Below are 70,913 nucleotides of genomic sequence, written 5' to 3'. Positions count from 1 at the left end.
GAGCACCTCCCCACCAGAGAGGTGCAGGGCAAAGGAAAGGAAAACTCCAACAAGAATGAACGCTGCACTAAAAACCGCCCTCCATTTCTTGAGGCAAGTGTGTATTTTTGATCTTTGTGTTCTTTTGCAGAATCTTCTGTCTGACCACGTGCCAGCACCATCTGTTCCCATCGTAGACTTCTTGTTGCATCTGTGAAGATCAAAACCTCTCTTTTTCCCTGATCCACCACCTTGCTCTTATCTACTTCTGACTCCCACTACTTCATCCCACCGTAGAAATTCTGTGAACTCTGTTCTGACTTAGTTAGCTTGAGGGAGTGATGCTAGCCATGAGCTACACTCCTGCTAGTCCCTGTTGAGACCTTTCACCTGTCCACTCTTATACAGTCTGGTCTGTGCTTCACTGCCTTGTGTTTCCTGCACTCTAGTTTAAGTAAATGTATGTATAAATTTAACTACAGTTTAAGCAAATATATATGGATGGATTAATCTACAGTTAAAGCAAATATATGAATAAATGTATCTACACTCTTCACCTTGCAGCTCAATAAAAACCTCTTCATCACATCAGTCCCATGCTGAGCTGCATTGTTCCAACAACACTGAGCTCTCAGCTCATAGCAGTTCTACAATAAAGGTTCCAACACAACGTTCCATTGATCCATGAACAAAGCAGGCAGTGAGACCATGATGATGTCACATCTGTCCACTGTCCAGATGTCAGAGCTGAAAATCAGACAATGCCATGTTCCCTTCAACAACAGTCCAGCAGAAAGCCACCATGAAGACCTGAGGAGAAGCAAGGAGATTCTGGATTCACCTCTTGATGTCTGGACTGTGGGAAGAAGACGGAGTACCAGAGAGAACCCACACAGGAACAGGGAGAACATGGAGACTCACCCAGCTGGCGCTCCAATCTGGAACCTTCTTGCTGGGAGATATTTTTATCTAACTAGTTGAAAAATTTGGAATCTTTTTGTCATTACATGTGCTTCTCCATTGGGTCACTAGGGGGCAGCACCTACCAGCAACACAAATAGGAGCCTTCACAGTCCGTCAGGTCAGAGCTAGAGATTAAAGCCTCTCCAATAAAACAAGAAAATAGTGGAATATATTGGAAAATATACTGCAGTATTGATTTTTTTTCCAAAAGTGAGACCCTCTTTATTCTCTAGTTTAATCTGCTGCAGTAATAATGAGCATCTTTGTCAATCTACTGATGAATGTCAGATATCTTTGATAACCAAACCTGGACGTTTGTCTCAGTTTGACTGGAAGTCTCATTCATTCATTTCTCCTCCATGATTTCCTGCAATGCAATAATTTCCTGGTTCTGCTCCATTCAGGTTCAGAGAGCTGAGATTAAAATCACTCAGGAATAAAAGAGGAGACACCAACAAGTCAGCATGGAAGAGGAGCAGGTTTGCAAACTGGTCACCCTGGCTGCTGGTCTGGGCCTCCCTTTGCCTCGGTGCTCCTTGAACCAGTAAAGGTCCTGGTCCAGTCTTCTCCACTGAGTCCTTGTCAACAGGGAGCACCTCCCCACCAGAGAGGTGCAGGGCAAAGGAAAGGAAAACTCCAACCAGAATGAACGCTGCACTAAAAACTGCCCTCCATTTCTTGAGGGGAACGTTGGGTCTTCCTCAGGCAAACGGCAGTCAGCAGTGGCTCAACATCTGAACTGAGCCCAGACCTGGTCAGCTGATCATTCACCAGCTCAGCCCCTCCCACTCATGACGAAGACCTTGAAAACCCCAACATCACCTCCTCCATCTCAGTCTGGCGTGTGTGGATGGAGGGCTGTGATGTCAGCGGCGATGACATCACTGACACAAACACACTGATCTCTGACTGGTTTGGTCTGAGTGGGATTCAGTGACATCACACGACCTGCACCAGATGAAGGGGCGGGGCATCCAGGAGCTGTGACATCACTGGTGACTCTTGTTGGGCCGCCTTCTTGGCAAAAGTGGAGGAGAACAGGACCCAAATACAGACGGGGGAGAGGAGCGTTCAACAAAAGGAGGCTTGAATGATGAAAAGACAAAGAACAACAAAGGAACTCAAAGCACCAACAGAGGAGAAAAGACAAAGTAGCAAACAAAAGCCAAACTTCCACTGGAAACTTGGAGGAGCTGGAACAGGAGGGGGAGAACATGAGGCTGAGAACCCTGGAGAATGAGAGGTGGACAAATCCACCAGCGCAGCATCAGGAGAGCAAAGAAACCAGAAGGAGCTTTGAGGAGCGGCTGACATGCAGCCAGGGAGCGTCTGCCTGAGATGGGAGGAGCTGCTCATCCACCCAGATGGAGAAGCAGCCATCTTGCTCTTCTGACGCCGACTCAGAAGGAACAGAGGAGGTGAGGGGCCTCACGTTGTCATGGCAACATGGAAACATTCCACTCTATCAGCGGTGCCTCCATCAGACGCACTTTGTCTTTGTGAAGATCAAAGTGAAAGGAAATAATAAAATAAAACAATAAAGGCTGCATGAACTGAGTGACACACTTGAGGATGACATCAGCGAAATGTGTGATGTCACACTGCAGAGTCGTGAGGTCACCAACAGAGAACAAATGAGTGATGAGATGCTGATTATTTACTCTCTACTTTAAATGATCTCACTCTCTTCCAGCTTGAAGAAGTTTGAGGATGAATGAAGTCAAGAAATGGAAAAATGGAGAACGTTCATGTCATTACATGTTGTTCTCCATTGGGAAGAAAAGGCCTTCATACATTTATGATGACATCACCAATAGTAGCCTTCACAGTCTGTCAGCTGGTAGAATTCAGTCATCACAACACCACCATCTTGGCCTGGACCAGCACAAAGAAGATTTTTTATTTTTCAGAATCAGGTTCCCATACATGGAAATCTAATGTTTAATACAGTGCAATATATTTTCCAATATATTCCACGATATTATTGTTTTATAAGAGAGACTTTAATGTCTGGCTTTGATCTCTAAACTCAGACTCTGATGTCATTGGCGATGACTGAATTCTACCACCTGACAGACTGTGAAGGCTTATATTTGTGAAGTCATCATTAAAATATGAAGGCCTTGTTTTATCTACTTAAAAACACCTTCTGTTGTCCTAACTCATCCATTTTAAGTGTACTTGATGTTCCAGAGCATTTCAAGTGGAGATGATATGAATCCATTTTGTTAGATGAACTCTGATTTGATTTTGGTAGACAAATTGGAGTTTGTTTGCTTGAACCCGCTCAGTCCCACACTCAACTCTCACTCAGCCTCAGCAGCACCGCTCCACTGCAGGACTGTTTCAGGTCCTATCAACCAAATACAGAGGAGAGCTCAACCTCACTGCACATCTTTGCACCGAGGCCTGAAGAAACTGTGAGTTCAGGTCCTCCTGTTATTGAAGTTGTCACAAGATGGCCTTTACTCTTTCATGAAGTTGTCAGAATGTTGGTTTGTATTTTATTAATTAAGTTTGACTGACTGACTTATCTGACTGTCTGTTGACATTCCCTTTAGCGCAGCTCTGTCCAGTGGATGAATAACGCAACTCCAGCCACTACAGTAGTTTCTATTCTATGCGCCTTATAATGCAGTGTGTCCTATGTATGAAAACAGTTTTAAAATAGGCCATTCACTGAAGGTGCGCCTTATAATCCGATGCGCCTTGCAGTGTGGAAAATACGGTAAACGGCGCATCTTCTGACTGCCTTTCCTGTTGTGTAATAGAATCAGGACACATTCATCATCTCACATATATTTTAATTAAAACATGTTCATGTTTTATAACTTGTAAAACTGTGGTGAGTAAACATTAAATGCATCGCTGTTCTTTCCATGTTATGAATATGACACAAATTCTCAAGAGACGACTTTAGGACCTTCTTTGATGACAAAATATGAACTATTAGAATCAAATTAATCAGCTCCTGTCCTCAAGAGATTCTAATTGACCTGTAACCTCAGTCAACATAGAAACTGCTGTTAAACCAGATATTTCTTTAGACCACTTTTATCAAATTAACAGTTCAGAACTTCATTCATTGATGACCTCATCAAAACCTTCATCCTGTCTCTTAGATTGTTTCCTACTAGGCTGCTTCAGGAAGTCTCCCCTCAGTGAGCACCTCTTTATTAAATCTGATTCCTCTGTCTGTAGTAACAGGACATGAACCACAGTCCTTGAAGGTAGCTGTCATTAAACCACTGCTTCAGAAGCCTCCTCTAGACCCTGAGGTTCCAGCCAACTATAGACTGATAGCTAACCTCCCCTCCTCTCTAAAATCCTGGAGAAAACAGTTGTGTTGCAGCAGGTATCTGGATGGGGGAGGGGGCAGTTCATTCCTCCTCGTTGGAAGCACCAGGGCCCGGTGCTCTGTAAATACCCACCCTACCTTGCTGGCTGGGAGCCTCTCTTCTTCCTCATCCATTGTCACTTTGATTTTCAGCAGCCAACATCTCTTCTTTCCACCTCCCTTACACTCATGGCCACAGACACCAACACCACTGACATCGCATTGCGCTCTTAGTTCAATTTTGGTTTATTTTTGTCTTTTTTCATTGACTAAATTTATTATTTGGCCTTCAACCTGGGCTGCAAGATGGTGCAGTGGTGAGTACTGTCATCTCACAGCAAGAAGGTTCTGGGTTTGAGTCCCGGCTCAGGTGAGGGATCTTTCTGTGTGAGTCTGCATGTTCTCCCTGTTCCTGTGTGGGTTCTCTCTGGTACTCCAGCTTCTTCCCACCGTCCAAAGACATGCACTTGGGGACTAGGCTGATTGATACTCTAAATTGACCGTAGGTGTGAATGGCTGTTTGTCTCTATGTTGGCCCTGCGATGGACTGGCGACCTGTCCAGGGTGAACCCCGCCTCTCGCCTGTAGATGCTGGGATAGGCTCTATCGCCCCCGCCACCCTTAACAGGAATAAGCAGAAGACAATGGATGGATGGATGGGCCTTCAACCCGCGTCTCTCTCTTTCGTCATGCTTCAAAGCCACGGCATGCCAAGGTGTTTTCACCCTGGTATGAGTTCTCATAAGTCTTTTAAGATGTCCCTTAACTGAGAATTTTTTGCCACAAACTGAGCAGGGGAATGTTTCTCCACAGTGTGTGTTCTCATGTGTCTTTTCAGACATCCTTTTTCTGAAAACCTTCTGCCACAAACTGAGCAGGGAAACGGTTTCTCCCCAGTGTGTGTTCTCATGTGTCTTTTTAGATATCCCTTTTCTGAAAATCTTCCGCCACAAACTGAGCAGGGAAACAGTTTCTCTCCAGTGTGTGTTCTCATGTGTGTTTTCAGATGTCCCTTAACTGAGAATCTTTTTCCACAAACTGAGCATGGGAACAGTTTCTCCACAGTGTGCATTCTCATGTGTGATTCTAGATTTGCCTTAACTGAGAATCTTGTTCCGCAAACTGAGCAGGGGAATAGTTTCTCCACAGTGTGCGTTCTCATGTGTCTTTTCAGACATCCTTTTTCTGAAAACCTTCTACCACAAACTGAGCAGGGAAACGGTTTCTCCCCAGTGTGTGTTCTCATGTGTCTTTTTAGATATCCCTTTTCTGAAAATCTTCCGCCACAAACTGAGCAGGGAAACAGTTTCTCTCCAGTGTGTGTTCTCATGTGTGTTTTCAGATGTCCCTTAACTGAGAATCTTTTTCCACAAACTGAGCATGGGAACGGTTTCTCCCCAGTGTGTGTTCTAATGTGTATAACCAAACTCCTTCTGTAATTAAAACCTTTACTGCACGTTGAGCACCTAAAAGGACGCTCATCCTTCCTGACTTCTGTCTGAGATTCAGAAGGACCAAAGGTCACGTTCCTGATGATTTCTGATTCTCTTTCAGTCTTTACTTTTTGCTCTTTTGAGCTGCAATGAGTCACTTCCTGTCCTGGGCTCAATTTCTGAAGCAAATTCCTCCTTGAGCCAAAGGGTTCCTTGTGCTCAGAGGAGGCCGTGTTATCAGGTCTGACCCAATTATCGTCACTGACTTCAGTCTCAGCTTCAGAAGAGTCTGACATGTGTTCGTCAGTCTGGGGTTGTACAAGTGGATCTGGATCTGCTTTGCTGGCTGGTTCTGGTTCTGGTCCTCCACACTCTTCTCCATCAGCTTCTGTTTTCAGAGGATGAACTGGGCTGCTGCTCAGAGACTCTTCTTTCAAGTTCTCCTCAGTTAGACTCTGATGAAGCTGTGAGAACTGAGGTTTCTCTTCGTCCCCTTCACTCTTCACAGGGACCAGAGTGAAGGGGAACGTGGTGATATCAGCCTCCTCCTGCCCTTGAAGCTGCGCTCCCTCCTCACTGATCCAGAGCTCCTCCCTCTCCTCTTTAATGTGGGGGGGCTCTGGGTCCTGCAGCTCAGGGGGAACCTCTTCTTTCATCACCAGCAGGTGCTCCACATCTGCAGGACACAAACAGCAACATCAGAAATCTCTTCATTTGACTCTGAAACAGTGGAGCAACAGACAGAAACAGAAATCAACTCAATGAAAAGAGACGTCCTGCTACTGACGACCAGTCAGCAAACTGGGAACAGAAACGCTGGCTTCAGATGCTTGGATCAACGTTGTGTCACCCAGGTCAAAGGTCATAGGTCACCTCTGCTGAATGGTTTTGTCCATTCATGATCACATCTGCCAGTCAGAATGTTCATTTCTAGAATGAGATCCTGTAGGAGAATGAGAGTAAAGTCACTAGAACCAGAGGTGAGTGAGCTAAGCAAAGTTATATCTGCCCCCCCCCCCGCCATATTTTCTGATCCAAGACATCTGGCAAGCATGACCAAAGAGAGGGTCCTGGCTGAGAAGGACCGTGGTGACCCTCAGCAGTGCCTTCCTGTCTGCAGCTGAACAGCTGTAAAATCACACCAATGCAGAACTCCATGCAGCTCTTGGTCAGATTCTCCTATATGACCATGGCCAAGAACTTCAGAGCAGCCGTGTATTGCTGCCCTGCTGCTGCAGGTGGAACAGAGAGGAGAGCTGTGGCTGGAACCAAATTCCTAACAGGCACAGAACTCTAAGTGACCCTGTAGGGGCCCACCTACACTCACAGCCAGGGAGGTGCTGGCTACTGGGACAAGGGGGACAATTCCCAAATGTCCGGTCCAGCCCAGGCCAAACGGGCAGTGGAGAAAAAAGGTGTTTTTCTTTTTTAATAGGCTGATATAATTTCCAGTGTACAGGATCATCTTTTAACAAGGTAGCACCGTAGCAGCCTCCAGAAGAACGACACAAGGACACCAACATGCACAGCATGCTGGGCCAGCCTGTCACACACGACTCAGTTAGCAGGAGTTAGCAACACAGTGTGAATGTCCCCTCAGCTTGGTCTTGTCTTGGTTCAGTTCAATGGTAACATGCTTCTGATGCCTGTCAAAGGGAGTGTTGTTAACATTGACCATTGACAGTGATTCACACAATTGCTGCCCCTCTTTCTAACTGCACAAGCGTGGGCCTGGGGGCCTAACTGGTGTTGTTGGGATGGGTGGTCTGCCTCCCAGTATGGTGGTTGGGCTTGGGGTGGTCACAGGCCTTGTCGTTGTGTGGTGGATCCCTTGCTGGCGGTTTTACTAGGTCTGAAGTGCCCTGGACTATGTCCTCATCTATGCCCCTGTATGGGCGAAGGAAGATGAAGGTATGATTTATTTATTTAGTCTAGGGATGGCGGTCCCTGACGCAGGTGCCTTTGGCTCACCCGGCAGGTGGGCATGGGCTTCTCGGGTGAGTGGGGGGTCCTTTTCCCTTTTTTTTGGCGGGGGGGGGGGTTGCTTGCTGGTGGTGCCTTATGGCCTGAAAATTGGCCTGCTCTGGGGGGAGGGGTAGAAGAGGGGATGAGTGGAGGGGATGGTGGTGGAGGGTTGGGGGACAGCTCTGTCCAGGGGCGGTGGGCCTGGTCGTTGTAGTGGGCTGTGGTTTGCCCCATCTGGGCGTGGGGTGTGGGCGGTGGGCTCTCGGCCTCGACGCTGGCGGGCCCCTCATGGGGTTCTTGCCGGATCTTGGGCTTGAGGGAATCCATGCTCCTGGACTCAGCTTGTGCTGTGGGGTGGTGCCCGGTGGGCCTGGTGTCCTCTGTCTGCCCTGTCTTTCTGTGGGCTGTCTCCAGGCAGGGGTTGCTGCTCTGCTTTCCTGTGGGTCCTGGCATGGGTTGGGCCTGTGGCTGTTTCCTGGGGGAGGGGTGGCCTGGGGCTCCCCGTGTCCTGGGGGTTTCTGGGTGCTCTGGTGGCCTGGTCCTGACCTACCTGCTATCCTGGACTGGGGGTGCGATGTCCTGGCCCCCCCACATCAGCTACAGCCAGCTACGCACAGCATCCAAGACAAACCGCAGCACACACACATACACATACACATACACACGTATACACACATACACACATGGAGCGCACAACTGACCCATAATCACACACTCAGACATTTATCTTAAAATTATATTAAACCAAATGGTAAGCCTGCACCGGAAATTCTGCAACCATTGTTTTTTTCCTTTTTTTTTCTTTTCTCCTCTCTGTTGTTGTTGTTACTTTGTCTTTGTTTGTTTGTTGGTTTGTTTTTTTTCTGCTATTACTGTTGTTTTTGTCCCCCCCCTCCCCCTTGTCTTCCCTGTCCTGTCCCTGTTCTCTCTTCCTGTCCACTCCTGTCCTCAGTCCAGTAGCTTCATCAATGAACCAACACCATTCCTAATAAAATTAAACATAAATGGCAATAGGAGGAGTTTATCAGATTCCTCCTTTGCAGAATAAAACTGCTTCAGTACAACAAGGCACCAGGAACATTGATGCTGCTTGCCCCAGCTACTGAACAGGGCAGGTAAAAAAAAACAAAAAAAAACTTTGGTTCATTCTGACGGGACTCATTTGGATATCATGTGACTTGCTGCAGGAGACAGAGAGACTGCTGACACGTGTGTGTGTGTGTGTGTGTGTGTGTGTGTGTGTGTGTGTGCGCTGACTGAGTCCTGTGCTGCTCTTTTAGCATCAACATCCTGGTCCTCCTGATGTGTCTGGTAGTCTTCAGCCTGGCAGCAACCACCTTCAGCTGCTCCATAGCTTTCCTCATGTCTCTGATCCATGATGGTGGTAGAATGGAGCTCCATCATCAGAACAAGTCCCAACAACATTGTGCTGCCTGCTCTCTGACTTTTACTGACTTGTTGTTGCTGATTTGATCCACCATCTTTATCTGAGGGGGCATTGAGCAGGTCTGGGGTGATGGATGAGATTTTACCACCTTTGCCTTCAGAAAAACAATCCAATCCTTCTTTGTGGCTCCTGAAGGTGGAGTTTGTCTCAGGGATTTTTCCACACTGGTCTGGACCACTTGGTCTGATGAAGCTCCAGTTAGAATTCCTGGACTTTGTTTCCTGAGCGACTGAAACTTCCCTTTGTGTTGGTAACAATGCAGCAGGTCCCTTGCGGGGACTCACCTGCTCTGTAGAGCCTGACTCGGGGTTTCACCACGGCATCGAGCAGCAACCTCTGCCGGCGGTTCTCCCGCTCGTACTCCGCCACGGTTTCCTCCAGCAGAGCCACGATCTGCTCCGCGGCCGCCGCCAGCCGCTCGGTGAGCAGCGCTCTCAGCACCGGGACTCCAGCCGCTGAGTCTCCTTCTCCCAGCTGCAGCAGGAAGTCTTCAGCGGCGGCGAGGATCCGCTCCTGGACCGACACCCGCAGCAGCTGCGCGGCGCACATGTTGAGGTTCTACCGGCGCCACTCAGCCTTCAGGAGACAAAGACCGAGGCGGGGGTTCACGGACTTCTCCTTCTTTCCTGGTTGTTCAGAGGCGTCCCGCTTCTGCCTCTTGTTTTTCTTCTCTTTTTGTGAAGCGCGTATTGATGACGTATGTGGTGACGTTCGAAGCCTCGCCAGCCGGCAGTGATCACGTGACTCATCCAGGACCTGTTTCTCCGGCTTGGCGTGAGATTCTCAATCTCTGTAGCAGCAGACCTGAGGAGAAGCAAGGCAGCTCACCACAGTCAGGAACTCCCAGTCACCTCAACAAGGTTTCTGTCCACTCACGTTCAACCAGACCAGCAGATCACCTGCATCCCCACTGCCTCACCACCAGAGGGCAGTAGAACATCAACCATAGAGGCTCCCACTGAGGAATGAACACCACCACCAGCAGACGGCTCTCCCTCCCTGACAGCATTTAAAGCATCACACAAAGATCAACACTAGCAGGAGTTGCTTGTTCAACTATTTTTGTTCATAATTATGATTTCACTTTGGACTCAATGTGTGTTTCCCTACTTGCTGAAGGCTTTACTTGCTGGTCGTATCACTGCAGTCCACTGGTTTATTTAAAGGCTCACTGCTCCTGGAGGAACATTCTTAGAACCCAACTTTAAGAACCAACATCAAATCAAACTTCTGATAAGAGGACAGGTTCGTGTCCGTGCAGAAACCTGACAGTCAGACTGGTCTGGAGTCAGTGACATCCAGAGAGTGATTGGATGTTGACGGAGGGCTGAGGGGTTGGGAGGTGTGTCACACGCACCCAGTTAGCCAGCTGGCACAGCCAAATATTTAGATTTTTTTTTTAAATATCTATTATACTTTTTATATTCTTATTTCTGACATGTTGTTGTGGTCTACTGTAATGATTTGCTTTGCGAGTGCACTGCTGCTGTAAACACTTCCGCTGGCAGGCTGACAGGAGCGATGAAACACAGCTCGCTAAACAGGTATTTAAAAAGAGTGAGATTTGAGAGTCAGCTCCACAACTGAGTCGCCCTCTACAAGCGACTCTGTCTCCTCTGACACACCGTCAGGAGTGACGCAGCCGCTGACGTCACAGAGACCGAAGACGAATGTACAGCCACCCCGTAGGTCGCAGGCCTTTCAAAAAAAATAGATGAGCCTGCACGCCAACCCGAACTCAAAACTTTCCGGCCACGTGTTGTGGATGTTTGTGGAAAGAGGAGGACGTTTGCTGTAAAATGGAGGAGGCTGGAGTCCAGCGTTAGACTGGCCGGTCCTGCCGCCGCTCTGGGACAGATGTCAAGGAGGACAGACATGGAAAATAGGGACTGAGACACTGGGGGCACCGAGGTCAGGTTTGTGGAGTGGAGAGCTCTGTATTATGTTTTATTATGTGCTCACTTTAGTTGTTTTTAATGTCTTTTTTTTTTTTTTTTTTTTTTTAGATGAACACATCCGAAGTCTGGTTATTTTATATATTTTTTTATTTGTTTGAAAGTATGTCATATGCACGAATATGTTTTCAGTCAGATAAAAATGTAACGCTCAGTTTTGGCGCTCATAAATTTGGCACGCCCGGATTTGCTGGTGCCGCCAAATCTCTATTTTTTTCTGCCCCCAGGGGGCCTCAACTATGATGCCAACATCTGGAAGCTGATCAACACCTGCAGCTGCATTTGGATCTGATAGATTTAATACTCACCTGGATTTTGACTCCACTCGGAGGTGCAAACACGTCTTTCTCTTTGATTTTCTTCAACGACAAAAAAATACAAATATCTTGTTCTTTTAAGTGGATGCTTGTCCAGTTTTGCTGTTGCAGTTTTACACGTCAACAAGATATTCTGGCATACGTGCAGCGATAAAGAGAGAAAATTGATTCTTCCTCAGATCCGCGGAAAACACAGGAATATTCAACATGGAGGCCAAATCTCTCCAAGCTTTTCTTTGCTGGGTTTATTTTACGCAGGATTTTAAACGAGACCTCTCTAACTTTACTGTTCAGACAAAATCTAGCCTCAACTCAGCAAATGTCCTCCAGTCAGTGTCCCATCCAGACGCCCAGCAGATTTTAGCCGAGGGCGCAGCAGCAGTCAACATGAGATTCCGGATGGATTTGTTCCAGCATGGTTCTAATAAGATCAGGACCTCCCAGGAACGGAGGCTTGCTAAGAGGCTCCATCAGACCCACATTGATCCTCTGAGCAGCTGCGCTCCTTGGTGTGGCATCAAGGATCACTGCATCTGCGGCGTGGATCATGCAGGTTAGCTAGCCAACAACAGTGAGATGGCGATGGGCCAGAGCCGGTAGCTCAGCGGTCGAGAGGTAAACCGTCGAAAATATTCAAAGTAAACTCTTGGAAATTGCTGCTGTAATTTGATTCTTTGAAGAAGCCATGTACCTCGCTGTGCTCCCAGGTGTTGAACAGGTGTGTGCTAAGCCTGCACGACTCACGTTGCTCACCGTGATCCTCAGTGTGCTCAGGGAGCTTCAGCATGTGCCCAGACACATGAGACGTGAGGGGGAACATTGGTGAAGGCTCCTATTGGTGATGTCATCATACATATATGAAGGTCTTGTTTCAATGTCAGGAACCAATCAGAGCAGCCTCCTCCTGACTAAACAGCTCTACTCATCAAGCCCCTGACCCCAGACTCTTCTTGGTGAACTGATCAGAGATCAGATTAGTAGAGAAGCAGTGACACAAAGGGAAACTTCCTCATTCCCTGAACGCAGCTTCATCAAACAGAGCAATGCTAACTGTTCACCTGCAGCAGTGATGTCATCAGGACAGGAAGTTGATCAGACATGGGAACTTTGACTCAGATCAACCAGGGAGGGAGGAGTTCTCAGAGTCTGATTGTGCTGATGAATCATCAGAACTCTCCATCATGCCGTGGTCTCAGCGTTTGACCTGAAGTCCCAGGCTTCAAGGGTTCTCCCCAAACTCTCAGGGTGGGTCTGACCACATCTGAGCAGGACACCATGAACAGGCTAAATGAGGACATCTCAGTGTCAAATCTGTCATTTCCTGCTGCCAGTAGGTGGCGCTGTGGTCACCACTGACCTGTAGATGTGTTCAGACTGGGATGTTGATCAAACCTGGAAGTTTCAAACAGATCTGACAGGTGGAGAGGATTCAGAAGAGTTGAAGCTTCATTTTAGTTGGAGCCTGAAAATGAGGTGAGACTGAGGGCTCACAGGAGTTGCAGGTAGGTGCTGCCCCCTAGTGACCCAGTGGAGAACAACATGTAATGACATGAACGTTCTCCATTTTTCCATTTCTTGACTTCATTCATCCTCAAACTTCTTCAAGCTGGAAGAGAGTGAGATCATTTAAAGTAGAGAGTCAATAATCAGCATCTCATCACTCATTTGTTCTCTGGTGGTGACCTCACGACTCAGCAGTGTGACATCACACATTTCGCTGATGTCATCCTCAAGTGTGTCACTCAGTTCATGCAGCCTTCATTGTTTTATTTTATTATTTCCTTTCACTTTGATCTTCACAAAGACAAAGTGCGTCTGATGGAGGCACCGCTGATAGAGTGGAATGTTTCCATGTTGCCATGACAACGTGAGGCCCCTCACCTCCTCTGTTCCTTCTGAGTCGGCGTCAGAAGAGCAAGATGGCTGCTTCTCCATCTGGGTGGATGAGCAGCTCCTCCCATCTCAGGCAGACGCTCCCTGGCCGCATGTCAGCAGCTCCTCAAAGCTCCTTCTGGTTTCTTTGCTCTCCTGATGCTGCGCTGGTGGATTTGTCCACCTCTCATTCTCCAGGGTTCTCAGCCTCATGTTCTCCCCCTCCTGTTCCAGCTCCTCCAAGTTTCCAGTGGAAGTTTGGCTTTTGTTTGCTACTTTGTCTTTTCTCCTCTGTTGGTGCTTTGAGTTCCTTTGTTGTTCTTTGTCTTTTCATCATTCAAGCCTCCTTTTGTTGAACGCTCCTCTCCCCCGTCTGTATTTGGGTCCTGTTCTCCTCCACTTTGGCCAAGAAGGCGGCCCAACAAGAGTCACCAGTGATGTCAAAGCTCCTGGATGCCCCGCCCCTTCATCTGGTGCAGGTCGTGTGATGTCACTGAATCCCACTCAGACCAAACCAGTCAGAGATCAGTGTGTTTGTGTCAGTGATGTCATCGCTGCTGACATCACAGCCCTCCATCCACACACGCCAGACTGAGGTGGAGGAGGTGATGTTGGGGTTTTCAAGGTCTTCGTCATGAGTGGGAGGGGCTGAGCTGGTGAATGATCAGCTGACCAGGTCTGGGCTCAGTTCAGATGTTGAGCCACTGCTGACTGCCGTTTGCCTGAGGAGGACCCAACGTTCCCCTCAAGAAATGGAGGGCAGTTTTTAGTGCAGCGTTCATTCTGGTTGGAGTTTTCCTTTCCTTTGCCCTGCACCTCTCTGGTGGGGAGGTGCTCCCTGTTGACGAGGACTCAGTGGAGAAGACTGGACCAGGACCTTTACTGGTTCAAGGAGCACCGAGGCAAAGGGAGGCCCAGACCAGCAGCCAGGGTGACCAGTTTGAAAAGCTGCTCCTCTTCCATGCTGACTTGTTGGTGTCTCCTCTTTTATTCCTGAGTGATTTTAATCTCAGCTCTCTGAACCTGAATGGAGCAGAACCAGGAAATCATTGCAGGAAATCATGGAGGAGAAATGAATGAATGAGACTTCCAGTCAAACTGAGACAAACGTCCAGGTTTGGTCATCAAAGATATCTGACATTCATCAGTAGATTGACAAAGATGCTCATTATTACTGCAGCAGATTAAACTAGACAATAAAGAGGGTCTCGTTTTAAAAAAATAATAATACTGCAGTATATTTTCCAATATATTCCACTATTTTCTTGTTTTATTGGAGTGGCTTTAATCTCTAGCTCTGACCTGACGGACTGTGAAGGCTCCTATTTGTGTTGCAGGTAGGTGCTGCCCCCTAGTGACCCAATGGAGAACCACATGTAATGACAAAAAGATTCCAAATTTTTCAACTAGTTAGATAAAAATATCTCCCAGCAAGAAGGTTCCAGATTGGAGCGCCAGCTGGGTGAGTCTCCATGTTCTCCCTGTTCCTGTGTGGGTTCACTCTGGTACTCTGTCTTCTTCCCACAGTCCAGACATCAAGAGGTGAATCCAGAATCTCCTTGCTTCTCCTCAGGTCTTCATGGTGGCTTTCTGCTGGCCTGTTGTTGAAGGGAACATGGCATCGTATCATTGTCAGCTCCGACATCTGGACAGTGGACAGATGTGACATCATCATGGTCTCACTGCCTGCTTTGTTCATGGATCAATGGAACGTTGTGTTGGAACCTTTATTGTAGAACTGCTATGAGCTGAGAGCTCAGTGTTGTTGGAACAACGCAGCTCAGCATGGGACTGATGTGATGAAGAGGTTTTTATTGAGCATTGACATTTATTCATATATTTGCTTTAACTGTAGATTAATCCATACATATATATTTGCTTAAACTGTAGTTAAATTTATACATACATTTACTTAAACTAGAGTGCAGGAAACACAAGGCAGTGAAGCACAGACCAGACTGTATAAGAGTGGACAGGTGAATCTATTATATTTTTCATCAACACCTGAGTGAAGGTTGGTTTCAGGAAAAACTGTTGTTTTTTTCAACAAAAGCTGAGAAAAACACCGTTTTTTTTCAAAGAAATGATTTTCAAGCATCAAACTGGACTTCATTTTGTTACCATGTCTCATTTGGTGACTTCAAATGTTCCCTGTAAAAATAAACCCTACTCATCAGTAGGAGGCCCAGTCCAGGATCATGAGCTGATCTCTGCTCCGCTGATAGATGGCAACTTGTTTGGCTGATAACCACCACATTACTGAGGGATCAGGACTTCCTCACCTGACTGCAGGTGTCAGGTCAGGTCTTCTGTAGTTGGAGCAACACGTTATTCTCCATGTTCTCTTCTCATCATCACCACCAGCAGGAGATGACATCAAATACAACACATACATGTGGAGATGTGATAGATGGTGGAGAAAAAAAAAGTTGAATGTTAGTTAAGTAGAACATCCATTCCATTTTCTTCCGCTTATTCCTGTTAAGGGTCGTGGAGGGCTGAGAGGCGGGGTTCACCCTGGACAGGTCTCCAGTCCATTGCAGGACCAACACATAGAGACAGACAAACATTCACACTCACAGTCACACCTACGGTCAATTTAGAGTATCAATCAGCCTCGTCCCCTCTTGATGTCTTTGGACTGTGGGAGGAAGCTGGAGTACCAGAGAGAACCCACGCAGGAACAGGGAGAACATGGAGACTCACACAGAAAGATCCTGTGATGGAGCCGGGACTGGAACCCGGAACCGTCTTGCTTTGAGGCCACAGTGCTGACCACTGCACCACCGTGCCAACACGAACAATCCAAATAATCAAAAAATAATACAGAAATCATTCAACTGAAATACGAATGTGTGTACAATAACTATGAATTATCTTTGAATGAATCAAAAAATATTAATCAATGCGATACATTTACATTGACCTTGAGAACAGAGATGGACCATCATGACTACACGAGAAAAACCACAAGACTGCAATGAGGGGATCTCCTGCTGCTGTAAACATCATCACGGTGAAAACAGAAGAAGCCTGGAGCTCAGTTGTGGCGGCGCTGCAGTCACACGTCCGTTGTGTCTTGGTGGTGAACTCCAGCCTCTTCATCAACCAAGCCTTCCTCTGTAGCATCACCAGCGTTGAGTTCAATGTTCTCCTGGCGTCCTGCCTGCCCTTCCATTTTGGCCTGGAAGACATGACAGCTCAGACCTCCAGTTCCTGCTGAAACAACTGCTCATAGCCAAGAACTACGAAGCTACGTCGTGTTACCTTGAAGTAGCGGTAGAAGAAGACAGCACTTAACCCCTGGATCAGAAGGTGGATGAACGCTCTGATGATGAAATCACTTAAAGGCACTGGAAAATATTTAAAATCATCACATGTGGTCAATAACATCACCACTGACCACCACAGACCTGTTGATGGTTGAAGACTGTTAACGGAAGACTGCATGTTAAAGGAACATGCTAACTTTTAGGAGAAGTCTCTGATTGTCCATCGTCCCCAGAGCCAGACTGGAAGATGGAGACGCTTCTCTAGGAGCTGAGACTCATGCTAGTTAGCTTAGCACAATGAATGGTAGGGGGTGGGAAGTGCCTGTGCAAGGAACTGAAAAAAAAATTGAACATCAAGGTTTTGAAATAAGACAGAATATATTGCGATTTAATGTGTTTTGACATACACCCCCCCCCCATCTTTTACTTTGAAGATATCACATTGAGAGCTGAACACTAACTTGAATACAGTGTGAATTTATTCCACCTGACCAGCAGGTGGAGCTCCAAAGCTTATGTGGGTTAGGCTGAGAGATTTTTCCCGCATTCCCAATGAAGCATCAGAAATCCAACGGCGCTGGCCTGGAAGACGTTCATCCATCGTTTGTCTCTTCATTGATCCTCAGTCCTCATCCTGTGGATCACATGCAGCCTCCAGGTACCCCTCAGTCTGGAGCTCCACCTGCATTCATATATCTGGGGTTGTGTATCACTTTTGTCAGACATTCTAATTTTAGAATCACACACATAGCCTGACTGGGAGCAGTGATTTGGCACAGCACCTGAAATTTCAGACACCAAAACCAAATGTTTGTTGGAGCCTTCGGGCTCTCCTCATCCCAGATGACAATGAGTCTGAAGTGGGATCTGCGCATGAGAAAATGATAGGTCTCACAAATGTTTCTGGAGACTGGAAGGGAAAATCACTATTTGCTAACATTTCCCATACACGAACATTCATTATGCTATGCTAACTAGAATGGGTCTCAACTGCCTAGAGAAGGGTCTCTTATCTCCTTGTCTGGTTCTGGGGATGCTGGACAAGAAGCATATTTCCCAGAAGGTTGGTGGATACTTTTAACACAGACTACTTTTACACCTACGCCATCGCTCCACTGTTATTCTGAAAATGACAATTGTCCAGGTTTAGTCAGGAGTCTATAAAGAGCTTATTCTGGGTGGGTTGTCAAAACTGAGCATTTTTTTGATGAACATGTAAGATAGACCAATATTATTTGGGTTTGAGGTTTTCTATCATGAATGAACTTCAGGAGGAATTAAAACTGTCGAGTCTCACTATGTGAGACACTTGAACTGGACGGGAGACAAACAAAGGACAGTGAGCTTTAGCTCTGCCCTGTCCCTCAGACTAGCCTAGCTAGTTAGAATTAGCAAGCTAGACTATTTTCCACAGTCATGTAACAGCTTCATCAGAATGTTTTCCTTGTCAGGATCAAACAAGAACCAGAGAACACAGGAAGATGAAGTGCATGTAAATGTGGTCAGGGTCATGTTCCTCTGATGACTCCAGCTGGTCCTGGTGTCACCTGCTATGATGAGGTGGAGCTCCTGGCTCTCAGAGGAGAAGTGATGGGGGAAAACATGAGACAGGTGATAAACACATTTGTAGTCCCCTCGGTGGGTGTGGTCTGCTGCTGAGAACAGAAAGTGGGCGGAGTGATTGAGCGCTGGTAGGGTGTAGTTCTGTGCCGTGCTGGAGGTGGAGAAGATGAGCTGGAACAGGCCTCCTGGGTACTGTGGTTCAACAGAGCAACTGATGGTGAAGTTGGAGGCCCGGAGCAGCAGAGTCTCCTGCTGCCTCACCTCAGAGACGTTGTCAGTGGAGGCAGAGAAGGAGATGTTGGGCTGGACCAGCAAATCTGTGGAGGGGGTAGCAGAAGAAAGGCTGAATCAGCAGATGTGCTGGTGTCATCGAGGAAGCAGCAGCTTGTTTGGAATGTCCAGTTTTACCTGAGCACACCACCATCAGACTGGTGTCATTATGAACTCTATAAGTCTGCAGTACACACTCCCGCAGTCCAGATGCTGACTGGACACAAGAAGACCTGATCCACCACACAGACCTGGATGACGAATCCTGTCTTTTATTTGTTAAAACAGCAGAGCCACAACTCATCTGTCTGCACACTGCTGAGGCAGACTGGTGGAGCCCTTCAGGACCCTCAAGGGCTGCTGGTCTCCACTTTCCCTGGTGTTTGATCTCCAGGGTTCCAGCGCAGCGACTGGGCTCTCCCACCATCCTGACTCCATCAGGCTCTGAGCAGACACAGAAATCATGAGTGGTGGAAGTAAAGCAGTGAGAAGAAGCAGATCCCCAACCTTTGCCTGAGCAGATGAGGCCAACGCTTTTCCCAGGAGAGCAGGTCTTCCTCTCTGAGCCAGACCATCCACAGCTGAGAAGAGCAGACTCATTTCCACCACACTGGAACTTTCCTGCCATGACTGGGGTCTCCATGTCTGTATATGGGCCCCCGTGGAGGAGGGAAGGAGCCCCACACCCCAACTCTCGACACACCACCTCTGCATCCTTCAGGCCAAAATCCTCCTCACACACAGAGTACCAGGACTGGTGAGACTTCACCTCCAGTCTGCCTGAGCACAGGCTGGACCCCCCCACCAGCCTGACAGACTCTGTGGAGACATCATGAAACATTGGTTCTTATAATATTCACTCATTTTCTCAACTACTCATCCTGCTTAAACTCACTGGAATCACAAGAACCATGAATTTGATGTAATTTGCTTATAATTCATGAACCACCTTGGAAGCTTAATAATATGAGAACATTTTATAGAAAACTCAACTGAATCCAAACTATCATTGGTTGTGTAGCCTAGCCACTGCTAGCAGGTCCCCTGCAGCTCCCGAGCACCCGGGAACCAGCCAGTCCCGCTGGGTGACATCATGAGGGAAACCTAGACACAGTAAGCCCGTGTTTGCCCACCAACCCCTTCATGTTTCCAACTGCTTTTCCCCACTCAGTGACACACCCGCTGAGAATAAAACTCAACATGTCGACTCTGTTGCTCGCAGCCCCGCTGTGAAGCCGACATCAGTCATTGGCAGTTCTGTTCTCCGCAACGTGAAGGTGGAGACTCCAGCAAGCATAAAGTGCATCCCAGGGGCCAGAGCGGGCGACGTTGAGGCAAATCTAAAGCTGCTGGCAAAACATAAGTTTAAATACAGTAAGATTGTAATACATGTCGGCGCCAATGACACCCGGCTTCGCCAGTCGAAATTAACTAAGGTTAACATGGCTTCGGTGTACAACTACGCTAAAACAATGTCGGACTCCATAATTTTCTCTGGCCAGCTGCCCAATTTAGCGAGTGACGACATGTTTAGCCGCATGCGTTCATTCCATCGCTGGATGTCCAGGTGGTGCTTAGAGAACAATGTGGCTCACAGACAATTGGAGCTCCTTCTGGGGAAAGCCTGGTCTGATTGGGAGAGATGGCGTCCATCCTACTTTGGATGGTGCATCTCTCTTATCTAGGAACAGAGGCCAATTTATTAGCCATACTAATCCCTGACAAGCACCCAGAGTTCAGACCAGCAGGCAGAGCTGCAGTTTAACACGCCCCTCTGCTGGTTCCTTCGTGTTGTCACCCACCCAGCCTATAGAAACTGTGTCTGCCCTGAGGCTGTATAAGCCTGCACCCAAATCTGGAGGAGTAATTTATAGCAACTTAGTTCAAATTAAAACCACTGCTCCAGCAAATCAACCCAGTAAAACTATTAAATGTGGTTTGCTTAATATTCGATCTCGCATCCAAGTCTCTCCTAGTGAACGATTTAATTACTAATTATCAGATTGGTGTATTAGCACTCACTGAAACCTGGGTGCAGCAAGATGAGTATGTTAGTTTAAATGAATCTTCCCCTCCTGGTTACATTAACTACCATGTACCTCGCACCACTGGCAGAGGAGGAGGAGGAGCTGCAATTTATCAGTCAAATTTGGTGCTTAACCCTCGACCTAACAGTTCATTAACTCATTTGAGAGCCTGACTGTCAGCTTTTCCCACCCAGACTGGAAAGAAGAGAAACCACTCTTACTTGCTGTGGTGTACCGTCCTCCTGCACCTTATTCTGAGTTCTTAGAAGAATTCCCTGACTTTCTGTCTAACTTGGCATTGAACTCAGACAAAGCCATTATACTGGGTGACTTTAACATCCATGTGGACGTCAATGATGATTCTCTGGCCACTGCGTTTAAGTCGCTTCTTGATTCTGTTGGCTTCTGTCAGAGGGTAAACAAACCCACTCACACTTTTAATCACATCCTTGATTTAGTACTCACTTATGGAATAGAAGCTGACCTCATCACAGTTCTTCCTCAGAACCCTGTCTTGTCTGATCACTCCTTAATTACATTTGAATTTACTTTAACAAATTATATCCTACCTGGGAAAAAGTCCCGCTTCAGTAGATGTCTATCTGACACTGCTGTTTCTAGATTTAAGGAGCTTATTAAGGAGCCATGTGAAGCCCTTTGAGACAAACTGTTTGTGAAAACGGGCTATACAAATAAAATTGCCTTGCCTTGCCTTGCCTTATTCCAGCAGAGCTTGCTGCCACACCTTGGAGTGATATAATGGGCAGTTATGCTGATTTCACCCCCTCGCAGGTAGACTATCTTGTGGACAGCACTGCAGAAGCACTCCTTGGGACACTTGATGCCGTAGCACCCCTGAAGAAGAAGGTTATCAACCAGAAAAGAATAGTTCCCTGGTACAGCCCAGAGCTGCGTGCCTTAAAACAGAAGACCAGACAACTGGAAAGGAAGACACATTCCAGCCAGCACGAGGAAGTCCGCCAAGCCTGGAAGGAGAGTTTATTAATATATCAAAAAAGAACCCATCCCATCCCGACAAGCCTCCTTAAGGACGCCTTCCCTCTAGTCAACACATCCATATTAAATCAAATTAATCTTTCCTTAGTCACAGGTTATGTGCCACAGGCCTTTAAGGTGGCTGTCATCAACCCTTTACTTAAAAACCTTCTCTTGACCCAGATGTGTTAGCCAACTATAGGCCGATATCCAACCTCCCCTACATCTCCAAGATCCTTGAGAAGGTTGTCCTGGAGCAGCTACATGAACATCTGCACAGCAACGAGCTCTTTGAAGCCTTCCAATCTGGATTCAGGGAACACCATAGCACTGAAACAGCACTGGTCAGAGTCTCTAATGATCTTCTTATAGCTTCAGACAGAGGTCTTGTCTCTGTGCTTGTACTTTTGGATCTCAGTGCTGCATTTGACACCATCGACCACAGCATCCTGCTACAGAGACTAGACCATGAAACTGGGATTAAGGACCTGCCCTAAAATGGTTTAAGTCCTACTTATCAGATAGGTTTCAGTTTGTTCATGTTAATAATGACTATTCAGAGTATAGCAGAGTTACATATGGTGTACCACAGGGTTCAGTTTTAGGACCGATTCTCTTCACTCTTTACATGCTCCCATTAGGTGACATAATATGGAAGCACTCAATCAACTTCCACTGTTATGCGGACGACACACAACTCTACTGGTCGATGGAGCCAGACGACACAAGCCAGTTTACTAATCTGCAAGACTGCCTGAAAGACATTAAATTCTGGATGTCTTCTAACTACTTCATGCTAAATTCAGATAAAACTTAAGTCATCATTTTTGGACCTAAACACCTCAGTGACACGCTCTCTAATCAGATCACTACTCTAGATGGCATCACCTTGACCCCGAGTACAACTGCAAGGAACCTTGGGGTCATTTTTGACCAGGACCTTTCCTTCAGCTCCCACATAAAGCATGTGACTAGGACCGCCTTCTTCCATCTGCGAAGTATCGCTAAGATTAGGAACATCCTTTCCCAGAGTGATGCTGAGAAACTGGTGCATGCATTTATCACTTCTAGGCTGGACTACTGCAACTCTCTCCTGTCAGGATGTCCTAAATACTCTCTAAAGAGTCTCCAGCTGGTCCAGAACGCTGCAGCAAGGGTTTTGACGGGAGTTAAGAAGAGAGAACACATCTCTCCCACTTTAGCTTCTCTCCACTGGCTTCCTGTAGGATCTAGAATCCACTTCAAAATCCTTCTACTGACTTATAAGGCTCTCAATGATAAAGCCCCATCCTATTTGAAAGATCTCATTAGTCCCTACTGTCCGACCAGAGCAGTCCGCTCCCAGAATGCAGGTCTTTTAGTGATTCCCAGTATCAATAAAAACAGACTGGGAGGTAGAGCCTTTAGTTACCGGGCTCCTCTACTGTGGAACCAGCTCTCTCCATGGGTCAGAGAGGCAGACACTTTAACTATGTTTAAGTCCAGGCTTAAGACTTTCCTTTATGACAGAGCCTTCAGTTAGGACTAGTTCAGGTAGCTCTGAACCATTGATAGCTATGCTGCTATAGGCTTAGACTGCTGGGGGACACATCAGGTCACATGGAGCCCTTCCCTCCTCTCCTCTCCTCTCTCCTCCTCTCCCCCTCTCTCCTCCTCTCCTCCCTGCACATTTTTGGTACTGTCATTACCACTACTTGTTGCACTTTGTAGTTTGGCCTTGGTGTCTCACAGTCTCTCTGTGTTTCCACAGATCCACCAGAGCTCCAACCGCCACCTGCATCGCCCCCCCCTCTTATTCCCTACTGTTACCTGCGCTCCCCTTCCATGAACCAGTCTGCCATCCAGTCCCCCATCAAGCTGGCTTGCTCTCCCTGCCTCCCCTACCAGAAGCTTCCTTCTTCAACTGTTATTAACATTTCCATGTTTCCCACATTTTGTATTGTAAACTGTTTTCTTGTCTGTAACAACATCTACTGCACGTCTGTCCGTCCTGGGTGAGGGATCTTCCTCTGTTGCTCACCCTGAGGTTTCTCAGATTTTTCCCTGTTAAAAGGGTTTTCTATGGAGTTTTTCCTCAGTCGATGTGAGGGTCTGAGGGCAGAGGATGTTGTTATGATGCCATGTGAAGCCCTTTGAGACAAACTGTTTGTGAAAACGGGCTCTACAAATAAAATTGCCTTGTCTTGCCTTGTGGTCCTCAGAAACGTCATCACTGTCTGACAAAGTTCACACAGCACTGATTTCATCTCGCTTCTTACTTGCTGATTTGTCTTTTAAACCACAGTTCAACAAACATCAAAGCTGCAGGTGCTGCTCTCATCTCATCCACCATGACAGTCCACCTTCTGACTGAAATGGGACAGCACATGGAGGTGCCAGAAGTGGAGACGATCAATCACTGGACCAATACTGAGGGCTGGAGCAGATCAATCACTGGATCAATATTGAGGACAGGAGCAGATCAAAGACTGGATCAACACTGAGGTCTGGAGACGGTCAATCACTGGATCAATATTGAGGACGGGAGCAGATCAATCACTGGATCAATACTGAGGGCTGGAGACGGTCAATCACTGGATCAATATTGAGGACGGGAGCAGATCAATCACTGGATCAATACTGAGGGCTGGAGACAATCAATCACTGGATCAACACTGAGGGCTGGAGACGGTCAATCACTGGATCAACACTAAGGGCTGGAGACGATCAATCACTGGATCAATACTGAGGGCTGGAGATGATCAATCACTGGATCAATACTGAGGGCTGGAGATGATCAATCACTGGAGCATTTACGGATCCGGCCATAAACAAAGAGAAGTCGCGTGCCTCAGGACAAAAACTGCTGTAACCCCCAGATTTGAGATGCAGATTCTTAATATGCTACATAAATGTCAAAGAACTCAGGATGGCACAAGGAACTGATTCCTGACAGGAAACTCGGGGTTCAAGAAGAAACCCAATCTTTTCTGTTAGTCTTGTCAAATATGATCCAGGATCAGTTATGAAAGAGAAAACACTGTTACTAGCCTCCAAATCAAAGTCACAGTAGGGTTTTATTAAAATGACCTTGTCAGAGCTGCTTTGAGATTCTGACTTAAGTCCAGTGCTTCTGTTTGTAGGTAACATCACTCTGTGCTGGAGAAATCACGACTCTCTCACCTTCCTCTTGTTATTGCTTGTTTAGGCTGAACCCCCAACACACACACGCACACACACACACACACACACACACACACACATTGTGTGAATGTAGAAAAACAAAGTCAACTTGTCCTGGACCACAGTAACACGACTGTTTAGTATCAATAATGTTACCTGAGCAGGTGATTTCCAGGATGGAGGGACCAGATGAGTTCCCTGGTGTCACACTCCTTCAGTGTTGATGTAGACTGAACACACTGAGAGACGATGAACCACATGAGTCGTTCTGAGGACTCGTCTCTCTTCTGTATTGAGACAGCAGAACCACAGTCCAGCCGTCTACAAATCACAGCTGCCTCTTTTAGGGTCCAGGACCAGGACCAAACTGTCTCTGCTTCTCTCCACTCTCCCAGGTGTTTCACCTCCAGTCTACCAGCACAGCGGTTTGCTCCTCCCACCAACCTGACGTCATCACCGTCTGAGCAGAGACAAGAGCATCATTAATACATGAATATGCAACAGGACAGAGGTGGACCAGAACCAAAGCTGCACCTAAGCAGGTGACTCCAACTGGTTTGCCAGGTGAGCAGGTGTTTCCAGACCCTGAGCTTCCACAGTCCAGGAGGGAAGATTCATGGCCCTCACACTGGAACGCCTGAGCCCAGAATGGAGGGTCTGCTGTTCCAAAAAGTCCCCCCTCCAGGACTGAAGGTGGCCCACATCCCAGCTCTCGACACAGCACCTCTGCATCCTGCATGTCAAAGTCCTCTTCACACACCGAGGACCAGGACTGGTTATGGTTAGATTTCACCTCCAGTCTGCCAGAGCAAACGTTAGAGCCGTCCACCAGCCTGACAGACTCTGAAGAAGACAAGACGCAGACTCATGATGAGAATGAATTCATGTTAACATGAACTCAGCTGTTCATGCCTCTGACATGCTAACTAGCAAAAACCTGAGAATGAGACAGGAAATATAGCAGCACCACTTCACATCACTCACCCTTAGAAAAGGACGACCAAGCTCAGCCTTCAACGCTTTCATCCCTAAAATCCTCCACTACGAGCTCACCCAACTCACAGTGCCAGCCTCCACCTGTCGGTGGATCATAAGCTGACAGGAGGCAGCAGGTGAGGCTGGGGAGCATCACATCAAGGACTAGGACCATCAGCACAGGTGCCTCCCAGGGGTGGGTCCTGTCCCCGCTGCTCTTCTCCCTCTGCACAAACGACTGCACCTCTGGGGTTTGTCCTGGAAACTCCTGAAGTTTGTGGATGGGCTTCTCCTGAAACCCACCCACACTCTCCCCCCCTCGTCATGAAGCCGTAGCTCTTGGAGGACCTGAATCATTCCCAACTCCTGTGTTGTCCTGAGGATGAACTCGCTTCACTGCTGCTCACCTCCACAGAAGAACCAGAGCCAGAATTTCCCTGATTGATGCTAAGATACATCCTGATGTGTGAAACTGTCTGGTGTGCATCTCAGTCAAAGAGCAACTGTGTGCGATTGTCAGCAGTGCTCGGCACAGTGTCGTCTACCTGTTCTGGACCCTGAACAGCACACACTGCGTCTTCTACCGGCACCTGTGCTGAGTATGTGTTGCTATGAAAGGTGCTTTCAACAGAGGTTCCAGCTGTCTGCTGGTCACCTCTGTTGTAGCTGAACAGAGGCGCTATGCAACTCTTCCATGGTCATGATGGAGGGACTCAGTTCAAGAAGTTTTACAACCACAGGCCTGAAGGATAGAGAAGTGAACTTGTGACCACAGGGTTGGTGGTTCAACCCTCAGGACTGGTAGGAGGGAGCAGCCACCCTCATTAACACCATGTGGCGCCCTTGAGCAAGGCTCTCAGAGGTGGTACTGAGCAGCTTGTGTTCTGTCATTGTAAATGTGATCAGGGTGCTCCCGCACATTTGAGTCAATCTCAGAGAGTTTCCTCTGACTAAATCAAGGTAAAAAGAGAACACTGGAGTGTCATCATTGTCAGAATAATAGAGGAACATTTGTGAACGTGTAAACAGCCAAAGTCAACTTGTCCTGGACCACAGTAACACGACTGTTCGTGTCAATAAAGTTACCTGAGCAGGTGATTTGCAGGTTGAAGGAACCTGAGGGTGACATCAGTGGTGTCACACACTCCCTCAGTGCAGCAGTCGACTGAACACACTCAGTGTTGATTAACCACGAGAGTCGTCCTAAATACTCGTCTCTCTCCTGTGTTGAGACAGCAGATCCACAGTCCAGCCGTCTACATATCACAGCTGCTTCCTTCAGGCTCCAGGACCAGGACCAAACTGTCTCTGCTGCTCTCCACTCTCCCAGGTGTTTCACCTCCAGTATACCAGCACAGCGGTTTGCTCCTCCCACCAACCTGACGTCATCAGCATCTGAACAGAGACAAGAGGATCATTAATACATGAATATGCAACAGAAGAGAGCATGCAACAGCCTGTTTTCCTGAGATTTTTGTATTTGTCATCTTGCTACTGCTGCTCACTGCAGGTCATCACAGCTCTTATTTTGAAGGAGCCGTAGTGAGAGTGCTGTACCTGCAGCATGAGTGGTCAACTGACAGCAGGAGCAAAACAGAGCAACGTTCCAGTAAAGTTAGAGCACTTCCCCTCCACCTGCCTCAGCATTTCTGGGACTAGAAAGGACAGACATTGGAGAAGGGAGGAGCTGACAGGGAGAGAGAGAGAAGAAAATGTGTGTGTATGTGTGGGGGGGGGCAGCTAAATATGTAAAAACTGTTGCTACGGTTACAAGCAGTGGTTTGAAGTAAACATACTAGCTTTGTTTATATATGATCTAACCTCCTGTACTCAGTTAGTTCACAGAGTGATAAAAATGATACTCCTAAACTGTATCATACTACATTATTACACATTTATACTTGGATTCATCTGCACATTCCAGTTTATTTGCACAATCCCAGAAACCTTCAGGTTAGACCTGGACAGGTCACCAGTCCATCACAGGGCCAACACATAGAGACAGACAACCATTCACACTCACAGTCACACCTACGGTCAATTTAGAGTATCAGTCAGCCTCGTCCCCTCTTGATGTCTTTGGACCGTGGGAGGAAGCTGGAGTACCAGAGAGAACCCACGCAGGAACAGGGAGAACATGGAGACTCACACAGAAAGACCCAGTGCTGGAGCCGGGACTCCAACCACAACCTTGATGACATCACCTCTATATTAATATCACAACCATGGCTGATGTTTTATTGTTATTGTTATAAACATGAAATTCATATTTCTGCTCTTCATCTCCTGTTTGTTTGTTTATTCTTTGCTTTACAAAATTATTTAGAATTATATCTTATTAATATTTCTGTATTATATAAACCAGAGGTCCTCAAACACAAATCTAAAAAAGATATCCGAATTTTTTCAGTGTGTCAAAGGTCCATTAACTGAGGCCAATCAGGCTCCATGTGATAGTACAGTAACATTCCAAATGCCTTTTCATTCCAAACAAAGACAAAGGTACAAACGAAAATGAAATGTCATTTGAACACTGAAATGTATTAAATAAATAGTTGAATAAAACTAAACATGACCCCTGTCATGAATCCAACAATAACATGTCAGGAGGTTAAGAACTCTTCTTTTTTGATACACAAAAACCACAAGGAGTGGTGGATCAAACATCTCAGGAACCCAAAATCAAACCAAACGTTCCTTTCTGTTTCACTGTTTCTTTGATTCTCGTGTCTTATTTCCTGGTTCAGTTGTTGACACTCGGTCTTTTCTCACTGTTACCTCATCTCACCTGCTTGATGTCAAAATAAAAGAACATTTTTAAAGTGGATCTGAAACTCAGGTGACACTGGTTAGACTGGGGTGGCCCGACACTCTCTGGGTTTAGCAGCAGCTCAGTCACCTCGTTTGATTGAACAACTGTGGTTCTACCAGCACACTGGAACAGGAGAACAGTCCATTTATTGGACTTCTTTACAAACGGAACACAGAGCATCAGACCACTTTAGGGCCGACTGGAGTCCAGAAATCCAGCTGCTGCCTCCAGGACATGAGCCAGTTGATTTGAGCCGTTTCAAACACACGTCTATCTGAACCATGCAGATGAACAACACCTCCAACAGGAAGCCTACCTGAGCTCCACAGCACCAGCAGCACCAGCAGCACCAGCAGCACCCTGCCATCCATGTCCAGTGTCGAGCTCCTCTGGACGTCTGCTACTAGTTTCTTCACTCTTATTTCCTCATCAGGACTCTTAAGTGCAGCTTTTCATGTCCGTGTCAACGGCTCCTGATGTGCTGAGGTGATACAAAGATAAAGCTGAGGGTCGGACACGTCATCCAGACCAGAGTTGCTACACTCATCATCTTCTGATCAGATGAGCAGCTTCCTCTGCTCCACTGCTGCAGATGGATCAGATTGTCAGGACCACATCTCCTGTTCCCTCACATAAAACATCACATACTTCATAAAACAAGCCTGACCGACTTAACATCTTTCATGTTAACTGCCTTTTACAAAAGAGAGAGGATTTCGAAGTCCTCAGATAAATTAGCTGAGTTTCACTTGAATACAAACACTGGTAAAAGTCAGAGGACAGACAGACAGACGACAGACAGCGTTTAAATAAAAGGAAAATCTGACAGAATCTCTGACTTTTTAATACATTTATTAAAACATACTCTTTTACTGACTTCCTGGTGATTTCCTTGCTGTGGTTCCTTCTAATTTTAGTGAGTTTCTAGAAGAGTCGCTCATGACTTTTCACCTTGTTTTTGAAGGAAATACGAGAAAAGATTTTTGGTCAAAATACTGGCAAAAATTGCTGGAGTGTTCATAACAAACCTGCCAGACAAATCATAAAAAGAACATACAGGAAAAAAGCAACCCTCATGTTCACTTTGAATGATAGTTTTGAGGTCAGCTCACAGATCCTGGATCAGATTTGTGTTTGAAGGATAAAAGCAAGGGTGGAACTAGTAGCAACCCAGTAAAAGCCTACTGGGAGCTGTGGAACCAATTCATAATAGTCAAGTTATGAAGATTGATTAATTGGTTTTATCATTGAGTTTCTCACGGCAGCACAGTGGAGCAGTGGTCAGCACTGTCCCCTCACAGCAAGAAGGTTGTGGGTGGAGCCCCGGCTGGAGAACAGGGTCTTTCTGGGTGAGTCTCCATGTTCTCCCTGTTCCTGCTGGGTTCTCTCTGGTACTCCGGCTTCCTCCCACAGTCCAAAGACATCAAGAGGGACCAGGTTAATCCAGACTCTAAATTGACCGTAGGCGTGGCTGGGAGAGCCAAAGGTTGTCTGTCTCTACGTGTTGGCCCTGCCATGGACTGGTGACCTGTCCAGGGGGAAGGCTGCTGGGATAGGCTCCACCCCCACCACCCTGAACAGGAGAAGAGGGAGAAAATGGGTGGATGGATGGATAAAAGCAACTGGACTTGCTTGAATGTCTTGAAGAGTGTTCATCATCCAGGTACTTCTTATCTTGTAGTAACTGCAGTACTTCAACCTTTAACTTGGTCATGTTGAGACATTGTCACCACATATTTCAAAGCAGGGAAACTGAACTGGTGTTTTTCAGGCCTGTTAAAAGAACCCTGGAAGTGAATGTGTTGGTCAGACCAGCAGATTTAGGGCCAACTGTTTCCATGTATTTCTGTGTGAGAAGCAGCGTTGCACCACAGGCTTGTATTTTTGTGTCAAATCTACAAATCTTTGTTCAGTCGTAGAAGCAGGAGGAAGGGGAGAGGCTGGGTGAGAGTGAGAGTCAGAGGCTGCAAGCGACAGAGGAGGGGGGAGGCCGGTGGAGACAAACCTCAATCATGAGATGTTGATCAGCACAGACGTGCAGCATTTAGAGAGACGACCTGATAGAAACCTGTTTTTGCTCTTCACTTGCTTTTGCTGGTCTACAATGTTGGAGAGAAGAGACAGAAACCCACAACAGTGGACCGGGCTGACACCAGCGGAACCAGAGCTCCGCTCCTTCACTCTAAAGTTAACTTGAGGTCACTCGGTGCATTTTGCTGCTTCCTAACTTGATCTTTGGAAACACAGCAGCCTCATCAGGAGAGTGAACAGGAAATGAAATGGTCTCCCTACAAGAGTCACCTTCAAGCTGCTGAGGCAACATGGCTGCTGATCTCTGGTCCTTGACCGGCTGTTTTACTGCACTCCTGGACTTTGTCTGATAGAACAGAAATATTCAGCTCCCTTTTCCCATCATAGAAGTCCTCCTGGTGAAGTTCAACAAAAATACAAAGGACAACACAGTGAGACAATAAACACTTGATAAAGAAGAAGGTTTACTAGTTTTGAATTTGTCTCACATCCTGTGAGTCCAAGTCATCGTCAAACTGGCATTTTCATCGTTTGATGGTTGGAATGACCGTTATTTTGCATTTTCATATCTGCTTCGATGACCAAGTTGATCACTGTAGCAGACTTGAAAATATGAATCATGACACCACGGCATGACATGACATGGCGTTACATAAGACAGTGACGCGGATATCCAACCCAACATGACAATATTGACTAGTCCAAGTTTTTCAGAGGTAACTGTTCAGTACTCGGTCATGTAAAGCAAAACCCCAAAGTTCTAGAATGTACAGCTGCTGACATCATCTCCAGTTTCCCCAGTGAGGATCGGATTTGTGTGAGTGGAGGTGGAGTTGAATGATCCGAAGGAGAAAAATCTAGAAGCAGACCACGACTGTGGCACTCGGGTTTGATGGCTGCGTCCATTTTATTATTTCCCCCCAAAGTTGTTGAAATCATTTAGGTTTCATTGTCATTCTTTGCAGTGACCTGTACTTAATAAGTGAACATGTTCCAGAAATGGGACCAAACTCTATCCATGTGTCAATAAAATGTCAAGTTGAGCTGAATCAGTGAAAATGTGTTTCTGGCTGTTTGTTGACAGCGAAGCGTCATGAGGTCTCTGGCCTTCGTCACCTACGTCTGGACTGGCCCCTAGGAACTCGAGGAGGACGGCCTCCTCCACTGCGGCGTCGCTCTCATCAAAAATGTCAGCTGCACTGGGATTCGCCAACTTGTTTGTTTTTAGCGACAGGAAGAAATCATCCAACAACTTCGAAGTTGAAAATGGACGAAGTGAAGAACTGCTGAAGCGCTTTTTAATCCCCCAAATGAATGCCAACCGTAACGTTGCAGTAACTTGTTCAGTTCCATCATGAATGAGCATCTTGTCCATTACCAACATTAGTGGACAAGAAAAACCTTTCTCATTCAAGTTGAAACACGCAAGAGGCAGCAGACAAGGTCAGATTAATTTGACCTATCAAACTAAAGAACAATGAGGTGCATACTGCCCTCTACTGACTAAAGATGATAATGAACTATGAACTCAGGAAAAGAAAAGCACAAATTAAACAAAATAATAAAGGCCATTCACCCCCACATCCCAAAAGAACACAACATGTCCTCAAATGGTTAAGTTCCACCAAACCTTGTGCTGATATGTTGTGATAGTATTTTATACACAAAATGGCTGCTCGCCTTCACTGAAGAACTCCAAAATCCTGACTGCACTTTGATGGACTCCTTAGAGCTCTGGTCCTTCACTTTCAGCAACGTGGTGCCACCCTAAACTGGACCTGATGGATGAAGAGGAAACTCTGTTCATCTCCACTGTCAGCTAAATGTCAAGTAGCCAGCAGATTTGGTTTGGTAGATATTTACTTTGATCACGTCAATGACAATATAATAAAACATTACAAAAATAAAGATAATAATGATAGCAGTTGAACATAAACACAACAATAACTTTGGTCTGCTATTCATTTAACAACTCAATTGCCATGAAAGGAGTGGGAAGATTATAATCAAGGAAAAATGTCACAAAATGGACTCTGAGAGGAATGATTATTTTGGTCGCATTTCCCAGTGACCTCCCAGGAACACATTCTCACCACCACCTGTCCTTTCTGACTGAAGCTCTATTTTGTTTTCATGTCTTCTGTGCACTTCTTTGCAAAGTAAATGAAAGCTAAAATGTTGCTCTTGACCAACTGCTGTCATGACTCATGTATAGACAAGAGTTGGAGTTCTTGGTTCATCTTGGTTTCTGTTGGCTTAGGGTACTGCTTATTTTTGAATATGGATGTCATTGTTATTGATCGTGTCATATTGATATGTTCAATGCTGTAGATATGGATCCATGTAGTGGGATGCAGCACTGTTCACCTGTTCTGAACAGCCAACATCTCTACTACCTCTCTGCCCTTCACAGCTGCTGTCCGTCTGTACAACATAGGGGCTCCACGGAGGGATACGACGCGTGACCTCCATCAATAAACGAAGACACCAACAATTGGATGAACACACTGATATGATTCAAGCTTTAGAGCAGACTCTTTCCCTCCCTCTTCATCAACATAGCAGCTCTTCTTCTATCTGAACTATGTCGTCTCTCCTCCTGCTGTAACTCGTGCAGGGACGAGTGCGGTGCTCCCAGAGGGAGGGAGCGGACCGGAGCAGTGACGTTGTTCACCTCGCTCTATATGCTCCTCCATCAACTCCTACACAGGCTGTACTCAGAATATTCAGGTGAAGAGTCCCCCTGCTACTGCCACCTGCTGTTACAGTCCCGGTACCACACCCACAACACACCAGTGACATTGAGTTGATGAAGCTTTTTCTCATGAAGTCACGTGTCCCTCATGGTCTACATGAACAACAAGCGTGTGAACAGACACCATATTTACTAACAGAAGACTGGACAACCCCCCCCCCCTCTATTTTAGTGTAAAAGTGACCAGCGTTCCTTTAGAATCTTAGGTAATGAGCAGATTTACATCCAAGTTACACTGAAGGAGACGACACTCGCCTCCATGTTCGATGCAGGACAGGAAAAGAAACATAGGCACCTTGACTGACCTGTCATGAACGTGAATAAACTAGCAAGACTAGTAGGTAGCATTAGCATTAACTTCAGCTAAATCTACCAGCTTCTGTTACCTTTATCAATCGCTTTACGAGCAACTTAAGGCTTCATACGCGGCCTATATAAAGTTTTAGAACCTGTACACTTGAATATAATTAGTTTTTTTCATTTTTTAAACGAATATTCCAGGCACTGAGTTTCCCTCTGGACAACATGAATCAAAGAAAACTGCACAAGACGTAAAGTGGAACTCAGCCCAGAGTTCCCGCGTCTCGCTGGTGAAATAGCCCCGCCCCCTGAGCTGCATTGCAGGTGTTAGAACAACACCCGAACATGGAACTTAGAATTATTGAAACCTGCTTTAAGTCATTCAGAAATACATTTTCTGACCCTTGACGTCACGCAGCCCTCACCCACATCCAAATCTCTCGAGAAATTTGTCTCAGCCGTTTGTGCTGGTAAAAGAAACTGTTACTGCTATACTTAGTTTCTAAAGTTATTTTACACACACACACACACACACACACACATATATATACATATGTGTGTATATATATATTTTTATATATATATAAAGTATATATACTGTAGATAAATTTATTCATATATTTGCTTTAACTGTAGATTAATCCATCCATATATATTTGCTTCAACTGTAGTTAAATTTATACATACATTTACTTAAACTAGAGTGCAGGAAACACAAGGCAGTGAAGCACAGACCAGACTGTATCAGAGTGGACACAGGTGAAAAGGTCACAACAGGGACTAGCAGGAGTGTAGCTCATGGCTAGCATCACTCCCTCAAGCTAACTAAGTCAGAACAGAGTCCACAAGAATTTCTACGGTGGGATGAAGTAGTGGGAGTCAGAAGTAGATAAGAGCAAGGTGGTGGATCAGGGAAAAAGAGAGGTTTTGATCTTCACAGATGCAACAAGAAGTCTACGATGGGAACAGATGGTGCTGGCACGTGGTCAGACAGAAGATTCTGCAAAAGAACACAAAGATCAAAAATACACACTTGCACGCAGAAGCGATCACATAAGCACCTCCCTGTAACACATAAAACTGGAGAAGATAGTTAGATCGTTGGACTTCTTGCCCCAACGCCAGGGACGACGCATCTGCGTATGCTGACTCCAGGATAGGGAAACGATCTCCAGAGCTCTTTATTCTTTCCTGTTAATCTGAATAAATTCTTTTGAACCAACTGGAAGGTGTCCTCTCCAGATTTGGAACAGCACAATATAGACTCTGTGGGTCCTGATTGATTAATGATGACTTGTTGAAAAATTCCTACAGAGAACCTTGGTGACCCTGACTTGATATGAAGGAAGGACATCGGTAACTCGGTCGATTGAGGACCACCTCGAGTGACTTTGGACTTCTCAATTCTCTGGCGCGCCACGTGAAATAAGGTAAGCAGTCACCTGTTGAATCGAAGTACTGCCATTGGACAATCCAAATTAAGAGAATTGTGAAGACCACAGTCATTCATAGTGAATTGGACACATCAAAGATTAACAGAAAAGAAATGATCAAAGATCGAAGAGAGGGTTCGTCTTTGAATTAATCAGAGAGAGGGTCCGATTTAAAATACTGGAGTGAGGGTCCAATATAGTGACATAAACGGCGCTAGTGGGTGCAAGGCCCGGGGCAATAGAGTCCCCCGAATATTTGAATTGGACAGCGGTAAATTGGCGCTACGGGCTTGGCAGGCTTAAGTGTCGGAGTCCATTGAGTTAATAACTCATAAAGAAGTCACAGAAGAATAACAGAAGTAAAAGACGTCCAAAAAAAAAATATATATATATATATATATATACGGGCACGGGGATTTGTGTAGGTGGTTTCTGAGGCATCCAAAACAGACGAAGTGGGAAGAATAAGTAATGAGACTGTTGCAGTGAGTATCATCCGCCCCTCAGTGAAATCGAGTGGTAGAAGCTTGTTGGGAAAACTGCAACCTCTCTGATTAAAATTACTTACCCAGTCTGTGTGTCTCTGGGGTCTGTGGGAATTTTGGGATTGGTGAGGAGTCAGTAAAATTCTCAGACCTATGTTTCCTCATCGCACTATCTTGGGATAGTGTAGAAGCATATGAGGAAAAATAACTGAGGAGGACAAGATCCACTGACACCTCTAGAAGTGTGTGTGGCCACATTTGAACTGTGTTGTGTGATTCTAATTGTGAAAGACCATGGCAAACAATGATAAACTTAACTGTGAACAGTGGGAGGTGTGGTGGAAAGGCCTAATATCGCAGGCGATATCTGGCTATTGTGGTGATGACAAGGGAAAGAAAACATTGAGACAGAACATTGATGAATACACGAAACAATGTAAAGGACAGAAGTGGTGGGGAGTCGGTGGACTCCAGTGTATCAGGGACAGATTGTGTGTGGATGAGAAGGCGGTGTATGATGAAGTGATGGATCATGACAAAGTGAAACCCGGCAGATTGAGCCGGAAGAAGCATGCTAAAGCAGGTCAGAAGAAAGACGAGTGGAGAGCAATGTTGCATTTGATGGCCATGGCAGCTGGAACCAGGTGTCACATACAGACGCTGAAAGGGACGCAGGAGAAACCTCCTCCGTACTCAGGTCCATCGGCACCTCCAGCGCCTGCGGCAGTGTTGCAGATGCCTGTTATCTCGGTGAAGGGAGATGTACAGGTGGAGTTTGAGGAAGAGGAGGATGAGGCCTCCGGTGGACAGGGACAGTCAGAATACAATGATGTGAGAGAGCAGTTAGAAGAAGCTAGAAGGAGACTAGAAGAAGAGAGACTGAGAAATGAAGGTGGAAACAGAGAAAGTAGAGAGGACAGGGAGAAGAGAGAGAGAGATGAGCAAGCATATAGAGACACAGAAGAAGAATATGGTGGTGGACTACTAGAGAATAATGGTGACAAACCACAGAAGGACAAAACTGACCATGACGCAGCTGACAAACCCGCCCCTACGAAGAAGAAAAGCAGATCTACAGCAGAACCCAGACTGTTTGTAAACCCCCTACTGAGACCTGAGCCCCCTAAAAAGTGTGCAAAGCCCAGTACTGATGAAAGATGGATGTCAGTCAGAAAACTACGGACAAGAACAGGAGTAGAATATCACTCGCCTCACTCCAGAGGATGGGATCCCAGAGAGATGTTACCTGATAGACCTCCACTGACACCAAAACCACGTGATAAAGATCACAAGTCTATGCCAGGAAAACTGAAATGTGACATTGTGTTTGAGCGCGAAGACTCTGATGATGACGAGCCAACACAAAAAAGCCGTCCACCCAGTAGAGCACCCAGTAGACCAGGAAGCCGTTCTGCTAGCCCTGTGTCTGATCACACACGCAGTAAATCTACAGGCGGGAGTAGCAAAACAACGACGTTCGCTATGCCGCTGATACAACAACCGGGGGGTGGGGAAGTGATATACAAGCCGTGTCCACTCGCTGACAGAGACATGTTGGTTAGACGCCTCCCCAGTTTATGGGATGAGGGTGCAGGACCCTGGCTGACAAAGTTACACTCCCTGACAGCGGGGACTACACTCTCCATAGGGGACATGAGAGCCCTGGTAGGAGCGTCTACTTCAGTATCGCGTGTACTAGACATCGACACAGAAGCTGACACTAACGGTGCACCTGATAACATGCCTTACACACAAATAGCGAGAGTGTGGGGAAATGCGCTGAGAAGGGCGTTTCCACCCTCATGCAAAGCCCCTCTCACGGTGTTTTCCAGACAGCCTGGTGAGTCTCCCTCCTCCTTCATAAACAGATGCGAGGATGAGTGGGAGAACAGAACAGGTGAAAGACCAAATCATTCCCCACTAGCAGCCACTCAGTTTAAAATGGCTCTGTTAACAGGAGTGTCACAGGAGGTGCGCAGTGAGATGGAAAATGATCCTCATTGCAGTGGAGATAACTTGGCACAGTGGTGCAGAGTGTTTACTCACAGACTCAGACAGGAAGACAGCGACTTAGCTAAATCTAATAAAGAATTAGAGGACTTGAAGATGCAACTGACTAAACTCCAACTAGCACAAGCTAGAGAACAAGCAACCGGTGCTAAGAAATCTGCCAAAGCAGAGAAACAGATGGTGCAACAGCAGGCCGCACCTGCACCACCGGCACCAGTAATGCCTGCACCTGTGGTACCAGCCTTACCGTACTATCCACTGCAGTACCAGTGGGCTCCACCTGGACCCCAGCCTCAGTACTATCAGGCCCCTCTCCAACGAGGAGGAGGCAGAGGGCGTGGTTACTCTCAACAGAGAGGAGGAGGCAGTGGTCGGGGAGGTGGGAACGGTAACCAGGGGCCGCCGCAGGGGGAGGGATGTTATGTCTGCGGGGCACTAGATCATTGGGCACGACACTGTCCTAACAAACCTCCATTCCAGAGGGGACGTGGGCGTGGTCAGGGAGGACCACCACAGGACCATCAGGCACCACAACAACACCTGACTCCACAACAATACCAGATGCCTCAGTGGGAAAGGGAGGACTGGTACCTGCCGCCACAATAGGGGTGCCCAGTTCCAACAGCAGGGGGATTGGCTGACCTCCTGTTAAGAGTGAGAGTAGAGGGAGTAGCTGTTGACATGCTGGTGGACACAGGAGCAAAATATTCTACTATAAATCACAGCCTCCCAGAAGCTCTTATCTCTGACAGAAAAGTGGAACTAGAGGGTTTTAATGGACAGCCAACTGTCATCCCATTTACCCACCCCCTCCTAACAGCAGTCAGTGAACAAACTTTGCAGCATCGGTTTGTGTACTCTCCATCCTGTCCTATTCCCCTGATGGGAAGAGACTTGTTGACTAAATGCAATGCTTCTATTTTGTGTGGTGAAACGGGACTGGAAATATCTTTCACTGATGGAATAAAGATGACACCTACCAACTCGGTGCTGACCTCCTCAGTGACTGGACAATGGTTGATGCATGAACCTGAAGTTAAAGAGAATGTGAACGCTACCATCTACTGGGCGGAACTGTGTCTAGATGAACCTGGTCCCCAAAGTCTGATGACTCTTTTCCATCAATGCCGCCCATGGATTAACTCCATGCACCCCTATGATCCTCCTACTGATCCGTATCATTGTACTCTCCTCTATGATCGATATCAGACTAATGAGGTATATGAAGAGGCGTTTGGTCAAGTGAATGGTTCACACTGGATGCTGCAGTCAGATTGTATATATGTAAATAAAACAGGAGTGACAGCCCATGTGATGTTGACCCCCGAACAAGATGAATGGTTTGGAGATACCTCAGTCCCACTTATCTCACTGTTGGTGGGAGTTAGAGTGGATGCTCAGGATCTCGGACCAATGACCAAAGCGGCCCATTTAGCGACCGACTGGAAACAGACGCAGGTGGAAGGCTTAACATATTCAGCCTCCCTAGAGACTTATCGCATCACTCATCACACTGTGACCCCATCGGTGTTGCAACAGTGTGAGTTGACAAGACAACATGGACGTGAAAATTCAGATAGTGACATGACTACAGAACTCCTCAGTACCATATCACCTTCGGTGTGGTCAGAAGGAAAAACAGATGTAGGACACTGTGACCCTGAAACACCAGTAACATTTGAAGTGTCACCCGGACCGCCCGTTTGGATATCACAATATCCACCTAAGCCCGGTGCTGTCGGGCCCATCACTCAGATTATCAAGTACCTTGAACAAACAGGTGTTCTGGAGGCTTCCACCTCTACTTGGAACACTCCTATTCTACCTGTAGGGAAACCCAACGGAGATTGGAGAATGGCTCATGACTTGAGAGCTGATAATGCACGTGTAATCACGCCTCCTATCCCGGTTCCAAATCCGCACACTGCCCTGTCTCAACTATCTCCAACACAACACTTTTTCACAGTGATTGATCTAGCAAACGCATTCTTTTCAATACCTCTGCCAGTTGAACTGCACAAGTACTTTGCATTCACGTGGAACGGACACAGATATCAGTACACAGTTCTACCTCAGGGATTCTCTCTCTCTCACCTGGCCTGTTCAATCGTGCGCTACATGAACATTTATCTGAAACCCTCCACCTCCCGCCAGGTTGCATGTTATTACAGTATGTAGACGATCTTCTCATTGCCACACCCACTGAATCTGAGTGTCTACACGCCACCCAGGCATGCCTGAAATCCCTAGCCTTCGGGAACTTTAAAGCGTCAAAATCCAAATTACAATGTGCGCACTCCCAAGTAACATTTTTGGGAAGGCTAGTCGCCGGTAACGCCACTTCCATTTCTGCAGAGCATCATAACACCATTCTGAGATATCCCAAGCTTCAAACAGTTCGTGACATGATGTCATTTCTGGGCCTTACAGGCTACAGCCGTCATCATATTAGTGACTACACCCACAAGACAACCCCGCTTCGCCGATTAATTATAAACAAGGACTGAAGAACAGATTTAATCCCTTGGTGTGGACACCAGAAGCAGAGGACTCATTTGTTCAAGTGAAACAAGAACTAGAAACAGCAGCCGCTCTTACAGCACCAAATTACTCTCAGACTTTTTACCTTGATGTTTCTGAAAAAGGCAACACCACGAATGGTGTTCTTTTCCAGAAAACAGGGGGTGGTAGGCGAGCTGTGTTAAAGTATTTGAGTGTAGCATTAGACACAGTCGAAACCAAACAACCACCTTGCGTAAGATACGCAGCAGGATTGGCTAAATTACTACACAAAAGTGAACATCTCATAGCAGGACACCCATGTACAATCTTGACCTCTCATGGAGTTGTGGGGTTGGTATCCTCTGAGGCATTCACTCTGACAGGAACAACACAGTCCAGAATAGAGAAAGCTCTGTTGGCACCTAATTTGACTTACACCCACGAGGGGCTAAATATGGCAGATCACATGACAGAAGGGGAACCGCACGAGTGTGCCCGAGAGCCATACAAGACTCGAAACTGAGAGAGGACCTGACGGCAACACCTAATCATGACGCCACATGCACATTGTTTTCTGATGGATGTTGTTTTAGAAAACAGGATGGTTCACTCTCCGCAGCATGGGCGGTAGTGAAACTATCTGCAGATGGAACTTATGAAACCCTAGCAACAGGGCAAGTGATAGACGGCCCCTCAGCACAGAAGGCAGAAATTGTGGGACTCACTGAGGCATGCAAATTAGGGAAGGGACAGAGAGTGAACATATACACGGACTCAGCATATGCGGTTAACGCAACACATGTGCAACTCCCAGAATGGAAAGAGGAGGCTACTGCACCTCCACAGGCACACCAATCAGATATGAGACCATGATGAGAGAATTAGAGGAAGCACTCATGCTCCCGGAAACGGCTGCAGTAGTGAAGTGCAAGGGACATGATACAAGCAGAACTATGGTGGCTAAGGGAAATCAAGCTGCAGATATGGCTGCAAAGCAAGCAGCAGGGTATTCCCAGACATACCAAATGATGACAACAGAGACCAACATGACCGACCTGAAACCCAGACGGATCAGTGACCAGAGCATTAGATAGACTGAGGGCGTTGTCGATAGAATTAAAGGAACATTCAGGAATTGATGATCCATTCAGAGGCTGGCTTGAAAATATGTTGGGCAAATGGTCAGGAATGATTACGAGTGTTCTCTCTGGCATCTTGGTTGCATTTGCATTATTGATTATTGTTGGTTGTTGTTGTATCCCACTAATCAGATCTATGCGTGAGCGTGTGATTTCAGCAGCAGTGAAGAAGAAAGTTAATATGCAGAATGGGCCTCCGCCAGCATACCAGATGCTGTCCACCACTGAACCCTCAGCGCCTCCCCTGGATGAGGATGGACCTGAGCTCGTCTGGGTAGATGAGTACACTGATGAGACCCCACAATTGGATGATCAGCTATAAATTTATCCAGCTGAAAAAGTGAGCACTTAATTGTGCTCAACAGGGGGAAATGTAGATACATTTATTCATATATTTGCTTTAACTGTAGATTAAGCCATACATATATATTTGCTTAAACTGTAGTTAAATTTATACATATATTCACTTAAAATAGAGTGCAGGAAACACAAGGCAGTGAAGCACAGAGACAAGAGCTGAGAGATTTCATTGGACTAGCCCAATGTCCTTCAAGAAAATCAACCAATGGGCCGCGTTTTGCGTCTCCGATACCGTTACGGTCGATTAAAAACTATGCACTTAAAAAAAAAAATTATGACAGTTATGGGCCGGCCCAAAGATGTGCATCGGCCCACCGGGCATTGCCCGGTATGCCAGATGGCCAGTCCAGCCCTGGGTGTGACTGTGAGAGTGAATGGTTGTCTGTCTCTATGTGTTGGTCCTGTGATGGACTGGTGACCTGTCCAGGGTGAACCCCACCTCTCGCCAGTAGATGCTGGGATAGGATCCAGCCCCCTGTGAACCTTAATCGAAAGATAATATATATAATAATAAGCAGAAGACAATGAATAATAGCATAGCATATCATATCATATCATATCATATCATATCATATATCATGACAGGACTCATGAATTCATCCAAACCTCACATTTCTTCAACAACCTTCCTGCTTGCTAGAACATTCAAGGGTGCAATGAGCTTCAGGAACTCCTCAATGCCTCATTTTCAACAGTGGCCGGTGGCTGCATGTCGACCACAGCCTCATCCACTGCTTGCTTGTTAGGAACTGCAAGAAAAGAGGAAATCTTTTGTGAAAAGCTTAGTAAAGGACTGTCATTTTTACAAACAATATTACCAAGTCACACAAAGCCTTTAGTGCGTCGTAAACTTTGTTTGGAAACTCCAATTTTTGGTGAGAATTTCAACACAGCTGGGGACTCACAGGAGGATCTGCCAATTTTTCATTGCCATGCTGAGCTCCAGAACGCCCCCCTGTTTGATCAGTCAGACTCCCTCTGGATTATTAAAGTTTGAACTACTTGGCCTGGAAGGCAACTCCACTAGTGACCTGAACCCCCCCCCCCCCCCAAATGGTATGGCAGAGATTAGAAGGATGCTATGGGTTAGCTGAGATGATAGTCATCAAAGGAGTTAGAGGAGGTTCCTAAGATCTCAAACAAAGATGATGTGTCAGTGTTGAGAGTTGTCTAAGGGAGTTCAAAACACCAGTGCTTCAGCTCCCAAGTAAGGAAAGCCCACACTCCATTCTATTCAGTGGCTTCAGATGCTTCCAATCATGGCACAGCAAAGCTCTTCCCGTTGTCTCTGAGATATTGGCTTCTGGCTTCTTTGTCTTTGATCTCTGAATTCTGTCTTTGATCTCTGTGTTCTAAGCATTGATCTCTTGCTCATCCCCTGTACTCTGGTGCAGGGATGAGGTCATGGATCTGATCTGGGAGCAGTCCTGATGTTAAATGCTGTGATGAAGGACAGTGTGGTGGCAAAATGGGTCAAATTTAAATTTTCAACAGTTTAACGTTGTCAGGACTCCAACCTGAGCAGGGAGACCCCAATGGATTTCTAGTCCATTGCCTTCACCACTCAACCACAACAACCACATTCAGACACATTTGTAGGAGACTGAAATTCAACAATTCATCTTCATGTCGGCACAGTCAAATATTTTTGACCTCTCTCAAAGACAAACTATTTGTGTGTGTGTGTGTGTCAGTGTTTTGACTGAGCAGTGAAGAAGACGACCTTTTGACTCCATTTTCTTTGTTGCTCTTCTATCAGTTTCTCAGTTTCATTCATCAAATGAAGCAGCTTTGACAGGTTTACTTCTCTTGTGTGTTAACAACTTTGGTCTTTAAACTCCTGACAAACTCACCACGTCACACATTTGGTGAATTAAAGCAACAAATAATAACATCATGATGATTCGGGTTCGGGGGGCACGGCCTGGAGGCAGAGTGGCCGTCTAGCAGAGTTGCAGGTTCAGTTCTCACTTCAACTGGTGACCATGTTGAAGTGTCCTTGAGCAAGACACTGAGCCCCTCATTGCTCCTGATGACCAGCATCCAAGACCAGCAAGCTTTTGATTGGCTCTGATTCTCTGAAGCAAAATCCAACACAGGAAACAGAAACTCTTGAGGTTGTCTCACATTTTATAAAGAAACTCAGCACAGGACAGTGATAGGAGGCTTGTTTCCTTGATGTGGGCTTCACCTCCACTGCTGTCCACATTTAAATGCTGGCTGATGCTGGTCCCCTGTTGAATCCTGGACCAGACCAGGGAACTTCAGACCTTCAGTCTAACGCTGTTCCAGCATTGGATGAAAGAGACTGGTGCTCTCATCTTCTTCAACATTGACTTGTTCTATCAGGACAAGAGAATCTGAGCTTGGATGTCATTTAGCAGTCAAAGGCTTGTTCAACTGGTAAACATCAGCTGGTGTTCACTCTGATGATGTAGCGATGGTCTGGATTCTTCCTTCTGGAGCACCAAGCTGCTGGGAAGAAGCCTGATGATGTCAGAGTTGTGTTCAGTGGCTCCTGCTGGGTCCATTTCTGACAAATGGGCTCCAAAGAGTTCAGCTGTTTGAAAGGCTCAGAGAAAGCAGCACATCATGGTGGTCAGGAGACGAAGTGGCCGAGTGGTTAAGGTGATGGACTGCTGATCCATTGAGCTCTGCAGGCGTGGGTTCCAATCCCATCCTCGTCGTAGGAGACTTTGGTTTCTGCTCCTAGATTCTGGAATGACTCTGAACTGTGAGGCTTTTCAAGAGGAGATTCCTGCAGCATCAGAGAGCTGCAGTTCCAGGACCCCACAGCACCACCTACTGAATTGGATGATAAAATACATTTCTGGGACCTTAGTTTTTTGGTGACAGCGCCACCTATCAAATTAAATTATAGCAAAATACTCCTTTCTAACTATAGTATAAAAAGTTTATTCCACAAAAAATACTACTTCCTGTCCTTTTGTTTCTAACTACTGTATAAAAGGTTTATTCCAGATCCACCAAAATACTTTCTAATTTATAGTTTTAAAGGTTCGTTCCACCAAAATACTTTCTAATTTATAGTTTTAAAGGTTCGTTCCACCAAAATACTTTCTAATTTATAGTTTTAAAGGTTTGTTCCACCAAAATACTGCTTCCTGTCCAACTTCTCAGTTTTAAAGGTTCATTCAGTTGAGGGCTCTGGTTCTGTGTGAGGGGTTGAGGGTCGATATGGGATGATGAGGAAAATTTCATGTCACGATGGTCCTGCTAAAGTAACTGAGAGTCATGATATCAAACAATGTCATCAAAATATGCTTGAACTCTTAAAATGGCAATAAAATCTACTGGAATCATTTTACCACAAACACTTTTATAGTGTTTTTGTGAGCATCATTTTTCAAACATTATAACATAAACTTTAAAAAGGGTCCATTCACTAACACTCTTACTTGAAGGTAGTCACTGATATCAGTAAATAGCTGATAAAGATTTGTGTTCATGTTTTAATTCTCTACTCTGACCTGTGCTGAGACACTGGACCAGAGAGGAAGACCTGCTCAGCCTCCTGCATGGACCAGTTCTGCAGCTCAGTGATGACGACGAGGGATTCAGCATTGAGTTCATTTTTAAACTTTTTGGAGGAAACAACTGTAAATTAACCAGCAGTTACTGGTGATGCTTCACAGTTTCCAAGCTCAAACAGCCTCCTGCTTGTTGGACTCACAATTTCCAAAAAATGTAGACATCAAAAGTCAAATCATGTTTTTGTTTGGTTTTGTGTTGTTTTGTTTTTTACTGGAGGAAAACTTCAAATTGTGATGATGTGTCTGACTTAGAAACTGAACCCCCAAAAATCAAAAAGTCTCTTTCTTCTGTGTCGTGATCTCTGAGCTGATCATGATTGATCTCATCAATAATCCTTGGCAGCCGACCAGTCACACACAGCCCCCCCCCCACACACACACACACTGAGACATGCAGCAGCTCACAGTAACTGCCTCAGTCACACAGCAGATAGACTCCTTTCTATATCAAGATAAGCAGTAGAAAATAGATGGAAGTGATGATGAACTGATGAACAGGTGATTTGTCCAAAAGTCAACATCAGATTCATTTCCAATCTGTGGAAGCAGTTTCATCTTGAGGTTCCAGGTAAGAACAGCCAGCTGTGGGCTGACACACATCTCTTCAGGAGCACTTCTATGCTCCAAACTTGCCAGGTTGAATTGTGTCTGTATTCTGAGGGCAGCAGGAGGACGGAGGAGTGAGGACACACACATTTGGAACTGAGAGCAGCTGTGTGTGGGATTTCCCCTCCAAAGATAAAACCAGCTCCTTCATGCTGGCTATGAAGGTTCACAGTCACACTGACCCTGCTACAAATACTTTGATATGCAACAGACTGGTTTCTCTTCTGGTAGTTTGTTATCAACTGTTGTCACATTTAAGGATCACTTTAGACTAGAGGGTGTCCTCTTCAGATTTTGAACGGCGCAATATAGACTCTGTGGGTCCTTCTGATTGATTAATGATGACCTGGTGAAAAATTCCTACAGTCATCGGTAGGAGCAGAGCTGATGAGGAGAAATCAACTCCAGATGTTCCCAGACGAGGAAAACCTGCTCTTCCTCGCTGGTTCACCTCTGGAACAGAATCTCCAACAGACGCGCGAACCAGAGGGAGGAAACCACGGCGTTTCACTGCTTTAGATTTAGAATCTCACGCCAAGCCGGAGAAGCAGGTCCTGAATCAGTCACGTGGTCACTGCCGACTGGCGAGGCTTCGGACGTCACCACATACGTCATCAATACGCGCTTGACAAAACGAGAAGAAGACGCGGGAAGCTTTGAACACAACAAGGAAAGAAGGAGAAGTCCGTGAACCCCCGGCCTCGGTCTTTGTCTCGTGAAGGCTGAGTGGCGCCGGTAGAACCTCAACATGTGCGCCGCGCAGCTGCTGCGGGTGTCGGTCCAGGAGCGGATCCTCGCCGCCGCTGAAGACTTCCTGCTGCAGCTGGGAGAAGGAGACTCAGCGGCTGGAGTCCCGGTGCTGAGAGCGCTGCTCACCGAGCGGCTGGCGGCGGCCGCGGAGCAGATCGTGGCTCTGCTGGAGGAAACCGTGGCGGAGTACGAGCGGGAGAACCGCCGGCAGAGGTTGCTGCTCGATGCCGTGCTGAAGCCCCGAGTCAGGCTGGACAGAGCAGGTGAGTCCCCCAGGGACCTGCTGGGCCCCTCATTCAGCCCAGGAAGTGGAGCTGCAGCAGGGCCGGTTCTAGACAGGCATTTGTAAGGGGGCACATGGTGGCGACTGAGGCGGGAAAGGGTGTGATGGTGTTGGGGAGGGGGGGTAGGTGGTTCTCTGGATCACTGTTGTTGTCATGTAATTGGATTGCACTTTGTCAGACCTTCACCCTCAGACCGGTCCAACCTGGTCCCACATGAAGGCTAAAGCCCAGTTCACTCCAAGATTTTAGGCGTCAGTGACTTCCCTCCCCCAATCAGGCTGAGGCATTAATGACCACCACACTACAGTAATGAGGGTGAACGGATCCAAGACAGTGGACTGGGAGGTCGCATGTGAAGTCGGTGACAAAAAGTGGACACCAGCACTGCTGGATATCAGGACTTGTGGCAGTGACGTAAACGGAGCTGCAGCCAATGACAGCAGACATGGGAGCTCTGGCAGTGGGGGAGTGACGCAGAGCCAACAACAACAATGAGGAGGGGCATGGATTCTATGAAGGGTTCACCACATCCTTGGACACAGGATTTTTGGCTCCATGGTAGCGCACTAAGGACCTGGAGGGCTGCGTTCTGCTCCGCCTCCATGTTTACAATGAAAGGGGCGTGTGCTGCGCCCAAGAGTTTCCTGGTCAGCCGTGCAGTTGGCCACGCCTCCTGACGGGGAAAATCCTTAGTCTGAACACTCCTGTGCGCCAACAAATCTTGTAGTGTGAACAGCAGCCTGATTGAGCGTCGATGGTGTGAACAGCAGGGCCTGTCGCTAACAAAAAGTAGCGTAGTTTGAACAGGGCTTTAGCTTCTGCTGGTGGAACTCTGAGGGTCCCTGAGGCCCCAAACCCCTGACCAGGAGGAGGTGGCAGTCCCTCGGGGCCAAATGAAAAAGAAAACTAAAAATATATCTCTCATCAGATGACAACAACTAAGTCTTGACATCTGCCTTCATTGGATGGCCTGCATCAAATATATTCAAACCAACAAGAACACTCGTCACTGTTGCCAATAGCAACAAAACTAAAAAGGGTCGGCCAGGTTCTTAAAGAGAAATCCCTTCACCAAGTCTTGAAAACCAAAACTGATCACTAGAAAATAGATCAATGACATAGAACATCCATCCAGATCTTGAGAACCAACAACAGAAATGATCTGAACTGGACGGTCTAATTCTGAGATCAACTTACAAAATAAAGTCAGAATTATAAGAGCTCTCAATGTAGCTGATATTTACCAAACTGAAGGGTTGGCGTTGTTTTAAACCTCTTGTTTGTCTTCTTGTCCTGTTCTCAGCTTCTTGTTTGGAGCACCTGAACAGCTCCACTCTCCTTTCTCACCAATCCACTCCTCAACAACAGCCTCCTGTTTCCCTTTGCAAACTCTAACAAACCTCCATATCCAAGTCATTTGTTCTGGACTTCTCATGGCCCAAGTTGACCAAAGTCCTCTTTCTTTGATGGATCATGGTGTGATGATGGGGGGTTCAGATCTGTGACAAAGCAGAGAGGGAACTCTCCCAAGATGCTGAGACGCATCAATGACAGGGCACGGAGGGAAAGAGAGGAGGTGAACCTTTCCTCTCATTGGTGCCTTTTCCAGTGGATTCTTCAGCTTCTGCAGTAAATCTGGTCCACATTCAGTTTGTGGCTCATCTGTTACTTTCTGAAGGGAGAGAGAGAGAAAGAGAAACGTCATTCTGAGTGCAACCCAACGCAGCAAAAAGCTGTGCTGGAACCTGACGGGCTACGTCCTGGCTTGTTAGGGTCCAAGCAGTGATTGATGTTGATGGAGGCAGTGGGGTTGGGAGGGTGTGTGTGTGTGTGTGTGTGTGTGTGTGTGTGTGTGTGTGTGTGTGTGTGTGTGTGTGTGTGTGTGCTGCATGTCACGAGAACATACACACACACAGCGGTGTGACAGAGAGATGAGAGGAAGCTGACACTGTATCACGCACCTTTTTCAGCAGATTTTTCTGCTCCTGCAGATCATTTTGTCAACTCTTAATCCGGTAATGTTGGGAGTCCATCAGGATTTGTGGGGTTTTTTTTCAACTTCGAAAATTTTGTGGAAAAATCCCAGAGGCAAACTCCACCTTCAGGAGCCAGAAAGAAGGATTGGATTGTTTTTCTGAAGGCAAAGGTGGTCCAATCCCATCCATGATCCCAGACCTGCTCAGTGCCCCCTCAGATAAAGATGGTGGATCAAATCAACAACAACAAGTCAGTAAAAGTCAAAGAGCAGGCAGCACAATGTTGTTGGGACTTGTTCTGATGATCGAGCTCCATTCTACCACCATCATGGATCAGAGACATGAGGAAAGCTATGGAGCAGCTGAAGGTGGTTGCTGCCAGCTGAAGACCACCAGACACATCAGGACACACGTGTCAGCAGTCTCTCTGTGTCCTGCAGCAAGTCACATGATATCCAAATGAGTCCCGTCAGAATGAACCAATGTTACAGTCGATTTAGGGGACAAAATCCAAAGGCAAACCTCCTGCAGACACCAGTGAAGCTCTGTTGTTTCATTTCAATGCAGTTTCAGTCCAGATCAGTGAGTCCAGAGCTGCTAGCTTGACAGCTAAACACGGAGCATCACAACACTCAGCAGGACCCTGGCTGGAGTCGTTCTGCCAGCTTGAAGTGACGTCACTCATGCAGCTCTTTGAGTGTCTCACTGGTTCAGACCTCCAGTGCTCCAACATGAACAGGAACCTTGAAGACCATCAACCATTCATCAACAGTACAGAACAATGAGAGGACTTTCCACTTCCAAATGAAAGGCCATCACACTGTTACTACTACAATATTACAGTATTAGAGGTTTTAGAAAGTTCACCACATTAAGAGTAACAAGTGATATCATAGGCATTGACTCAGCTACCTGTAGAATACAAATGCAGAGCCAGAAAACCTGGAGAGAACTCACGTAGGAACAGGGAGAACATGCAGACTCAACACAGAAAGATCCTGTGCGTGAGCCGGGGCTAGAACCCAGAACCTTGCTGTGAGGCAACAGGTTGAACCACTGCACCACTGTGCCTCCTATAATGGAAACTATACAGGCCTATTGAAAAATTATTTTGTTCGCTGCCCACCTGGCCTGGGCTGGACCGGCCATCAAGAATTGTCCCACTTTTCCCAGTGGCCAGGACGTCCCTGGACCCCACACACTGACCAGGACACTGGGAGGCAGTACTCCCGCTAATGCTAGCCAGCAAGTGTCTCTGGTCTTGTTGTGTCCATAATCTGGGTCCTTGTGTTCTGACTGAGCAGGAGTGGAACAACATGGAAGTGTTTAATAGTTGATGGTGATTTGGTGTTTTTAGAACCGTGAAACTTCACCAGGCTCAGGACCTGCTGGGTGCCATCTTGGCTGCTTCCTAATCAACATGTAGGTGGCGGCGTCAGGTTTCTGGGATGCATCCCTGCCGCCGCCATCTTGCTCAGGCCCTCCAACGTGTTCACTGGATTGCTACTGCTTTTGGGTATTTGTGTGGAAGAGAAACACCAATACTAAGTAACAGGGGTGGAATCTTTGACTCTCTCACGATTCGATTCTGATTTTTGGGGCTACGATTCGATTCAAAATCGATTTTCGATTCAAAACGATTTTATTCTTAATGATTTCCGCTTCAATCTGTAGGTGTGCAAAGGATCCTCATGATCTGCTCCAGTCTGCTTTGCAAGACAGAGCAATGGGGAGATGAAAGTGTCTTTTCACATTTATTCAGTTTTACATTGTAAGGAAAAGGCCTTTCCAAAAACGGTGTGTGGACCACAATTGCTACTCTAAGTAGCTGCTATAAAATAAGTTGGAACAAAGTAAAGTGCTTCTGTAGAATAAAAATCATACAGTTGAACACAATGCATTTTCATTGGAACAGAACTGCAGCTACAAAAAGGACGTGGACAGCCAGCGCGTTTGTTTTATTTTTGATTTTTTAAAATCGATTTTGGAACATTTTACATCGATTCTGAATCTTACGAAATTAGAATCGCGATTCTTATGTGAATCGATTTTTTTTTTTTTTCGGCACACCCCTACTAAGTAACATGGAGTAACACTTCATAGGTGATACATTACTTTAGAGTTCTGTGCACATGCAGCACACAACAGGCTGTGTGTGTGTGTGTGTGTCTGTCTGTTTGTCTGTCTGTCTGTCTGTCTGTCTGTCTGTCTGTCTGTCTGTCTGTACTTGGCTCTTTTCCCAGATGTCTCCTGTTGTTGCTGGGTGGGCTGACATGTTTAGTACAGGTCACAATGATCCAGCACTCACCTGTGGTTCTAGTGATTTAACTCTCTTTCTCCTGCAGGATCACATTGTAGAAATTAACATTCCGACTAGTGGATGTGATCATGAACGGACAAAAACATACACAACGACACAACGTTGATCCAAGCATCTGAAGCTAGCGCTTCTATTCCCAGTTTGCTGACTGGTCGTCAGTAGCAGGATGTCTCTTTTCATTGAGTTGATTTCTGTTTCTGTCTGTTGCTCCACTGTTTCAGAGTCAAATGAAGAGATTCTGATGTTGCTGTTTGTGTCCTGCAGATGTGGAGGAGCTGCTGGTGATGAAAGAAGAGGTTCCCCCTGAGCTGCAGGACCCAGAGCCCCCCCACATTAAAGAGGAGTGGGAGGAGCTCTGGACCAGTGAGGAGGGAGCGCAGCTTCAAGGGCAGGAGGAGGCTGATATCACCACGTTCCCCTTCACTCTGGTCCCTGTGAAGAGTGAAGGGGACGAAGAGAAACCTCAGTTCCCACAGCTTCACCAGAGTCTAACTGAAGAGAACTTGAAAGAAGAGTCTCTGAGCAGCAGCCCAGTTCATCCTCTGAAAACAGAAGCTGATGGAGAAGAGAGTGGAGGACCAGAACCAGAACCAGCCAGCAAGGTAGATCCAGATCCACTTGTACAACCCCAGACTGAAGACCAGATGTCAGACTCTTCTGAAGCTGAGACTGAAGTCAGTGAGGATGATTGGGTCAGACCTGATAACACAGCCTCCTCTGAGCACAAGGAACCATTTGGCTCAAGGAGGAATTTGCTTCAGAAATTGAACCCAGGACAGGAAGGGACTCATTGCAGCTCAAAAGATCAAAAAGTACAGACTGAAAGAGAATCAGAGATCATCACGAACGTGACCTTTGGTCCTTCTGAATCTGAGACAGAAGTCAGTGAGGTTGAGCGTCCTTTTAGGTGCTCAACATGCAGTAAAGGTTTTAGTTATAGAAGTGGTTTAGGTACACACATGAGAACACACAGTGGGGAGAAACCATTCCCCTGCTCAGTTTGTGGCAAAAGATTCTCAGTAAAGGGACATTTGAAATCACACATGAGAACACACACAGGGGAGAAACCTTTCCCGTGCTCAGTTTGTGGCAAAAGATTCTCAGTAAAGGGACTTCTGAAAGAACACATGAGAACACACACAGGGGAGAAACCGTTCCCTTGCTCACTGTGGCAAAAGATTCTCAGCGAAGGGACATCTGAACAAACACATGAGAACACACACAGGGGAGAAACCGTTCCCTTGCTCTGATTGTGGCAAAAGATTCTCAGAGAAGGAACAACTGAAAACACACATTAGAACGCATACTGGAGAGAAACCATTCCACTGCTCAGTGTGTGGCAAAAGTTTCTCAGTTAGGGAACGTCTGAAAACACACACGAGGACACATACTGGGGAGAAACCATTCCCCTGCTCAGTTTGTAGCAAAAGATTCTCTGTAGAGGGACATCTGAAATCACACATGAGAACACACACTGGTGAGAAACCATTCTCCTGCTCAGTTTGTGGAAAAAGATTTTCACAAAAGGGAAATCTAGCATCTCACATGAGAACGCACACATGGGAGAAACCATTCTCCTGCTCAATTTGCAGCAAGAAATATTCAAAAAATGGAAATCTCAAAAGACACATGAGAACACACATTGGGGAGAAACCATTTGCCCCGCCCTGTCTCTGAAGCTGATCAAGAGTATCCAGATAATGTCTCTAGCATGTCTTTGGGTTGTGGGAGGCAGCCTGCTGAAAATGACACTGCAGGAGCTTCTGGTGAAGTACCTTTTTGTAGTAGTACACATGCAGTATATGCTAAGTACAGGCACCCACACAGACACAGTGGTCCGGCTCAGGCAGAATGCTGTGCTGCTGGGCACTAGTGAAACAAATATGTGGTTGCCATGTGAGGGATTGGTTGGATTTCTGATGTATCAGGACCAGGACTGACGTTAGTCCCTGACCACCCGGGAGTAACACACAGGATTAATTTTTTTACAGTGAAGGTCTTCTTCTTCGACAGGTGAATTAAAGTGTAACAGCTGTCCACACACCTTATAACTGTCCTTATAACTCTGTCATGCAATAAAATTTCTGTACTCTTTCAAAGTTCTCAGTGCTTTTGTTGACATGTAGAGGCTCTACTTGATCACCACAGAGGTGTTCTGATTTTTTGAGTGGATGTTATTGTTATGATTTGTCTGTTTATCTGCTGCCCCCACGACCTGTGTTGGGCGCTAATTAGTAGTATGCACCACAACTGGGTTCCATTTGCAATCATAGGAAATAATAATAAAAATACAAGAATGCACCTGAGGTTCCTTTTTAGCTGGAATTTTCCTTTAGGAGCTTTAAGAGTGAGGCGAAGGATTTTAAACTCTGTTCTGGATTGGTGATGTGGTCTCTCCTCCTAGTTCCTGTCCATGCACATGCAGCTGCATTCTTGAGCAGCTGCAGTCTTGAAGGGGAGCTTCACTTTTTTGGACCTTTGGCCTTCCCAGCCCACCCAGGGTGCTACCAGCAACTGGAGACAGTTTTTGACCCATTTGGTCCTGCTGACGCTATCTGCAATGCTAGTGCTAGCGCGAGTGGATAGGCCTGCCATTTAAATACCATCTTACTCACTCCACAGCACATTCCAGGCGATTAAAATAAAACTCCAGAATATCAATTTAAAGTGTTTGTTGATAGAATCATTATGGGTAGGAAACTTTTAGTACATCGCGTTTCTTTTTGAGGGACAAACCTCAGATTTCAGGTGTAATTTTACCTCTCCTCTAGTCGGTAGTAGTGGGCTCATGTTACAGCTTCAGAGGACTGATATGGTACTGACTGAATGTATTCCTCAGCCATTGATGAGTAGGCCTATATTTATCTATCCAGTAACTTCTACCAGTGCTGTCTCTGTGCTGGGCTGGGCTCAGACTGAAACCCTCAAATCAACTCTTGTTATGGAGGAAGTCACTCAGATGATTAGCAACTGCTTTCTCCAGGATTTTAGAGAGGAGGGGGAGGTTAGCTGTCAGTCCATAGTTGGCTAGAACCGCAGGGTATCCATAACTTCCCTGACCAGGAATTAAACCCTAGGCTTTGGCAGTGAGAGCGCCAATCCTAGCCACTGGACTATCAGGGACCACACTGACCAGAGTTTGTTCTAGCAGGAGTCAGTGACTTAATAGATTCTAACAAAGGGTTGAATCTGAATGAGACAGCTCCCCTTCAACATGGGGCCATGGCAGAGTGAACCAAGAATACAACAATGGGGGTGAGAGTGGAGCCATGATGGATTCACAGTTCATCACCTCCACCATCATGTGGACCACCTTATCACCTCTCCCTCAACCTCTAAATGACTCATTCCCTGACCGGGAATCGAACCCGGGCCGCGGCGGTGAGAGCGCCGAATCCTAGCCACTAGACCATCAGGGACCACACTGAGCTCTCCAACAACAGAGACTATACACAATGACTAAAGAACACAGGCCCATTGTCTCAGCTTGAGATGCAGAGGGTCCACCAAGACCACCAGACACCTCAGCCTCCTAAAGACAGTCCACCCCCAGGATCCTGCCCCCCTCTGCTTCAACTCAGCCCTCCATTCATAACGTGACTTTGTCTCTGTCTCTTCACAATGCCAGTCACTGAAACACTGACAATGTGATGGGGGCTTCCTGTCTTTACTGCATTTTCTTCTTCCTACAGTCGTCTCGACTGTGTACTTGTACTACCAGTTGTTATGAGCAACTCTGGATTTCTAAATATTCCAGTCTTCAGTTTGCAACTGTATCGTGATGATGGGTCAGTTTAGAGCTGTCAATCAATGTTGATAATTGATCTTAGCATCTGGATATTATTTCAGGAACACAAATACTTTTACTTCATTCTAAGGATGAGCAGACGTTCAATATAATTCTCATTTCCTGGTCAAAGACTCCTGCTAGTCAGAGAGGATCTGGGCTGGATTGTAAAGCTTCTGAGAAGGAAACCTTCCCTCTGGACTGGACTGAGAACGGAGCAGCCTCAGCTTCCTGGAGCCTGACTTGCCTCTGTGGTCTAAGGCTGTGAGGGCTGACATCACAGTGAAACTACTGAGATCACAGAGCCTTTGAGATCACAGGCTGACTTCCTTTTCTCCCTAAAATGAAGAATAATTATTTAAAAAATTAACTTTTGAAGTGGCGAGTGTCGAGCAAACATAATAGGGTCTTCGCCTGAAGTACCTTCAGGCTCAGGCCTTAAAAATGTTGTGTGTGTGTTTGTGTTTGCTGCATCAGTTAAACAGTGACTCTGACAGAGGGGATGTAGCTCAGTGGTACAGCACATGCTTTGCATACATGCGGCCCCAGGTTCAATCCCCGGCATCTCCAGCTGGTCCTTTGGAGCCTTCATCTTATCTGCCAAAGTGATCCTTAAATGTGACAACAGTTGATAACAAACTACCAGAAGAGAAACCAGTCTGTTGCATATCAAAGTATTTGTAGCAGGGTCAGTGTGACTGTGAACCTTCATAGCCAGCATGAAGGAGCTGGTTTTATCTTTGGAGGGGAAATCCCACACACAGCTGCTCTCAGGTCCAAATGTGTGTCCTCACTCCTCCGTCCTCCTGCTGCCCTCAGAATACAGACACAATTCAACCTGGCAAGTTTGGAGCATAGAAGTGCTCCTGAAGAGATGTGTGTCAGCCCACAGCTGGCTGTTCTTACCTGGAACCTCAAGATGAAACTGCTTCCACAGATTGGAAATGAATCTGATTTTGACTTTTGGACAAATCACCTGTTCATCAGTTCATCATCACTTCCATCTATTTTCTACTGCTTATCTTGATATAGAAAGGAGTCTATCTGCTGTGTGACTGAGGCAGTTACTGTGAGCTGCTGCATGTCTCAGTGTGTGTGTGGGGGGGGGGGGGCTGTGTGTGACTGGTCGGCTGCCAAGGATTATTGATGAGATCAATCATGATCAGCTCAGAGATCACGGCACAGAAGAAGGAGACTTTTTGATTTTTGGGGGTTCAGTTTCTAAGTCAGACACATCATCACAATTTGAAGTTTTCCTCCAGTAAAAAACAAAACAACACAAAACCAAACAAAAACATGATTTGACTTTTGATGTCTACATTTTTTCGAAATTGTGAGTCCAACAAGCAGGAGGCTGTTTGAGCTTGGAAACTGTGAAGCATCACCAGTAACTGCTGGTTAATTTACAGTTGTTTCCTCCAAAAAGTTTAAAAATGAACTCAATGCTGAATCCCTCGTCGTCATCACTGAGCTGCAGAATTGGTCCATGCAGGAGGCTGAGCAGGTCTTCCTCTCTGGTCCAGTGTCTCAGCACAGGTCAGAGTAGAGAATTAAAACATGAACACAAATCTTTATCAGCTATTTACTGATATCAGTGACTACCTTCAAGTAAGAGTGTTAGTGAATGGACCCTTTTTAAAGTTTATGTTATAATGTTTGAAAAATGATGCTCACAAAAACACAATAAAAGTGTTTGTGGTAAAATGATTCCAGGCGATTTTATTGCCATTTTAAGAGTTTAAGCATATTTTGATGACATTGTTTGATATCATGACTCAGTTACTTTAGCAGGACCATCGTGACATGAAATTTTCCTCATCATCCCATATCGACCCTCAACCCCTCACACAGAACCAGAGCCCTCAACTGAAGGAACCTTTAAAACTGAGAAGTTGGACAGGAAGCAGTATTTTGGTGGAATGAACCTTTAAAAATATAAATTAGAAAGTATTTTGGTGGAATGAACCTTTAAAACTATAAATTAGAAAGTATTTTGGTGGAACGAACCTTTAAAACTATAAATTAGAAAGTATTTTGGTGGAATGAACCTTTAAAACTATAAATTAGAAAGTATTTTGGTGGAACAAACCTTTAAAACTATAAATTAGAAAGTATTTTGGTGGAATCGTAATAAACCTTGAATACTATAGTTAGAAAGTATTTTGCTCCCACCCAACTCAACAGGTGGTGTTGTAGGGAACTGCAGCTCTCTGGTGCTGCAGGAATCTCCTCTTGAAAAGCCTCACAGTTCAGAGTCGTTCCAGAATCTAGGAGCAGAAACCAAAGTCTCCTACGACGAGGATGGGATTGGAACCCACGCCTGCAGAGCTCAATGGATCAGCAGTCCATCACCTTAACCACTCGGCCACCTCGTCTCCTGACCACCATGAGGTGCTGCTTTCTCTGAGCCTTTTAAACAGTGAACTCTTTGGAGCCCAGTTGTCAGAAATGGACCCAGCAGGAGCCACTGAACAAAACTCTGACATCATCAGGCTTCTTCCCAGCAGCTTGGTGCTCCAGAAGGAAGAATCCAGACCATCGCTACATCATCAGAGTGAACACCAGCTGATGTTTACCAGTTGAACAAGCCTTTGACTTCTAAATGACATCCAAGCTCAGATTCTCTTGTCCTGATAGAACAAGTCAATGTTGAAGAAGATGAGAGCACCAGTCTCTTTCATCCAATGCTGGAACAGCGTTAGACTGAAGGTTAAAGGCAAGTTTTGAACTGAAGAAGCTTCTTGGACCTCTAAACTTCTTAACTTACTTTCTCCAAGAACTGCGCCTGGACGACGGCCGTTTCCAGCGGTACTTCAGGCTGACGAGGTTCCTGTTCGATGACCTGTTTGTGAGGATCGGTGCCAGGATATCAAGGACTGACACCAACTCCAGGCTCCAGGACCGTTGACATGACTTCCCCTACGCCAGGGGAATCTCAACGCTGACCGGCTCTCTGGACTCTTTGTCATGAGAATTTGTCACAAAAGTTGAATATTTTCAAATGCATGAATACGCGTCACTCACGTTCCCGGCGAGTACACACACGGGTTCAGCTCTCTACATGGACTTTACATGTGAACTTGTTGCATGAAAAATTTGTGTCACGATTGATGGGAACACGCCTTAAGGCTGTGTGGGCTGACATCACAGTGAAATGACAGAGATCACAGAGCCTTTGAGATCACAGGCTGAGATCCTTTTCTCCCTAAAATGAAGAAAATAAATGTTGTGTCTGTGTTTGTGTTGCTGCATCAGTTAAACAGTGACTCTACCAGAGGGGGTGTAGCTCAGTGGTAGAGTGCATGCTGAGCATGTATGAGGCCCTGGGTTCAATCCCCGGCATCTCCAGCTGGTCCTTTGTAGCCTTCATCTTACCTGCTAAAGTGATCCTTAAATGTGACAACAGTTGATTAACTATCAGAAGACATCTTCTACATGTTCAAGGTGGGCGAACTTTCCACAAATATTCAAAATTAATTTTGAAAATGAAAACATAGATCAAACCTGCCCTGTCAATCACCCACAATGGGCGGATCGTCCCACTCCCTGTCAGGTTCCCCACTCCGCGACCCAGGAGGCTCCCTCTCCCTATCAGGACTAGAAATCCATTGGGGTCTCCCTGCTCAGGTAGGAGTCCTGCCCACAACGTTAAGCTGTTGATGTTCTAGAGGAGACAACATCTGATCTTTGTTAGATCCACCAGTCAAAGGTTTTCTTTAAAGGCTGTAGCAGCTGAGAATGAGGGATTAATAACCATCTTAGTGAGGACATTTTGAAACATGATGACATTTTATTGACTTGTAGCACTGCAAAAATCATCTCCCCTCCAAAAACCCTCTTCTCCAACTCTGTACTCAAGTTGTCTCCTCATCAGGCACCACAGGATCCAGGATGTTCAGTCAAAAAATCATTAGTGATTTTAAAAATGTCCATCAAACACAAAATAAGACTTTAAACAGGTTTACAATTTTATTTGATGTTGGCTCATTTTGTCCATTTTGCCTCCACACTGTCCTTCACCACAGCATTTAATATCAGGACTGCTCCCAGATCAGCTCCATCGTCCCTGCACCAGAGTACCGCCCAAGTTCATCAAAGATGGCCAACATGAGAGGGTCTAGATTCACCTCCATCTTTGGAGGTTGTTGAATTTCCTCCTGAGGACCGTCAGGCTGTTTCCTAACTTTGCTGTGACCCAACAGCAGACAGCAACAAGGACCGTGGTGAACTTGGTAAAACCACCATCTGGAGTCTGGACCAAGATGCTGATGTGATCCTTTGATGAGTTTAGAATCAGTCAGGGATCAAAGACTGAAGCAGGAGATCAATGCTCAGAACCCAGAGATCAAACACAGAATTCAGACATCAAACACAGAATTCAGACATCAAACAGAATTCAGAGATCAATCAATGTGAGGAACCAGCGTCTCATGTGAAGATGCTTCTGAACTCATGAAGTGAAATCCTACCAAATAGACATGAATGAGTCCAACTGGACCTGAACAGGAGAGAAATAAAGGAGTTGTTTTGTAATTGTTATTTATTTCCAGGCCATGTGAGGGTTGGATTTTGTTCGTTCATGTTGAAGTGAACTGACAGTGGGACTGTGGACCTGGGCTGAAGTCCAGCTCACTGCTGGTTTAATAAACCACCTGATTGTTTTTCCTATCAGCTCTGATCTGATGGAAGAAACAAAAAGCCAAACTTCATTCGTCCGTGTCCAAACTCCAAGTCTGTTGATGTGCAGCACTCCAGTTATTTGTTTCTTTCCAGACAGAAGCAGGTTGGTGGAGGAATAAAACCTCAAGAGTGAACAAACAGCAATGAGAGAAGTGAATCCTGCACTCACAGAAGTTGTGTCTGCACTCGCCAACCAGGAAACGCGTCTATCTTCTGTGTGACTGAGGCAGCTGCTGAGAGCTGCGTTTCTCAGCTGTGTGGGGGCGGGACTCTGTGTGTGATTGACAGGTCAACTGTCTGCCAGACAATGTTGTGGGACACAGACACAAAATGCGAGGTGCCATTTCCATTCTGGGTCAATCAGCTCTGGGACCGTTTGGTCTTTTGAATGAAGAAATGCGTTCATTTTGGGTAGCAGCTTGTAAAAATGCCCCGGCTCAACCACCAGACCTCTGTGTACACTGTCAAGAAAAAAAACTGTAAAAAAAACAGTAAAAAGTCTGACAGCAGAGTTTCCAGATGAACACTGTCAAATTACAGTAATGAACTGTTCCACAAAATTCCATGGAATAAACTGTAAAAATACACAGAAGCTTTCACAGTCCAAACTGATGAAATTACAGTACATTAAAGGTGCCAGAGAGGTTGAGGGGTATTAATTCTTGTTCTGTGGTGTGATATGTAACCCCACAAAAAATGGTTGGGTCTGTGATGGCTCAGAAGCTTCCTAAAAGGCTCTCTGAAACCGCTATGTTACCATGTTGGGTTTAGAATGCCTCATTTGTCCCTATTGGGGTCGTTTCTGACCTCATCTGGCAACCTCATTATTTATGCAAGAGCATGAGTTGACGGAGATCAGTTGCCATTGTTTATCTGGCAACCTCATTTAACTACTACTCGGTGATTGGCTGCCCTCACTGTCACTGAAAAGAAAGCACTCCCACTTTCTTGGCTAATTGTTGCCGGTGCTAAGTGTGACTGCTACTGTCAATTGACAACAATCCATGTCATACAACAACATTCGTAAGATAAGATACCAAGTAGCCACGGCCCATTCGCGGATCCAGACGTATATGCAGTGGCGGGGTGGCAGTCGGGACAACTGAGAGTTTTCCTGGTGGCCTGGCCCCTTGGTAGCCTGCCTGGCTGGCGAGATTCCTTCCCCCTCAAGCCAGGCCAGGCCAGCTAACGACAGACAGTGCAGATAAAACAAAGGTCTCAATTCTATCGAGGCCATTCCTTCAATCAATCTGCTCAGTCAGTGCTGCTGCTGCAGGCTCCAGTTTGTGTCACGCTAGCGAGCGACACAAGAGAGCTGCACTCACTCGGCTTGCTCGCATAATCGCCCCCCCCTCCCAAAATATGTCAAAGGGGTGTGTGTGAAAGGGGTGGGTTCAGTGTGTGTGGGTGGGGGGGGGGGGGGCACTGACTGAACTGTGACGTAACACTTCAGCCAAAATCGCATTGGCCCATTTTCCCACAGCGATTCAAAAAAGGGGAGCGACTTCAAACAGAGGTTATGACACTGCCTCACACTTGGTGTGTGTTCCCCACAGCTGGGGGACGTTGAAGAAACACCAAAAACACAAAAACAATGATTTTCATTCGAGGTGCCCTTTAATTGTTGATAAATGTGCATTCAACTGCAGGAAAACAGGCCCATCATGGAAAAACACATGAAGAACAAGGACCTTTCTGGTTCTTCTCTAAGTTCAGGGCTCTTACTGGTTCATTTATGAAACAAACCAGTCTATGAGCAGGAATTTCCCATTAAAAAAGTTCATTTGACAGTGGAAAAGCAAGCATAGTGCATCAAAATAGCCAAGTTTAAGGTCAATCACTGTCAATTGAAGCTATTTAGTTGTTACTTTATGAAACTGAGCTAACTTTCTACAGTGATTTCCTGTTAGATTCTGGTTTCTCCAAGTATAAAAACTACAACAATGTATAAACACAGAATCTGTACTTTGAACAATAGAGAATTTCTGCATATTTACAGTATCAGTCCATCACTTAAGAGGATTGGAATGGTAAAAAAATCATTGGACAATGGAAATCATTTATCCTTTAACGAAACAACTTCAGTGCAGAGTTGATAACTGCACTTCAAACTTTGAACTGGTGTCCACATCAATGTGGAATTTGAGGAGGCCACAGCCACCAAATTTCCCAGAGTTCTTGACTATTTGCAGTCTCTTCCCTTGGAGAAGTCAAGTGGAACTACAAGACAAGGAGCAGAAGTCCAAGCTGCTGGTGGACCACATGGTGCTGTGTTGATGCTACTTTCACACTCAAAGGGGATCGTGCAGGAATGTTCCACACAGTTGACCAAACTTCCATTGCAGAAGAGATTCAGGCAGTTCCACTCACGCCATGCATCCTTGTATGCTGTAAGTGTGAGGCAATACAATACAGTATGTTTCAGTGACATACATTTAGACAGAAGACCTTGGTTTATTGGGTGATGTTTATTGACATGCCAATTGGATTGTGGTGCCAATATGGCTGACTTGGTCGGTGTAAATCTTATCATCACAAAACAAAGTACACACTAATGTTCAAATTACTTTTCTAGACTTTAGTCCCCAAAGAAATTTCAGGCACCTGAAAGTGACTTTCATAAATCTGTGTGTCTGTGTACAGTACATGTCCCCAAAATGGACATTAAAATTATTGGTCCCCAATCTCAAGGATAAAATGATGCTCCAGTGATGTAGTAAGAGTTGCTACAAACGACAAAATGATGCTACAGTGATGTAGTGAGAGTTGCTAAAAACCTCAAAATGATGCTACAGTGATGTAGTGAGAGTTGCTAAAAACCTCAAAATGATGCTACAGTGATGTGAGCTTCATAAAGACCCAGGCCACTATTTGGGGTCATGCATCATTGTGTCTGACCAATGGTCCAACTTCATCAGTCAGTCAGTCAGAGACATTATCATTTGTCGGCCTGGCCTGCTGCCAAAGACTAACACTGCTTTAGTTGATTTACCTGTGCAGCCATGTCACGCTCCTCTCGGCCACGTCCACGGTCAGACGCCAGGTTAAACCAGCCAATGGCGTAAGAATCACTCTCAGAGTCTGAAGCGCTCGTAGCTGCAGGGTTTTTCCACACAGCTTCTGTTGAGAGACAAAGTCCATCACTTGATGAACTCTCACCAACAGAAATGTGCAGTTTTCCACTCAGGACAGCTGCTGCATGCTGCTGTTTGCAAAAAGAAGGTCCAGTGGATCCGTTCAGTTCTACATTATTCAGCAGAGAGATGTCACCATTGAATAATGACCATATTTCCTACAATTATAGCTCAACCACAGAGGGACCAGGCTACTAGAATGACCTCTGTTTACTAGAAGTGCTTCTCCTATGGTGGTGAACTCCTCAGCTGTCAGTGGAGTCAAATCTGTCTTAGAGAGGCCAGAGGTTCCCACACTGGTTCCCTCTCATCATGCAGCCCTGACAGCTGTGTGTGCTGTTCCAGCGTGTTGGCACCTCACTGATGAGTTTCAGGGTTGGTCCTCCCATCTGTTGCTGCACCTGAGCCAGCTTCTCCTTGGCTGTAGTGCTGATCTGAAGGATGTGACAGTGTTCCTGGCTTTGTGTCTGATGATGGAAGTGGGGGATCTGATCACAGGATTTTCTGACTCCTAGATTCAGACGATGTGCAGTGCAGACTGAGTGGTGAATTTGGAGCTGTCTAGTGGATGCTGTCATGTTTGGTGCTGCGTCGCTCACAAGACACTTGACTTTGTTGGTGATGGCCCAGTCCTCCATCAGGCCTCTTTGGACTGGGGCCAAACTGTCAGCAGGGTGACTTTGTGGAAAGTCTTGCACTCCCAACACATTCATTCTCACGAATGCAGTGACAGGTCAGAGCCAAGGGAACCTCCATGTCCACAGATGTCCACATGGCAGCTGGACTTCCTTTTTCACTCCTTCCCGTTCCTCCTGGTACTTTTTGGCCACCGTTTGTTTTATGGTCTGAAAATGACACCCAGAGTAAATCAATACATTGAAATTAGAGATGAAATAAACTGGAGATATCAACTACTGCTTTAGATCATTTCCACACAAACCTTTCTGGTTGGCAAACATATGAGGCTCAAGGACCTGAACCAGTTCCCTGAACCCTTCCCTCTCAACAGTGCTGAGGGGCTGGCAGTCCTTCAGGATGAAATTCAGCAGAGCCTCATCCAGCATCTGCTTCCTGGAAGCTGGATGGTTAAAGATGAAGGAGAGAAGAAATGAATAGGAATTAATGCTCAATGAAGCAACTGTGAGTCAGTTGGAGAGTGGCTGTATACCTGAGTTCATCCTGGTGGATCTGGGACTTCATTCTCATGCCTGGCCCCATCATGCCTCAGCACTGAAGAGGTGCTTTTGTTGAGATGAGACGCTTCTGTCCAACAAATGCGACATTCAACCTGCAGAAAAGAACATGAGTACTCAGCTAAAAGTTCCTTTCTTCATGGTGACTGGTGTTTCTTAGTCTGAGACCACCAGGTTTCCAATGAGGTGTATCGGATACGTTGTTGTGTGCCGCTGAAATCCGTCCAATTCCGGCGTTGTTTCCTCATGAAATGTGTTTGCCTTAAAGCTCATTAAAGTGTTGAACCACAATATCGTTCACCATAACTGAGTCAACTTCAAGATAACCTACTTCTACATTCCAGTCCCGGCTGCTCCTGTTCTGCTGCAGTCCAGAAAACAACAACCCGATACAATTGGCGCTCCTTCCCACAGCTCCGGCCCAGATCCGCATGGTTCCGCTGACTGACTGTGAGACGCGCTCCCTCCAGAGTGGCACAGCCCGATGGGGGTCCTTATCTGGCACGGGGGCGTAAGACAGGTGCGACTGGAAAGCCTGGTTTATTCTGCGTCGAGGGAACGCGTTGCTCTGCTCTTCACCGCCAAGCCGCTAGGGGGTGTGGCTTTGTCTTTGTATTGTTCACGGGGCTCTTGTCGGATTCCTTGGTTTTCTTCCGGTCACAGACAACAATTGTTGGCCATTTGTCAGTCTTTGTAGTGCCGCGAATAATCCTTTCTTCGGCTTGGTCCATTTTTTCTTGGAGCCTTCACCACAGAAACTTCAAAAATGGCGGTGTTGTGCTGCGACTGAACCGGAAATGACGTTTTGAGCGGACCAATCACAGTCCTCGACGTTGACGTCACCACGCGTCGACGCGACGCAGAAGCATAAATCAGGCTTTAGTGGTTTAGAATCTCACGCCAAGCCAGAGAACCAGGGCATCAATCAGTCACGTGGTCCCTGCCGGTCGGCGAGGCTTTGGACGTCACTAAGTACGTCATCAATACGCGTTTTTCAAATCGAAATCCTGGATCACTCCACTCATCACTACCGCTGCTACCAGGTTAGCGAGTTAAGGAAACGTTAGCGAGTCTGGAGTGGCACAGAGAACAGAGCTTGGACTCTGCTCGTTTTGAAGAAGAAGAAGAAGAACAGAAGCGGAAGGCCTCGGTCTTTGTCTCCTGAAGGCTGAGTGGCGCCGGTAGAACCTCAACATGTGCGCCGCGCAGCTGCTGCGGGTGTCGGTCCAGGAGCGGATCCTCGCCGCCGCTGAAGACTTCCTGCTGCAGCTGGGAGAAGGAGACTCAGCGGCTGGAGTCCCGGGGCTGAGAGCGCTGCTCACCGAGCGGCTGGCGGCGGCCGCGGAGCAGATCGTGGCTCTGCTGGAGGAAACCGTGGCGGAGTACGAGCGGGAGAACCGCCGGCAGAGGTTGCTGCTCGATGCCGTGCTGAAGCCCCGAGTCAGGCTGGACAGAGCAGGTGAGTCCCCGCAGGGACCTGCTGGGCCCCTCATTCAGCCCAGGAAGTGGAGCTGCAGCAGGGCGGGTTCTAGACAGGCATTTGTAAGGGGGCACATGGTGGCGACAGAGGCGGGAAAGGGTGTGATGGTGTTGGGGGGGGGGGGTAGGTGGTTCTCTGGGTCACTGTTGTTGTCATGTAATTGGATTGCACTTTGTCAGACCTTCACCCTCAGACCGGTCCAACCTGGTCCCACATGAAGGCTAAAGCCCAGTTCACTCCAAGATTTTAGGCGTCAGTGACTTCCCTCCCCCAATCAGGCTGAGGCATTAATGACCACCACACTACAGTAATGAGGGTGAACAGATCCAAGACAGTGGACTGGGAGGTCACATGTGATGTGGGCCAAAAAAAAGGACACCCAGCACTGCTGGATATCAGGACTTGTAGCAGTGACGTAAACGGAGCTGCAGCCAATGACAGCAGACATGGGAGCTCTGGCAGTGGGGGAGTGACGCAGAGCCAACAACTACAATGAGGAGGGGCATGGATTCTATGAAGGGTTCACCACATCCTTGGACACAGGATTCTTGGCTCCATGGTAGCGCACTAAGGACCTGGAGGGCTGCGTTCTGCTCCGCCTCCATGTTTACAATGAAAGGGGCGTGTGCTTCGTCCAAGAGTTTCCTGGTCAGCTGTGCAGTTGGCCACGCCTCCTGACGGGGAAAATCCTGTAGTCTGAACACTCCTGTGCGCCAACAAATCTTGTTGTGTGAACAGCAGCCTGATTGAGCGTCGATGGTGTGAACAGCAGGGCCTGTCGCTAACAAAAAGTAGCGTAGTTTGAACAGGGCTTTAGCTTCTGCTGGTGGAACTCTGAGGGTCCCTGAGGCCCCAAACCCCTGACCAGGAGGAGGTGGCAGTCCCTCGGGGCCAAATGAAAAAGAAAACTAAAAATATATCTCTCATCAGATGACAACAACTAAGTCTTGACATCTGCCTTCATTGGATGGCCTGCATCAAATATATTCAAACCAAGAAGAACACTCGTCACTGTTGCCAATAGCAACAAAACTAAAAAGGGTCGGCCAGGTTATTAAAGAGAGATCCCTTCACCAAGTCTTGAAAACCAAAACTGATCTCTAGAAAGTAAATCAATAACATAGAACATCCATCCAGATCTTGAGAACCAACAACAGAAATGATCTTAACTGGACGGTCCAATTCTGAGATCAACTTCCAAAATAAAGTCAGAATTATAAGAGCTCTCAATATAGCCGATATTTACCAAACTAAAGGGTTGGCGTTGTTTTAAACCTCTTGATTGTCTTCTTGTCCTGTTCTCAGCTTCTTGTTTGGAGCACCTGAACAGCTCCACTCTCCTTTCTCACCAATCCACTCCTCAACAACAGCCTCCTGTTTCCCTTTGCAAACTCTAACAAACCTCCATATCCAAGTCATTTGTTCTGGACTTGTCATGGGCCAAGATCACCAAAGTCCTCTTTCCTTTATGGATCATGGTGTGATGATGGGGGGTTGGGATCCATGACAAAGTAGAGAAGGAACCCTCACAAGATGTTGAGATGCATCAATGACAGGGCACAGAGGGAAAGAGAGGAGGTGAACCTTTCCTCTCATTGCTGCCTTTTCTAGCGGATTCTTCAGCTTCTGCAGTGAATCTGGTCCACATTCAGTTTGTGGCTCATCTGTTACTTTCTGAAGGGAGAGAGAGAGAGAAAGAGAAACGTCATTCTGAGTGCAACCCAACGCAGCAAAAAGCTGTGCTGGAACCTGACGGGCTACGTCCTGGCTCGTTAGGGTCCTAACAGTGATTGATGGTGATGGAGGCAGTGGGGTTGGGAGGGGGTGTGTGTGTGCGCGGGCATCCTGAGAAGATACACACACACACACAGCAGAGTGACAGTAAGCTGACACTGTATCGTGCACCTTTTCAGTGGATTTTTCTGCGACTGCAGATCATCTTGTCAACTCTTAAAACAGTAATTTTGTGAGCGTATCAAAATGTTTTTGTTTTTTTTAAACTGCTAAAATTTTGTGGAAAAATCCCAGAGGCAAACTCCACCTTCAGGAGCCAGAAGGAAGGATTGGATTGTTTTTATAAAGGCAAAGGAGGTCAAATCCCATCCATGATCCCAGACCTGCACAGTGGACGCTCAGATAAAGATGCTGTATGAAATCAACAAGCAGTCAGTAAAAGTATAAGAGCAGGCAGCACAATGTTGTTGGGACTGGTTCTGCAGGATCGGTCTCCATTCTAACACAATAAGGTAGGAGAGAAATGAGTGAATCTATGGAGCAGCTGAAGGTGGTTGCTGCCAGGCTGAAGACCATCAGTCACATCTGGAGGAGTCAAGCCTGGTTTATACGTCAACACTGTACCTACGCCATTGACGTGGACCCTACGCCGTAGCTTGACGTGCACCTCCAAAAAAATCCTGACTACGCACCGCGTTGACACGTCGTGACGTGAACATCAAGGACTGTGATTGGTCCGCTCAGAGAAAGGCTGCCGAATGCATGAAGAGGCCGACGAACCTCCGCGACAAATAAGTGTGTCTCTGGAAGAAAATGGCCACAAGAAGTCATGTTTGTCATGTTCAAAGTTTACAGTTTGACTCATGAAAGCAAACAGTCGTTCACAGAAAAGCACTGGACTTTCTGTTGTAAATAGTTTAGTTTTGGAATCCGACAAGAACCCCCTAAACCATACAAAGATACAGCCACACCCCCTAGCGGCTTGGCGGTGAATTGCAGAGCAACGCGTTCCCTCGACGCAGAACTTCGAATGCTCAATGACGGCGTAGGGTCTAGGCCATCGCCACACCATCACTGTGACACAGAAGCATAAACCAGGCTTCAGGATGTTTATTCTGAACGAGCAGCACAGGACTCAGTCAGCACACACACACACACACACACACACACACACACACATCTCAGCAGTGTCTCTGTCTCCAGGACCACAGCTGTACTAGTTTCTTTTCTTGTGTGTGTCTTTAAACAGTCTTTCAAAAATTAACATAATAATAATAATAATAATAATAATAAAGTAAATGTGTACATCAAAATGGATGTTTTGGCAGCTAACTTGAAATTAACAATTCCAGGAAAAACAAAATATATTAATTATTTATATATATATATATATAATTATAATTATAATTATGTTAATTGGTTAATTAATATAATCTACAAACAAACTTTCCTTCACAAGAAAATAAGAAGACAAACTAAAAGCAACCTAAAACTATTGGCTTATTCCCTGTTGTTACACTACTGATTTAATATAAACCCTCCAAAGAAATGCATACAACATTACAATTCACACTTCAACATAAAAAAACAGCACACACACACACGTGTCAGCAGTCTCTCTGTGTCCTGCAGCAAGTCACATGATATCCAAATGAGTCCCGTCAGAATGAACCAATGTTACAGTCGATTTAGGGGACAAAATCCAAAGGCAAACCTCCTGCAGACACCAGTGAAGCTCTGTTGTTTCATTTCAATGCAGTTTCAGTCCAGATCAGTGAGTCCAGAGCTGCTAGCTTGACAGCTAAACATGGAGCATCACAACACTCAGCAGGACCCTGGCTGGAGTCGTTCTGCCAGCTTGAAGTGATGTCACTCCTGCAGCTCTTTGAGTGTCTCACTGGTTCAGACCTCCAGTGCTCCAACATGAACAGGAACCTTGAAGACCATCAACCATTCATCAACAGTACAGAACAATGAGAGGACTTTCCACTTCCAAATGAAAGGCCATCACACTGTTACTACTACAATATTACAGTATTAGAGGTTTTAGAAAGTTCACCACATTAAGAGTAACAAGTGATATCATAGGCATTGACTCAGCTACCTGTAGAATACAAATGCAGAGCCAGAAAACCTGGAGAGAACTCACGTAGGAACAGGGAGAACATGCAGACTCAACACAGAAAGATCCTGTGCCTGAGCCGGGGCTAGAACCCAGAACCTTGCTGAGAGGCAACAGGTAACAATAATCCAGCACTCACCTGTGGTTATAGTGACTTAACTCTCATTCTCCTGCAGGATCACATTATAGAAATTAACTAATTATTCAACTAGCAGATGTGATGATGAATGGACAAAACCATTCAGCAGAGGTGACCTATGACCTTTGACCTGGGTGACACAACGTTGATCCAAGCATCTGAAGCCAGCGCTTCTATTCCCAGTTTGCTGACTGGTCGTCAGTAGCAGGATGTCTCTTTTAATTGAGCTGATTTCTGTTTCTGTCCGTTGCTCTGCTGTTTCAGAGTCAAATGAAGAGATTTCTGATATTGCTGTTTGTGTCCTGCAGATGTGGAGCAGCTGCTGGTGATTAAAGAAGAGGTTCCCCCTGAGCTGCAGGACCCAGAGCCCCCCCACATTAAAGAGGAGTGGGAGGAGCTCTGGACCAGTGAGGAGGGAAGGCAGCTTCAAGGGCAGAAGGAGGCTGATATCACCACGTTCCCCTTCACTCTGGTCCCTGTGAAGAGTGAAGGGGACGAAGAGAAACCTCAGCTCCCACAGCTTCATCAGAGTCTAACTGAGGAGAACTTGAAAGAAGAGTCTCTGAGCAGCAGCCCAGTTCATCCTCTGAAAACAGAAGCTGATGGAGAAGAGAGTGGAGGGCCAGAACCAGAACCAGCCAGCAACGTAGATCCAGATCCACTTGTACAACCCCAGACTGATGACCAGATGTCAGATTCTTCTGAAGCTGAGACTGAAGTCAGTGAGGATGATTGGGTCAGACCTGATAACACGGCCTCCTCTGAGCACAAGGAACCCTTTGGCTCAAGGAGGAATTTGCTTCAGAAACTGAGCCCAGGACAGGAAGTGAGTCATTGCAGTTCAAAAGATCAAAAAGTAAAGACTGAAAGAGAATCAGAAATCATCAGGAACGTGACCTTTGGTTCTTCTGAATCTCAGACAGAAGTCAATGAGAATGGGCATCCCTTTAGGTGCTCAACATGCAGTAGAGGTTTTAGTAACAGAAGGAATTTGGAAAAACACATGAGAACACACACTGGCGAGAAACCATTCCCCTGCACAGTTTGTGGCAGAAGATTTTCAGAAAAGGGTTGTCTGAAAAAACACGTGAGATTACACACTGGAGAGAAACCATTCCTCTGCACAGTTTGTGGCAGAAGTTTTTCAGAGAAGGGACATCTGAACAGACATATGAGATCACACACTGGAGAGAAACCGTTCCCTTGCTCAGTTTGTGGCACAAGGTTTTCAGAGAAGGGACGTCTGAACAGACACATTAGAATGCACACCGGAGAGAAACCATTCCCCTGCTCAGTTTGTGGCAAAAGATTCTCAGAACAGGGACATGTGAAAAGACATATTAAAATGCACACTGGGGAGAGACCATTCCCCTGCTCAGTTTGTGGCAAAAGATGGTCAGACAAGGGAAATCTGGAAAAGCACATGAGAACACACTCTGGGGATAAACCATTCCCCTGCTTCATTTGTGGAAAAATGTTCTCAGTTAAGGGATATCTGAAAAGACACCTGAGAACGCACACTGGGGAGAAACCATTCCCCTGCTCTGTTTGTGGCAAAAGATGGTCACACAAGGGAAATCTGGAAAAACACATGAGAACACACACTGGGGAGAAACCATTCCCCTGCTCAGTTTGTGGCAAAAGATGGTCAGACAAGGGAAATCTGGAAAAGCACATGAGAACACACACTGGGGAGAAACCATTCCCCTGCTCAGTTTGTGGTAAAAGATGGTCAGACAAGGGAAATCTGGAAAAGCACATGAGAATACACACTGGGGAGAAACCTTTCCCCTG

The 70,913-nt window shown here is 46.3% G+C and overlaps 4 protein-coding genes, 2 non-coding genes and 1 pseudogene across 8 annotated transcripts in view; 4 read left to right on the top strand and 3 right to left on the bottom strand.

Moving 5' to 3' along the window:
• Positions 1-3,444: 3,444 nt before the first annotated feature.
• Positions 3,445-9,808, bottom strand: LOC147272354 (uncharacterized). Of its 3 annotated transcripts, none has more exons than XR_015116816.1 (2): positions 8,935-9,808; positions 3,445-6,388 (listed from the first exon to the last, which is right to left on the bottom strand). XR_015116816.1 is itself a non-coding variant. In XM_086207683.1 (2 exons), exons 1-2 carry the CDS (start codon positions 9,671-9,673, stop codon positions 5,019-5,021), a joined length of 1,635 nt encoding a protein of 544 aa, XP_086063809.1. In that variant the 5' UTR covers positions 9,674-9,808; the 3' UTR covers positions 3,448-5,018. The 3 variants fall into 3 exon arrangements, 2 of the variants coding, with proteins under 2 accessions (XP_086063809.1, XP_086063861.1); XM_086207683.1 differs by having other exon boundaries at positions 3,448-6,388; positions 9,409-9,808; XM_086207735.1 differs by lacking the exon at positions 3,445-6,388 and adding an exon at positions 6,507-6,655 and having other exon boundaries at positions 9,409-9,808.
• A 14,902-nt stretch (positions 9,809-24,710) lies between these two features.
• Positions 24,711-27,099, bottom strand: LOC147272353 (CD5 antigen-like). Its single transcript, XM_086202804.1, has 5 exons — positions 27,039-27,099; positions 26,801-26,928; positions 25,990-25,992; positions 25,093-25,399; positions 24,711-25,018 (listed from the first exon to the last, which is right to left on the bottom strand). The coding sequence occupies exons 1-5, from the start codon at positions 27,097-27,099 to the stop codon at positions 24,711-24,713; spliced, it is 807 nt and encodes a 268-aa protein (XP_086058930.1).
• An 8,877-nt stretch (positions 27,100-35,976) lies between these two features.
• Positions 35,977-52,527, top strand: LOC147272352 (uncharacterized; annotated as a pseudogene).
• A 1,670-nt stretch (positions 52,528-54,197) lies between these two features.
• On the bottom strand, positions 54,198-54,269 carry trnae-cuc (transfer RNA glutamic acid (anticodon CUC)). Its single transcript has one exon. It is a non-coding gene; the product is annotated as a tRNA-Glu (tRNA).
• A 3,644-nt stretch (positions 54,270-57,913) lies between these two features.
• On the top strand, positions 57,914-57,985 carry trnaa-agc (transfer RNA alanine (anticodon AGC)). The gene has a single exon. It is a non-coding gene; the product is annotated as a tRNA-Ala (tRNA).
• A 6,735-nt stretch (positions 57,986-64,720) lies between these two features.
• LOC147272349 (uncharacterized) lies at positions 64,721-70,088 on the top strand. Its single transcript, XM_086202802.1, has 3 exons — positions 64,721-65,103; positions 69,428-69,597; positions 70,071-70,088. The coding sequence occupies exons 1-3, from the start codon at positions 64,839-64,841 to the stop codon at positions 70,086-70,088; spliced, it is 453 nt and encodes a 150-aa protein (XP_086058928.1). The 5' UTR covers positions 64,721-64,838.
• A 34-nt stretch (positions 70,089-70,122) lies between these two features.
• LOC147272348 (uncharacterized) overlaps positions 70,123-70,913 on the top strand; it is a 1,023-nt gene continuing 232 nt past the window's right edge. The window contains exons 1-2 of the mRNA XM_086202801.1: positions 70,123-70,343; positions 70,512-70,913. The exon at positions 70,512-70,913 is cut by the window's right edge and continues 232 nt beyond it. Of these exons, the coding sequence (XP_086058927.1) occupies positions 70,123-70,343; positions 70,512-70,913 (623 nt within the window). The remainder of the gene's footprint in view (positions 70,344-70,511) is intronic.

This window comes from Aulostomus chinensis, chromosome 1 (genome assembly GCF_037954235.1).
Source record: "Aulostomus chinensis isolate RoL2024-O1b breed Wild chromosome 1, RoL_Achi_v1.0, whole genome shotgun sequence".
Taxonomy (NCBI): Eukaryota; Metazoa; Chordata; class Actinopteri; order Syngnathiformes; family Aulostomidae; genus Aulostomus; species Aulostomus chinensis.
Note: the sequence above shows the minus strand (reverse complement) of the source record. Positions and strands in the feature narration are given on the sequence as shown.

Coding starts and splice junctions, on each gene's coding strand:
- LOC147272354 (XM_086207683.1), bottom strand. CDS start 9,673: ATGTGCGCCGCGCAGCTGCTGCGGGTGTCGGTCCAGGAGCGGATCCTC. Junction 6,389..9,408: donor AGTCAGGCTCTACAGAGCAG/GTGAGTCCCCGC, acceptor TGTGTCCTGCAG/ATGTGGAGCACCTGCTGGTG.
- LOC147272353 (XM_086202804.1), bottom strand. CDS start 27,099: ATGCTGCAGGTACAGCACTCTCACTACGGCTCCTTCAAAATAAGAGCT. Junction 26,929..27,038: donor AAGAGCTGTGATGACCTGCA/GTGAGCAGCAGT, acceptor GTCTCTGTTCAG/ATGCTGATGACGTCAGGTTG. Junction 25,019..25,092: donor AGTTGGAGTCACCTGCTTAG/GTGCAGCTTTGG, acceptor GTCTCTGCTCAG/ACGGTGATGACGTCAGGTTG.
- LOC147272349 (XM_086202802.1), top strand. CDS start 64,839: ATGTGCGCCGCGCAGCTGCTGCGGGTGTCGGTCCAGGAGCGGATCCTC. Junction 65,104..69,427: donor AGTCAGGCTGGACAGAGCAG/GTGAGTCCCCGC, acceptor TGTGTCCTGCAG/ATGTGGAGCAGCTGCTGGTG.